The 72,089-nt window shown below is 42.6% G+C and overlaps 2 protein-coding genes and 2 long non-coding RNA genes across 6 annotated transcripts; 2 read left to right on the plus strand and 2 right to left on the minus strand.

The window, feature by feature from the left end:
* Positions 1 to 16,728: 16,728 nt before the first annotated feature.
* On the plus strand, positions 16,729 to 19,678 carry LOC307036483 (uncharacterized protein; the record flags this gene model as incomplete). Of its 2 annotated transcripts, XM_079676839.1 has the most annotated exons (7): positions 16,729 to 16,982; positions 17,899 to 18,010; positions 18,140 to 18,272; positions 18,374 to 18,448; positions 18,617 to 19,012; positions 19,200 to 19,304; positions 19,413 to 19,678. In XM_079676839.1, exons 2-7 carry the CDS (start codon positions 17,942 to 17,944, stop codon positions 19,676 to 19,678), a joined length of 1,044 nt encoding a protein of 347 aa, XP_079532965.1. In that variant the 5' UTR covers positions 16,729 to 16,982; positions 17,899 to 17,941. The 2 variants fall into 2 exon arrangements, with proteins under 2 accessions (XP_079532965.1, XP_079532964.1); XM_079676838.1 differs by having other exon boundaries at positions 19,200 to 19,678.
* Positions 19,679 to 19,771: 93 nt separating this feature from the next.
* On the plus strand, positions 19,772 to 24,241 carry LOC307036482 (uncharacterized protein). 2 transcript variants are annotated; one of them, XM_079676836.1, is made up of 11 exons: positions 19,772 to 19,903; positions 20,493 to 20,586; positions 20,668 to 20,903; positions 21,121 to 21,235; positions 21,637 to 21,754; positions 21,835 to 21,926; positions 22,362 to 22,479; positions 22,577 to 22,678; positions 22,777 to 22,950; positions 23,416 to 23,592; positions 23,818 to 24,241. In XM_079676836.1, exons 1-11 carry the CDS (start codon positions 19,845 to 19,847, stop codon positions 24,138 to 24,140), a joined length of 1,608 nt encoding a protein of 535 aa, XP_079532962.1. In that variant the 5' UTR covers positions 19,772 to 19,844; the 3' UTR covers positions 24,141 to 24,241. The 2 variants fall into 2 exon arrangements, with proteins under 2 accessions (XP_079532962.1, XP_079532963.1); XM_079676837.1 differs by having other exon boundaries at positions 19,885 to 20,033.
* A 4,654-nt stretch (positions 24,242 to 28,895) lies between these two features.
* LOC307038356 lies at positions 28,896 to 31,147 on the minus strand. The gene is made up of 4 exons (XR_013807977.1): positions 31,013 to 31,147; positions 30,684 to 30,751; positions 30,139 to 30,182; positions 28,896 to 29,255 (listed from the first exon to the last, which is right to left on the minus strand). It is a non-coding gene; the product is annotated as an uncharacterized lncRNA (long non-coding RNA).
* A 337-nt stretch (positions 31,148 to 31,484) lies between these two features.
* On the minus strand, positions 31,485 to 36,150 carry LOC307037145. The gene is made up of 4 exons (XR_013807610.1): positions 35,793 to 36,150; positions 34,077 to 34,271; positions 32,552 to 32,712; positions 31,485 to 31,729 (listed from the first exon to the last, which is right to left on the minus strand). It is a non-coding gene; the product is annotated as an uncharacterized lncRNA (long non-coding RNA).
* Between the last annotated feature and the right edge of the window lie 35,939 nt (positions 36,151 to 72,089).

Genomic DNA, 72,089 nt, shown 5'->3' on the forward strand with positions numbered 1-72,089 from the left:
TGATAGGCAAATGGACAAAAGTGTGATTAAAGCATATGCAGGACCCCAGTGAACTCCAGACTATATGTGCATTGTGTCAGGGGGCCTTGTGAATGATAACACGCGTCATTTAAAGGCAAAGACCACGATTAAAAGTCACTTTTAGGGGGAATACGCCGGCTCTGTCCATTTCATTAACAAACTGATAGGCAAATGGACAAAAGTGTGATTAAAGCATATGCAGGACCCCAGTGAGCTCCAGACTATGTGCATTGTGTCAGGGGACCCTGTGAATGATAACACCCATCATTTAAACGCAAAAGCCACCATTAAAAGTCACTTTTAGGGGGGAAACACAGGCTCTGTCCATTTCGTTAACAAACTGATAGGCAAATGGACAAAAGTGTGATTAAAGCATATGCGGGACCCCAGCGAGCTCCAGACTATGTGCATTGTGTCGGGGACCCTTGTGAATGATAACACCCATCATTTAAACGCAAGGGCCACCATTAAAAGTCACTTTTAGGGGGAAAACGCAGGCTCTGTCCATTTCGTTAACAAACTGATAGGCAAATGGACAAAAGTGTGATTAAAGCATATGCGGGACCCCAGCGAGCTCCAGACTATGTGCATTGTGTCGGGGACCCTTGTGAATGATAACACCCATCATTTAAACGCAAAGACCACGATTAAAAGTCACTTTTAGGGGGAAAACGCAGGCTCTGTCCATTTCGTTAACAAACTGATAGGCAAATGGACAAAAGTGTGATTAAAGCATATGCGGGACCCCAGCGAGCTCCAGACTATGTGCATTGTGTCGGGGACCCTTGTGAATGATAACACCCATCATTTAAACGCAAAGACCACGATTAAAAGTCACTTTTAGGGGGAAAACGCAGGCTCTGTCCATTTCGTTAACAGGCAAATGGACAAAAGTGGGAAAACGGCCGAGCCGCTGCTCCACTGCTCCAGGCTGTGTGCATTGTGTCGGGGACCCTTGTGAATGATAACACCCATCATTTAAACGCAAGGGCCACCATTAAAAGTCACTTTTAGGGGGAAAACGCAGCCTCTTTCCATTTCGTTAACAAACTGATAGGCAAATGGACAAAAGTGTGATTAAAGCATATGCAGGACCCCAGTGAGCTCCAGACTATGTGCATTGTGTCAGGGACCCTTTGAATGATAACACCCATCATTTAAACGCAAAAGCCAACATCAAAAGTCACTTTTAGGGGGAAAACGCAGCCTCTGTCCATTTCGTTAACAAACTGATAGGCAAATGTACAAAAGTGGGAAAACGGAGGAGCCGCTGCTCCGATGCTCCAGGCTGTGTGCATTGTGTCGGGGACCCTTGTGAATGATAACACCCATCATTTAAACGCAAGGGCCACCATTAAAAGTCACTTTTAGAGGGAAAACGCAGCCTCTGTCCATTTCGTTAACAAACTGATAGGCAAATGGACAAAAGTGGGAAAACGGCCGAGCCGCTGCTCCACTGCTCCAGGCTGTGTGCATTGTGTTAAGGGACCCTGTGAATGATAACACCCATCATTTAAACGCAAAGACCACGATTAAAAGTCACTTTTAGGGGGAAAACGCAGGCTCTGTCCATTTCGTTAACAAACTGATAGGCAAATGGACAAAAGTGTGATTAAAGCATATGCGGGACCCCAGCGAGCTCCAGACTATGTGCATTGTGTCGGGGACCCTTGTGAATGATAACACCCATCATTTAAACGCAAAGACCACGATTAAAAGTCACTTTTAGGGGGAAAACGCAGGCTCTGTCCATTTCGTTAACAAACTGATAGGCAAATGGACAAAAGTGGGAAAACGGCCGAGCCGCTGCTCCACTGCTCCAGGCTGTGTGTGCATTGTGTTAAGGGACCCTGTGAATGATAACACCCATCGTTTAAACGCAAAAATCACCATCAAAAGTCACTTTTAGGGGGAAATCGCAGGCTCTGTCCATTTCGTTAACAAACTGATAGGCAAATGGACAAAAGTGGGAAAATGGCCGAGCCGCTGCTCCACTGCTCAAGGCTGTGTGCATTGTGTCGGGGACCCTTGTGAATGATAACACCCATCATTTAAACGCAAGGGCCACCATTAAAAGTCACTTTTAGGGGGAAAACGCAGGCTTTGTCCATTTCATTAACAAACTGATAGGCAAATGGACAAAAGTGTGATTAAAGCATATGCAGGACCCCAGTGAGCTCCAGACTATGTGCATTGTGTCAGGGGGCCTTTTGAATGATAACACCCATCATTTAAATGCAAAAACCACGATTAAAAGTCACTTTTAGGGGGAAAACGCAGCCTCTGTCCATTTCGTTAACAAACTGATAGGCAAATGGACAAAAGTGTGATTAAAGCATATGCAGGACCCCAGTGAGCTCCAGACTATGTGCATTGTGTCAGGGGGCCTTGTGAATGATAACACCCGTCATTTAAACGCAAAAGCCACCATTAAAAGTCACTTTTGGGGGGAAACGCAGGCTCTGTCCATTTCGTTAACAAACTGATAGGCAAATGGACAAAAGTGTGATTAAAGCATATGCGGGACCCCAGCGAGCTCCAGACTATGTGCATTGTGTCGGGGACCCTTGTGAATGATAACACCCATCATTTAAACGCAAGGGCCACCATTAAAAGTCACTTTTAGGGGGAAAACGCAGGCTCTGTCCATTTCGTTAACAAACTGATAGGCAAATGGACAAAATTGTGATTAAAGCATATGCGGGACCCCAGCGAGCTCCAGACTATGTGCATTGTGTCGGGGACCCTTGTGAATGATAACACCCATCATTTAAACGCAAAGACCACGATTAAAAGTCACTTTTAGGGGGAAAACGCAGGCTCTGTCCATTTCGTTAACAGGCAAATGTACAAAAGTGGGAAAACGGAGGAGCCGCTGCTCGGATGCTCCAGGCTGTGTGCATTGTGTCGGGGACCCTTGTGAATGATAACACCCATCATTTAAACGCAAAAACCACCATTAAAAGTCACTTTTAGGGGGAAAACGCAGCCTCTGTCCATTTCGTTAACAAACTGATAGGCAATTGGACAAAAGTGGAAAAACGTTCGAGCTGCTGCTCCACTGCTCCAGGCTGTGTGCATTGTGTTAAGGGACCCTGTGAATGATAACACCCATCGTTTAAACGCAAAAATCACCATCAAAAGTCACTTTTAGGGGGGGAACGCAGGCTCTGTCCATTTCGTTAACAAACTGATAGGCAAATGGACAAAAGTGTGATTAAAGCATATGCAGGACCCCAGTGAGCTCCAGACTATGTGCATTGTGTCAGGGGGCCTTGTGAATGATAACACCCATCATTTAAACGCAAAGACCACGATTAAAAGTCACTTTTAGGGGGAATACGCCGGCTCTGTCCATTTCATTAACAAACTGATAGGCAAATGGACAAAAGTGTGATTAAAGCATATGCAGGACCCCAGTGAGCTCCAGACTATGTGCATTGTGTCAGGGGACCCTGTGAATGATAACACCCATCATTTAAACGCAAAAGCCACCATTAAAAGTCACTTTTAGGGGGAAAACGCAGGCTCTGTCCATTTCGTTAACAAACTGATAGGCAAATGGACAAAAGTGTGATTAAAGCATATGCGGGACCCAAGCGAGCTCCAGACTATGTGCATTGTGTCGGGGACCCTTGTGAATGATAACACCCATCATTTAAACGCAAAGACCACGATTAAAAGTCACTTTTAGGGGGAAAACATAGGCTCTGTCCATATCGTTAACAAACTGACAGGCAAATGTACAAAAGTGGGAAAACGGAGGAGCCGCTGCTCGGATGCTCCAGGCTGTGTGCATTGTGTCGGGGACCCTTGTGAATGATAACACCCATCATTTAAACGCAAGGGCCACCATTAAAAGTCACTTTTAGGGGGAAAACGCAGCCTCTGTCCATTTCGTTAACAAACTGATAGGCAAATGGACAAAAGTGGGAAAACGGCCGAGCCGCTGCTCCACTGCTCCAGGCTGTGTGCATTGTGTTAAGGGACCCTGTGAATGATAACACCCATCATTTAAACGCAAGGGCCACCATTAAAAGTCACTTTTAGGGGGAAAACGCAGGCTTTGTCCATTTCATTAACAAACTGATAGGCAAATGGACAAAAGTGTGATTAAAGCATATGCAGGACCCCAGTGAGCTCCAGTCTATGTGCATTGTGTCAGGGGGCCTTGTGAATGATAACACCCATCATTTAAACGCAAAGACCACGATTAAAAGTCACTTTTAGGGGGAATACGCCGGCTCTGTCCATTTCATTAACAAACTGATAGGCAAATGGACAAAAGTGTGATTAAAGCATATGCAGGACCCCAGTGAGCTCCAGACTATGTGCATTGTGTCAGGGGACCCTGTGAATGATAACACCCATCATTTAAACGCAAAAGCCACCATTAAAAGTCACTTTTAGGGGGAAAACGCAGGCTCTGTCCATTTCGTTAACAAACTGATAGGCAAATGGACAAAAGTGTGATTAAAGCATATGCGGGACCCCAGCGAGCTCCAGACTATGTGCATTGTGTCGGGGACCCTTGCGAATGATAACACCCATCATTTAAACGCAAGGGCCACGATTAAAAGTCACTTTTAGGGGGAAAACGCAGCCTCTGTCCATTTCGTTAACAAACTGATAGGCAAATGGACAAAAGTGTGATTAAAGCATATGCAGGACCCCAGTGAGCTCCAGACTATGTGCATTGTGTCAGGGGGCCTTGTGAATGATAACACGCGTCATTTAAAGGCAAAGACCACGATTAAAAGTCACTTTTAGGGGGAATACGCCGGCTCTGTCCATTTCATTAACAAACTGATAGAAAAATGGACAAAAGTGTGATTAAAGCATATGCAGGACCCCAGTGAGCTCCAGACTATGTGCATTGTGTCAGGGGACCCTGTGAATGATAACACCCATCATTTAAACGCAAAAGCCACCATTAAAAGTCACTTTTAGGGGGGAAAAACAGGCTCTGTCCATTTCGTTAACAAACTGATAGGCAAATGGACAAAAGTGTGATTAAAGCATATGCGGGACCCCAGCGAGCTCCAGACTATGTGCATTGTGTCGGGGACCCTTGTGAATGATAACACCCATCATTTAAACGCAAGGGCCACCATTAAAAGTCACTTTTAGGGGGAAAACGCAGGCTCTGTCCATTTCGTTAACAAACTGATAGGCAAATGGACAAAAGTGTGATTAAAGCATATGCGGGACCCCAGCGAGCTCCAGACTATGTGCATTGTGTCGGGGACCCTTGTGAATGATAACACCCATCATTTAAACGCAAAGACCACGATTAAAAGTCACTTTTAGGGGGAAAACGCAGGCTCTGTCCATTTCGTTAACAAACTGATAGGCAAATGGACAAAAGTGTGATTAAAGCATATGCGGGACCCCAGCGAGCTCCAGACTATGTGCATTGTGTCGGGGACCCTTGTGAATGATAACACCCATCATTTAAACGCAAAGACCACGATTAAAAGTCACTTTTAGGGGGAAAACGCAGGCTCTGTCCATTTCGTTAACAGGCAAATGGACAAAAGTGGGAAAACGGCCGAGCCGCTGCTCCACTGCTCCAGGCTGTGTGCATTGTGTCGGGGACCCTTGTGAATGATAACACCCATCATTTAAACGCAAGGGCCACCATTAAAAGTCACTTTTAGGGGGAAAACGCAGCCTCTTTCCATTTCGTTAACAAACTGATAGGCAAATGGACAAAAGTGTGATTAAAGCATATGCAGGACCCCAGTGAGCTCCAGACTATGTGCATTGTGTCAGGGACCCTTTGAATGATAACACCCATCATTTAAACGCAAAAGCCAACATCAAAAGTCACTTTTAGGGGGAAAACGCAGCCTCTGTCCATTTCGTTAACAAACTGATAGGCAAATGTACAAAAGTGGGAAAACGGAGGAGCCGCTGCTCCGATGCTCCAGGCTGTGTGCATTGTGTCGGGGACCCTTGTGAATGATAACACCCATCATTTAAACGCAAGGGCCACCATTAAAAGTCACTTTTAGAGGGAAAACGCAGCCTCTGTCCATTTCGTTAACAAACTGATAGGCAAATGGACAAAAGTGGGAAAACGGCCGAGCCGCTGCTCCACTGCTCCAGGCTGTGTGCATTGTGTTAAGGGACCCTGTGAATGATAACACCCATCATTTAAACGCAAAGACCACGATTAAAAGTCACTTTTAGGGGGAAAACGCAGGCTCTGTCCATTTCGTTAACAAACTGATAGGCAAATGGACAAAAGTGTGATTAAAGCATATGCGGGACCCCAGCGAGCTCCAGACTATGTGCATTGTGTCGGGGACCCTTGTGAATGATAACACCCATCATTTAAACGCAAAGACCACGATTAAAAGTCACTTTTAGGGGGAAAACGCAGGCTCTGTCCATTTCGTTAACAAACTGATAGGCAAATGTACAAAAGTGGGAAAACGGAGGAGCCGCTGCTCGGATGCTCCAGGCTGTGTGCATTGTGTCGGGGACCCTTGTGAATGATAACACCCATCATTTAAACGCAAAAACCACCATTAAAAGTCACTTTTAGGGGGGGAACGCAGCCTCTGTCCATTTCGTTAACAAACTGATAGGCAAATGGACAAAAGTGGGAAAACGGCCGAGCCGCTGCTCCACTGCTCCAGGCTGTGTGTGCATTGTGTTAAGGGACCCTGTGAATGATAACACCCATCGTTTAAACGCAAAAATCACCATCAAAAGTCACTTTTAGGGGGAAATCGCAGGCTCTGTCCATTTCGTTAACAAACTGATAGGCAAATGGACAAAAGTGGGAAAATGGCCGAGCCGCTGCTCCACTGCTCAAGGCTGTGTGCATTGTGTCGGGGACCCTTGTGAATGATAACACCCATCATTTAAACGCAAGGGCCACCATTAAAAGTCACTTTTAGGGGGAAAACGCAGGCTTTGTCCATTTCATTAACAAACTGATAGGCAAATGGACAAAAGTGTGATTAAAGCATATGCAGGACCCCAGTGAGCTCCAGACTATGTGCATTGTGTCAGGGGGCCTTTTGAATGATAACACCCATCATTTAAATGCAAAAACCACGATTAAAAGTCACTTTTAGGGGGAAAACGCAGCCTCTGTCCATTTCGTTAACAAACTGATAGGCAAATGGACAAAAGTGTGATTAAAGCATATGCAGGACCCCAGTGAGCTCCAGACTATGTGCATTGTGTCAGGGGGCCTTGTGAATGATAACACCCGTCATTTAAACGCAAAAGCCACCATTAAAAGTCACTTTTGGGGGGAAACGCAGGCTCTGTCCATTTCGTTAACAAACTGATAGGCAAATGGACAAAAGTGTGATTAAAGCATATGCGGGACCCCAGCGAGCTCCAGACTATGTGCATTGTGTCGGGGACCCTTGTGAATGATAACACCCATCATTTAAACGCAAGGGCCACCATTAAAAGTCACTTTTAGGGGGAAAACGCAGGCTCTGTCCATTTCGTTAACAAACTGATAGGCAAATGGACAAAATTGTGATTAAAGCATATGCGGGACCCCAGCGAGCTCCAGACTATGTGCATTGTGTCGGGGACCCTTGTGAATGATAACACCCATCATTTAAACGCAAAGACCACGATTAAAAGTCACTTTTAGGGGGAAAACGCAGGCTCTGTCCATTTCGTTAACAGGCAAATGTACAAAAGTGGGAAAACGGAGGAGCCGCTGCTCGGATGCTCCAGGCTGTGTGCATTGTGTCGGGGACCCTTGTGAATGATAACACCCATCATTTAAACGCAAAAACCACCATTAAAAGTCACTTTTAGGGGGAAAACGCAGCCTCTGTCCATTTCGTTAACAAACTGATAGGCAATTGGACAAAAGTGGAAATACGTTCGAGCTGCTGCTCCACTGCTCCAGGCTGTGTGCATTGTGTTAAGGGACCCTGTGAATGATAACACCCATCGTTTAAACGCAAAAATCACCATCAAAAGTCACTTTTAGGGGGAAAACGCAGGCTCTGTCCATTTCGTTAACAAACTGATAGGCAAATGGACAAAAGTGTGATTAAAGCATATGCAGGACCCCAGTGAGCTCCAGACTATGTGCATTGTGTCAGGGGGCCTTGTGAATGATAACACCCATCATTTAAACGCAAAGACCACGATTAAAAGTCACTTTTAGGGGGAATACGCCGGCTCTGTCCATTTCATTAACAAACTGATAGGCAAATGGACAAAAGTGTGATTAAAGCATATGCAGGACCCCAGTGAGCTCCAGACTATGTGCATTGTGTCAGGGGACCCTGTGAATGATAACACCCATCATTTAAACGCAAAAGCCACCATTAAAAGTCACTTTTAGGGGGAAAACGCAGGCTCTGTCCATTTCGTTAACAAACTGATAGGCAAATGGACAAAAGTGTGATTAAAGCATATGCGGGACCCAAGCGAGCTCCAGACTATGTGCATTGTGTCGGGGACCCTTGTGAATGATAACACCCATCATTTAAACGCAAGGGCCACCATTAAAAGTCACTTTTAGGGGGAAAACGCAGCCTCTGTCCATTTCGTTAACAAACTGATAGGCAAATGGACAAAAGTGGGAAAACGGCCGAGCCGCTGCTCCACTGCTCCAGGCTGTGTGCATTGTGTTAAGGGACCCTGTGAATGATAACACCCATCATTTAAACGCAAGGGCCACCATTAAAAGTCACTTTTAGGGGGAAAACGCAGGCTTTGTCCATTTCATTAACAAACTGATAGGCAAATGGACAAAAGTGTGATTAAAGCATATGCAGGACCCCAGTGAGCTCCAGTCTATGTGCATTGTGTCAGGGGGCCTTGTGAATGATAACACCCATCATTTAAACGCAAAGACCACGATTAAAAGTCACTTTTAGGGGGAATACGCCGGCTCTGTCCATTTCATTAACAAACTGATAGGCAAATGGACAAAAGTGTGATTAAAGCATATGCAGGACCCCAGTGAGCTCCAGACTATGTGCATTGTGTCAGGGGACCCTGTGAATGATAACACCCATCATTTAAACGCAAAAGCCACCATTAAAAGTCACTTTTAGGGGGAAAACGCAGGCTCTGTCCATTTCGTTAACAAACTGATAGGCAAATGGACAAAAGTGTGATTAAAGCATATGCGGGACCCCAGCGAGCTCCAGACTATGTGCATTGTGTCGGGGACCCTTGCGAATGATAACACCCATCATTTAAACGCAAGGGCCACCATTAAAAGTCACTTTTAGGGGGAAAACGCAGGCTCTGTCCATTTCGTTAACAAACTGATAGGCAAATGGACAAAAGTGTGATTAAAGCATATGCGGGACCCCAGCGAGCTCCAGACTATGTGCATTGTGTCGGGGACCCTTGCGAATGATAACACCCATCATTTAAACGCAAGGGCCACCATTAAAAGTCACTTTTAGGGGGAAAACGCAGGCTCTGTCCATTTCGTTAACAAACTGATAGGCAAATGGACAAAAGTGTGATTAAAGCATATGCGGGACCCCAGCGAGCTCCAGACTATGTGCATTGTGTCGGGGACCCTTGTGAATGATAACACCCATCATTTAAACGCAAAGACCACGATTAAAAGTCACTTTTAGGGGGAAAACGCAGGCTCTGTCCATTTCGTTAACAGGCAAATGTACAAAAGTGGGAAAACGGAGGAGCCGCTGCTCGGATACTCCAGGCTGTGTGCATTGTGTCGGGGACCCTTGTGAATGATAACACCCATTATTTAAACGCAAAAAGCACCATTAAAAGTCACTTTTAGGGGGAAAACGCAGCCTCTGTCCATTTCGTTAACAAACTGATAGGCAAATGGACAAAAGTTGGAAAACGGCCGAGCCGCTGCTCCACTGCTCCAGGCTGTGTGTGCATTGTGTTAAGGGACCCTGTGAATGATAACACCCATCGTTTAAACGCAAAAATCACCATCAAAAGTCACTTTTAGGGGGAAATCGCAGGCTCTGTCCATTTCGTTAACAAACTGATAGGCAAATGGACAAAAGTGGGAAAACGGCCGAGCCGCTGCTCCACTGCTCCAGGCTGTGTGCATTGTGTTAAGGGACCCTGTGAATGATAACACCCATCATTTAAACGCAAGGGCCACCATTAAAAGTCACTTTTAGGGGGAAAACGCAGGCTTTGTCCATTTCATTAACAAACTGATAGGCAAATGGACAAAAGTGTGATTAAAGCATATGCAGGACCTCAGTGAGCTCCAGACTATGTGCATTGTGTCAGGGGGCCTTTTGAATGATAACACCCATCATTTAAATGCAAAGACCACGATTAAAAGTCACTTTTAGGGGGAAAACGCAGCCTCTGTCCATTTCGTTAACAAACTGATAGGCAAATGGACAAAAGTGTGATTAAAGCATATGCAGGACCTCAGTGAGCTCCAGACTATGTGCATTGTGTCAGGGGGCCTTGTGAATGATAACACCCATCATTTAAACGCAAAGACCACGATTAAAAGTCACTTTTAGGGGGAATACGCAGGCTCTGTCCATTTCGTTAACAAACTGATAGGCAAATGGAAAAAAGTGTGATTAAAGCATATGCAGGACCCCAGTGAGCTCCAGACTATGTGCATTGTGTCAGGGGACCCTGTGAATGATAACACCCATCATTTAAACGCAAAAGCCACCATTAAAAGTCACTTTTAGGGGGAAAACGCAGGCTCTGTCCATTTCGTTAACAAACTGATAGGCAAATGGACAAAAGTGTGATTAAAGCATATGCGGGACCCCAGCGAGCTCCAGACTATGTGCATTGTGTCGGGGACCCTTGTGAATGATAACACCCATCATTTAAATGCAAGGGCCACCATTAAAAGTCACTTTTAGGGGGAAAACGCAGGCTCTGTCCATTTCGTTAACAAACTGATAGGCAAATGGACAAAAGTGTGATTAAAGCATATGCGGGACCCCAGCGAGCTCCAGACTATGTGCATTGTGTCGGGGACCCTTGTGAATGATAACACCCATCATTTAAACGCAAAGACCACGATTAAAAGTCACTTTTAGGGGGAAAACGCAGGCTCTGTCCATATCGTTAACAAACTGACAGGCAAATGTACAAAAGTGGGAAAAACGGAGGAGCCGCTGCTCGGATGCTCCAGGCTGTGTGCATTGTGTCGGGGACCCTTGTGAATGATAACACCCATCATTTAAACGCAAGGGCCACCATTAAAAGTCACTTTTAGGGGGAAAACGCAGCCTCTGTCCATTTCGTGAACAAACTGATAGGCAAATGGACAAAAGTGGGAAAACGGCCGAGCCGCTGCTCCACTGCTCCAGGCTGTGTGCATTGTGTTAAGGGACCCTGTGAATGATAACACCCATCATTTAAACGCAAGGGCCACCATTAAAAGTCACTTTTAGGGGGAAAACGCAGGCTTTGTCCATTTCATTAACAAACTGATAGGCAAATGGACAAAAGTGTGATTAAAGCATATGCAGGACCCCAGTGAGCTCCAGACTATGTGCATTGTGTCAGGGGGCCTTTTGAATGATAACACCCATCATTTAAATGCAAAAACCACGATTAAAAGTCACTTTTAGGGGGAAAACGCAGCCTCTGTCCATTTCGTTAACAAACTGATAGGCAAATGGACAAAAGTGTGATTAAAGCATATGCAGGACCCCAGTGAGCTCCAGACTATGTGCATTTTGTCAGGGGGCCTTGTGAATGATAACACCCATCATTTAAACGCAAAGACCACGATTAAAAGTCACTTTTAGGGGGAATACGCCGGCTCTGTCCATTTCATTAACAAACTGATAGGCAAATGGACAAAAGTGTGATTAAAGCATATGCAGCACCCCAGTGAGCTCCAGACTATGTGCATTGTGTCAGGGGACCCTGTGAATGATAACACCCATCATTTAAACGCAAAAGCCACCATTAAAAGTCACTTTTAGGGGGAAAACGCAGGCTCTGTCCATTTCGTTAACAAACTGATAGGCAAATGGACAAAAGTGTGATTAAAGCATATGCGGGACCCCAGCGAGCTCCAGACTATGTGCATTGTGTCGGGGACCCTTGTGAATGATAACACCCATCATTTAAACGCAAAGACCACGATTAAAAGTCACTTTTAGGGGGAAAACGCAGGCTCTGTCCATTTCGTGAACAGGCAAATGTACAAAAGTGGGAAAACGGAGGAGCCGCTGCTCGGATGCTCCAGGCTGTGTGCATTGTGTCGGGGACCCTTGTGAATGATAACACCCATCATTTAAACGCAAAAACCACCATTAAAAGTCACTTTTAGGGGGAAAACGCAGCCTCTGTCCATTTCGTTGACAAACTGATAGGCAATTGGACAAAAGTGGAAAAACGGCCGAGCCGCTGCTCCACTGCTCCAGGCTGTGTGTGCATTGTGTTAAGGGACCCTGTGAATGATAACACCCATCGTTTAAACGCAAAAATCACCATCAAAAGTCACTTTTAGGGGGGAAACGCAGGCTCTGTCCATTTCGTTAACAAACTGATAGGCAAATGGACAAAAGTGTGATTAAAGCATATGCAGGACCCCAGTGAGCTCCAGACTATGTGCATTATGTCAGGGGGCCTTGTGAATGATAACACCCATCATTTAAACGCAAAGACCACGATTAAAAGTCACTTTTAGGGGGAATACGCCGGCTCTGTCCATTTCATCAAACTGATAGGCAAATGGACAAAAGTGTGATTAAAGCATATGCAGGACCCCAGTGAGCTCCAGACTATGTGCATTGTGTCAGGGGACCCTGTGAATGATAACACCCATCATTTAAACGCAAAAGCCACCATTAAAAGTCACTTTTAGGGGGAAAACGCAGGCTCTGTCCATTTCGTTAACAAACTGATAGGCAAATGGACAAAAGTGTGATTAAAGCATATGCGGGACCCCAGCGAGCTCCAGACTATGTGCATTGTGTCGGGGACCCTTGTGAATGATAACACCCATCATTTAAACGCAAAGACCACGATTAAAAGTCACTTTTAGGGGGAAAACGCAGCCTCTATCCATTTCGTTAACAAACTGATAGGCAAATGGACAAAAGTGGGAAAACGGCCGAGCCGCTGCTCCACTGCTCCAGGCTGTGTGCATTGTGTCGGGGACCCTTGTGAATGATAACACCCATCATTTAAACGCAAGGGCCACCATCACAAGTCACTTTTAGGGGGAAAACGCAGCCTCTGTCCATTTCGTTAACAAACTGATAGGCAAATGGACAAAAGTGGGAAAACGGCCGAGCCGCTGCTCCACTGCTCCAGGCTGTGTGTGCATTGTGTTAAGGGACCCTGTGAATGATAACACCCATCGTTTAAACGCAAAAATCACCATCAAAAGTCACTTTTAGGGGGAAATCGCAGGCTCTGTCCATTTCGTTAACAAACTGATAGGCAAATGGACAAAAGTGGGAAAACGGAGGAGCCGCTGCTCGGATGCTCCAGGCTGTGTGCATTGTGTCGGGGACCCTTGTGAATGATAACACCCATCATTTAAACTTAAAAACCACCATTAAAAGTCACTTTTAGGGGGAAAACGCAGCCTCTGTCCATTTCGTTAACAAACTGATAGGCAAATGGACAAAAGTGGGAAAACGGCCGAGCCGCTGCTCCACTGCTCCAGGCTGTGTGTGCATTGTATTAAGGGACCCTGTGAATGATAACACCCATCGTTTAAACGCAAAAATCACCATCAAAAGTCACTTTTAGGGGGAAATCGCAGGCTCTGTCCATTTCGTTAACAAACTGATAGGCAAATGGACAAAAGTGTGATTAAAGCATATGCGGGACCCCAGCGAGCTCCAGACTATGTGCATTGTGTCGGGGACCCTTGTGAATGATAACACCCATCATTTAAACGCAAGGGCCACCATTAAAAGTCACTTTTAGGGGGAAAACGCAGGCTCTGTCCATTTCGTTAACAAACTGATAGGCAAATGGACAAAAGTGTGATTAAAGCATATGCGGGACCCCAGCGAGCTCCAGACTATGTGCATTGTGTCGGGGACCCTTGTGAATGATAACACCCATCATTTAAACGCAAAGACCACGATTAAAAGTCACTTTTAGGGGGAAAACGCAGGCTCTGTCCATTTCGTTAACAAACTGATAGGCAAATGGACAAAAGTGTGATTAAAGCATATGCGGGACCCCAGCGAGCTCCAGACTATGTGCATTGTGTCGGGGACCCTTGTGAATGATAACACCCATCATTTAAACGCAAAGACCACGATTAAAAGTCACTTTTAGGGGGAAAACGCAGGCTCTGTCCATTTCGTTAACAGGCAAATGGACAAAAGTGGGAAAACGGCCGAGCCGCTGCTCCACTGCTCCAGGCTGTGTGCATTGTGTCGGGGACCCTTGTGAATGATAACACCCATCATTTAAACGCAAGGGCCACCATTAAAAGTCACTTTTAGGGGGAAAACGCAGCCTCTTTCCATTTCGTTAACAAACTGATAGGCAAATGGACAAAAGTGTGATTAAAGCATATGCAGGACCCCAGTGAGCTCCAGACTATGTGCATTGTGTCAGGGACCCTTTGAATGATAACACCCATCATTTAAACGCAAAAGCCAACATCAAAAGTCACTTTTAGGGGGAAAACGCAGCCTCTGTCCATTTCGTTAACAAACTGATAGGCAAATGTACAAAAGTGGGAAAACGGAGGAGCCGCTGCTCCGATGCTCCAGGCTGTGTGCATTGTGTCGGGGACCCTTGTGAATGATAACACCCATCATTTAAACGCAAGGGCCACCATTAAAAGTCACTTTTAGAGGGAAAACGCAGCCTCTGTCCATTTCGTTAACAAACTGATAGGCAAATGGACAAAAGTGGGAAAACGGCCGAGCCGCTGCTCCACTGCTCCAGGCTGTGTGCATTGTGTTAAGGGACCCTGTGAATGATAACACCCATCATTTAAACGCAAGGGCCACCATTAAAAGTCACTTTTAGGGGGAATACGCCGGCTCTGTCCATTTCGTTAACAAACTGATAGGCAAATGGACAAAAGTGTGATTAAAGCATATGCGGGACCCCAGCGAGCTCCAGACTATGTGCATTGTGTCGGGGACCCTTGTGAATGATAACACCCATCATTTAAATGCAAGGGCCACCATTAAAAGTCACTTTTAGGGGGAAAACGCAGGCTCTGTCCATTTCGTTAACAAACTGATAGGCAAATGGACAAAAGTGTGATTAAAGCATATGCGGGACCCCAGCGAGCTCCAGACTATGTGCATTGTGTCGGGGACCCTTGTGAATGATAACACCCATCATTTAAACGCAAAGACCACGATTAAAAGTCACTTTTAGGGGGAAAATGCAGGCTCTGTCCATATCGTTAACAAACTGACAGGCAAATGTACAAAAGTGGGAAAACGGAGGAGCCGCTGCTCGGATGCTCCAGGCTGTGTGCATTGTGTCGGGGACCCTTGTGAATGATAACACCCATCATTTAAACGCAAGGGCCACCATTAAAAGTCACTTTTAGGGGGAAAACGCAGCCTCTGTCCATTTCGTTAACAAACTGATAGGCAAATGGACAAAAGTGGGAAAACGGCCGAGCCGCTGCTCCACTGCTCCAGGCTGTGTGCATTGTGTTAAGGGACCCTGTGAATGATAACACCCATCATTTAAACGCAAGGGCCATCATTAAAAGTCACTTTTAGGGGGAAAACGCAGGCTTTGTCCATTTCATTAACAAACTGATAGGCAAATGGACAAAAGTGTGATTAAAGCATTTGCGGGACCCCAGTGAGCTCCAGACTATGTGCATTGTGTCAGGGGGCCTTTTGAATGATAACACCCATCATTTAAATGCAAAAACCACGATTAAAAGTCACTTTTAGGGGGAAAACGCAGCCTCTGTCCATTTCGTTAACAAACTGATAGGCAAATGGACAAAAGTGTGATTAAAGCATAGCCTATGCAGGACCCCAGTGAGCTCCAGACTATGTGCATTGTGTCAGGGGGCCTTGTGAATGATAACACCCATCATTTAAACGCAAAGACCACGATTAAAAGTCACTTTTAGGGGGAATACGCCGGCTCTGTCCATTTCATTAACAAACTGATAGGCAAATGGACAAAAGTGTGATTAAAGCATATGCAGGACCCCAGTGAGCTCCAGACTATGTGCATTGTGTCAGGGGACCCTGTGAATGATAACACCCATCATTTAAATGCAAAAGCCACCATTAAAAGTGACTTTTAGGGGGAAAACGCAGGCTCTGTCCATTTCGTTAACAAACTGATAGGCAAATGGACAAAAGTGTGATTAAAGCATATGCGGGGCCCCAGCGAGCTCCAGACTATGTGCATTGTGTCGGGGACCCTTGTGAATGATAACACCCATCATTTAAACGCAAAGACCACGATTAAAAGTCACTTTTAGGGGGAAAACGCAGGCTCTGTCCATTTCGTTAACAGGCAAATGTACAAAAGTGGGAAAACGGAGGAGCCGCTGCTCGGATGCTCCAGGCTGTGTGCATTGTGTCGGGGACCCTTGTGAATGATAACACCCATCATTTAAACGCAAAAACCACCATTAAAAGTCACTTTTAGGGGGAAAACGCAGCCTCTGTCCATTTCGTTAACAAACTGATAGGCAATTGGACAAAAGTGGAAAAACGGCCGAGCCGCTGCTCCACTGCTCCAGGCTGTGTGTGCATTGTGTTAAGGGACCCTGTGAATGATACAGACTGTCCTCCTACAAAAAACGACCAAATAGGTCGATTGTTTAAGCAGTGTTGATCACGATATTACGACCCATAGCCACGTAGCTTTCCCATTATTCATTTCTAGCAGCAGTTTATTACAACCTTTTGTCACGTTTTGTCACGATCGTAATCCCGTGAACTTTAACCTTGCGCATCAATAAAAGTGCGACGAGCCAAGAAGATGAAGATGAAGAAGAAGATGAAGAAGAAGAAGGATTGTTAAAGAGCGTCAGAGCTTTACAAGTGGTAAATCTGATTTCTGTATTTCATTTGATTTGTTTACGCTTTTAATTAATCCTGTCGTTTTTCTACTAATCATGTTTAACCACGATATTTCAGTTTTACGTTTTAGGGCTGGCCCGTGGCATAGGCAGTATAGGCGAATGCATGTTGTTAGCAATAGCATGGCTGTAAAGGTTAGCGCTTAGCTTATATGCGCTAACGGATATGTATTGCAATATAAGAAGGTTCGTCTACAACAAGTTGTAGGGAGAGTTTTCTCCTTCGCACAAAAGGAGCTAAAATCTTGCCTAAAAACAAAACCCTTGGTAGCACGTGACATAACACATAACAATGGCAAAAGTATGTATATTCAGCTAACCAGACCAGGACATGATATGAACGTAAACAATGCGAAAGGAAATGGCACTTTAATAATAATAATAATAATAGTTGACATTTACATGGCGCTTTTTATAATGCACACACTTTTTCTTTCTTCGAAATGTCACCTAACATGTTGCATTAATGATAGTTAGGGTAAGTTCAACACTTGAATATCATCAGGTCATAGTTGTTTTACTACTTTAAACATTCGCTAATTCAACTTAAGTTTTGTGAAAGCATCACATCTAGTTAAAAAGAGAAATATATTTCCCTGTAATTACTGATTTACCTGGGACTTGATTGATTTTGGTGCCTGTAGTTTTATTTTGGCGAATGCTTATTTATGAAGCAACAATTAAATTACATGGTAGCACAGCTAATCTGAGTTCATCTGTTTGGTTTTTTTCAGGTCATCTATCAATTCAATTATATGAAGTAGCCTATTATCATAAAAAAATCAACGGTTCTTTTCAGAGCCATATTCCTCTTCCTACTCTCTTTCACCCCTCTTGTTTTCTTGTCTTTTGTTTTGTTTTTCTCCCTCCCTGTATGTCAGTTCATCCTTTGTTTGTTGTTGCCCTTTTTATCCTCACTTAAAAATGTCATCCAAGCAACTGAATGAATGGCTAGAGATAGGGAATGCCCTCGCAGATGAGTTGGCAAATAAGGCAAGTACAACATTATCCAAAAATGTATTATAACATTTACTCAAATGATAACAGACACACACATTACAAAGATGTGTGTGCAACAATTAAGGGAAATATATAATCTCTTTTATATATTTATATATTAAGATACCAAAGAAACCAAAGAAACCGAAGATACAGAAGATACCAAAGAAAATAACGCAAGGATCAAATGTTTCCTGGAGGAAGAGGGACCTGGATGGGAACATTATAGCCCAACATTGGAATAAGAATCGATCTGGTCTGTAAAATATAATCTAGTTCTAGTGTTTCATTAAGTTTTAATGTCGTTGGTCGGTCCTCAATAATGTTTCCCATATCATCGTACTTTGTTTTATGCAGTTAAACCTTCCAGCTCTCAGAAGTCCCCAGAGGTCGAGGAGACACATGAGATTCCTCTACAGGTCCCAAGTCTTGGTATGCACAATGAATTCTTAAATTATCCTTCAACTTGAAATGTAGGTAATTGTTTGTAGTATGTAATAGCTTTGTTCATGATACATTGTAAAGTGAAAAGCCATGTATGGAATATCTTTTTTAAATTAAACTAAATTCCATGATTTGTTTTATATTTTGTTATTTTAGATCAACATCTTCAGACACTGAGAAACCTGTTGGGTTCTCTCACTGTCCCTGCATCATCAGAAGAAACACCCACTGCATCAACATGGACCCAAAGACAGTTGAAACGTGAACAAAAATTCAGAGCTGCAATGCCAGAGCTCCTTAATTTGAAATTGGCTGCAGAGATTGTCACTACACGTTCCTGTCTCCAATGCAAAACTGCTGATGCTGTGGTCCGGTGCTTGGACTGTGTTCCACCAGGAACTCCCTTTCTTTGTCCGGCATGTGACCCTATTATCCATGGTAAACATGTCTTCCATGACAGGGAAGCCATGTTTGATGGGTTTTACAGACCTATTCCTCCCACATCCTTAGTGGTTGTGGATGAAAGTGGCCAATATGGACTCTGTGAACAAGGTGGGTTCAAATAAGGTATTACATATTCCCTTACCATGGTTTCCTAATGTGCACTACATATACAGCGGCATCATTTTCACCATGTCGGAAGTTTGCTTTAACAGTTAAAATGTCTCAATTTGTATTGACTACATTTCCTAACATGTCCTAACATGCATATGAATCTCTGAAATTGTCTTTGCTGCAGTGTGTCTGCTTCCAATTCCTCCGCCATCCCAAATCTGCTTCTGTGGTCCAAGCCAAGATTTCACCATCATCCCAGGAAAGCAGACCGTGTTGGTGACTATCAATGGTTTGTTGCCACCAGAAGACGATCAAGCAGAAATACAGGATTACTATTATACTTTTGTCCTACATTGCATAGATAGCTGTCAAATTGCACATTTATATTTTTTCTCAGGTCCATACAACGTTCGTCTGCCTTCTGTGTGCTGCCCAATTTGTTCCGCCAAATGGTCCCCGAGCATAGGTGACTTGCTGGGATACAAATACTGGCCAGCAACCGACAGCTGCAAAACTATTTTTAAGTTTGATGTGTTCACATCATTCGAGCAAATGAAATTGGCCAGCCCAGCATTATCCCAGCAAGTATTTATAAAAATGCTTGAACATCGATCGTTTTCCACAGGAAGGGTAAGAATAAAATGTGGTTTTCAAGATTTTTGAATACCAAACTTTTAATTAACCAAATGAATACCATTCTTTTTTCCAGACAGGCAGAATCTGTAGCGATATCTTCCACAGAGTCTTTCGGGAGTTTGCCTTCTGTAATTACAGACAAGAAGATCTATGCCTGGTGGAGCCCTTTAAATGCCCAGCATGCACACCTGACATGCTGGCTATTGCTGTAGATGGCAATAGAAAGCATTATCGCTTCAAGAAGTCCAGAGGGTCAGTGAAATCATATTCTCATTTTAGTTGTTGTTTTATTGACTAAGCTGAATGTCTTTGCTGAAATGTCTAACTTTCCCCAACTCTGCAATTTCTTTTTCCAAAGTTTGTAGACCATCAGAAAACAATGGTTGGTGTGAAATTACACATAATTATATAAATCCAATTCATAAACATTATTATATATGACGCCTGTAAAGTTAACTCAACTTTAAAATGTTAAATGGTTGACGTTAGTTGGATATGTTGGAGCTAAGAACCAGTTTTGGATATAATCGCTTCATGAAAAATGTATTAAATTGCCCAGGAACCTTTTTCTATGCCTTCCTCTGCCCTATTCCATGCCCATCAATATAAAGGATGTACTTTTATTTTTACCTTTTTACAAGAAGTCAGTAAACTTTTCACTAATGTTAAATAATGGTGGCAAAAGACTTTACACAGAATTACAGATCAAATTCACAAAGACCTTTTCCACATTTATGAAAATGTTATGGCAAAAGCAAATTGGCCACATTAAATAGAGGACACAATCAAACTTATGTATGTATGATAATGTTGCTTACAATGTCTTTCTCGAATTTCGCAGGACAGATGAACCGTCTCTATTTGATGGACTGTTCATTGCCCAGGACAGTAAAGTGTCTGCCTTTGTCGACAAAATCAGGAGCCAGATGACGATTGTAAGAATCTATTCAATCCCCTAACCCTTTATTTATTTATCTTAGCACAGGGTTAAATGTAACAGATTGTGTCTATTTCAGAAAAGTGGTCGTGATGTTTGTGGACCGGCAACATTCACAGCTTGCAGAGAAACCTCACACAAGTCCAGGGCCAAGGTGGATGAGGAAGGACTGCAAATAGCTGTGTGCAGACATGGCATCTTACTACAAGGCCTAAATCACTACCGTGGTGAAATATATGCCTACCCAATGTTCCTGCAGAAGGAGCTGGCTGAAGTTGCGAATGCAACATTCTTTTGTATGGATGTTGCCTGCAGGTAGTTATAACTATTGCAAAATTGGAAGTGTTTGTGGGAAACGTGTTATCTATTTAATTCTTGCACATCCAGTAGATGTAAAGCAAAAAAAACATTCATTTGGATAAATGCTGATGTTGGTTACAAGGATTGTACTGGTAATTTTAAGGACCTGGTTTATCTTTTTACTATTATGCCATCATGCAACTGGAAGAGCTAATTGATTTTGTCATTACAGGTACTGGCCTTATTTGGAGAAGATGGCAGCAAAGTTGCCTGAGCTCCAACCACTTACAGAGATGAAACCTTTTCTCTCTGTAATGCACGCCAAGGCCCACACAGGCAAATGCGAGGTACAGTATGCAAATTAAACATTTGTGTCACTAGATTCAAATGTTTTAGAAATTGTAGTGCACATAAGAATATCATGTAGTATATTCTATTCAAGCCTGTGGAATAATTGTAATAGTTACAAATGTTGACAAAATTGTTACAAAACAGACTGTCACAAGGATAGGCTTCCAAAACCCATTATGTTTATTTTAGTAAATATATCCGCACTGTAGAAATAATGAATGAATAGAGCTTCAAATAACTGCAGTTGTGACATTGTAGTTCAAAGCATAATTCAATATCAGAACATTTTAACTTTCTGAAATTGCTCCTGACACTGATGATAACTAAAGATGTACAGTACAAGAAATTATAATATTGAACTAAATAGCAAGATCTCATTGTTTATGATTCTGAGCAGGTGAAGTGGGGTGGCAGAAGCCAGGAAGGTGCTGGAAATACTGTCGGCGAGGAAGTGGAACAGGTTAACAGCTTCCTCTCAAGGGCAGCTCTGACAACAAAATACATGACCAAATCAGGTTGGTAGAGGAAAACAAATAGTTTTAAGTAGTGCCACATTGTAAAGCTCATATGAATGTTCATGTTTTTGTGTTTACAGCTAGAGCAGATATGATAACCGTGCTGGCTATGCAATGGAACCACAGGAAGGTGGAGAATCTCCACAAGACACTCTCAAAGAGATTTGTCAAAGTAAGACGTCCATGCTGCATTTCAAAATGTATATTAAGACTATCCGAGTTTGTTGTTGTAGTAATTTAACACCATCCTTAGCTACATGTTGTTGAATTGAATGTATTCTGCAATCATTTCATTATGATGGTGCTGCCATGGCACACTGTTCTGCCAAGAGAGTCTCTGTTCTGTTTGTTTTTAATAAAGCACTATAGGTTGATTCATCTGAATTTCTGGATAATAATAATAATAATAATAATAATAATGTTAATCCTGCTTGATCTTGAAAAAAAAGGGACACTAAGGTGATACTTGCCAACCTTGAAGAGAAGGTGTTTAGCATTTCATGTTGTTGTCTGGTCAGTTAATGTGCATAAAGGAATTCAGTAAAAAACAACCTTCTCAACCAACTGGAACGCATATTCACTTTTTCCTTTGAAACATTCTAACCAGACTACACAGAGAGCACAAACTGAAGTGGACAATCTTGAGAGTCTCAAGCAAGAGCTGAACATCTCCCTGGAGGACACGGAGCAGTGGGTGTTGGAGGTCAAGCAATGGGCAGCCACTGGTATGTTATATGATCACTGTGGTATAGATTTGGTTCCATATTTCCAAACATTTGGCTTCATGTTTTATGATTACACCTTGTTGTTTCTGTTTTCAAGGGAAACATGGAGCCCAGAGTAGCCAAGAGGAGCTCCAGAGAGAAATAGATGAAATTATTTATTCCCTCCGAAGAAAGAAACACGACCTCTATCGACAAAATGGTATTTATTATTACGTTATCTAGAAACAATATTTGTTTCTTGTTGTTGTTGTTTGTATTATTAATATTAGTTTATTTGTATTTTGTTTTACTTTACAGACAGCAACCAAACAAGGCAACGCAAACGGAGAAGACTGACAGAGCTCAAGAAGAAACTCAGAGAGAGGATACTGCAGTACAACACCATTGATGCCTGTTCAGAGAAAATTGACACAGAAGCAGCATGCGGTCTGTCTGAGGATGTCATTCTGCCCTGGGAGGCGCAAGGAGATGGTAAGAAACAACTTGTTTTTGTTTGCCCTAGATATTCCATAAATTCAGTTGAAGTACTAGAATACAATCACCAATGTAACACAGAGCTATCAACATAGGTGTCACAAATCATCATGATCACAACAAATCATTTTAAAATAATTATATTGAAAGGTCTGTATGATGTTGCCCTATCAAGTCTTAATAGTCTAGTCTCACTGGGACAGGCATATCTATGGAAACAGTAAAACCCTTCCTGACCACCCTGAACTGCATACTAATGTTGAATCTCAAGACATACTGAATGTAATTCTGCCAACATAGACAGAATTGAAAAAATTCAGCAAGCGGCGAGGTTGAATTTTTTTTTACCAGATTTTAAGGTTTTGGTCAATTTAATTAAAAAAGATTGAATACAAACTGATATTATTTGTTTTATTAGCCTTACCATTGTGGTTGTTATATTTTGTGTTTTTTCCATTATAGTGGTGAACCTGCGCACAAAGAGGCGACTTTTTGACCAGGTTATGCTGGTCAGGCGTATGGAAGAGGAGAAAGTCATCATTGTGAAGGAGATGACCCAGCATTGTCAAAATCTGAGGCAGGCACTGGACAAACTGGACCGCCTCCTTCATCAGACAAAAGACGACATCAGGAACCAAAGTATGTTCCACAAATACCGATTTATAATATTTGCCACTGCCCCCCTCCCAGTGTCAAATGTCTATCACTGAATAGCATCTGTAATGATTGCATTTTTTCTGAATCACAAATCTTTTTAGCTAATATACAGCCTCGGAGTTAAACATTCAAATTGCTTATATGGAACCAACATCAATCAATTAAAAGTTGCCTTACATAGACTGTCATTTTGTCTTTTTATTTTAGTTTCTCCAAGCGATATAACAGAAGAGGGATACAGGGGACTGCACTGCTGTATTTTACACCATCAATATCTTCTGGAGCAGAAACTGAGCAGAGTCACCAGCACCTACAGCTGTATTGGCTCGGACTCGTCTTTTCTCATGATGGAGGAAGACATTGAAGACGGTAATGAGGACGACGAACAGGACGGTGATGAGGACGGTGATGAGGACAACGAACAAGACGGTGATGAGGACGGTGATGAGGACAACGAACAAGACGGTGATGAGGACGGTGATGAGGACAACGAACAAGACGGTGATGAGGACGGTGATGAGGAAAACTAACAGGACGGTGATAAGGACAACAAACAGGACAACGAACAGGACTTAACAAGTCTATTGTGTTGTATGCATGTCAACGTATTAAAACGAGTATTACGATTGAATGGCTTGTTTATTACCTTTTTTTTTATATGATCCTGCTTTGCATTTACTATGTCTGGTATCCAAGTAAATGCCATTAGCAGTTATCAGTCACCTTCAGATCCGAGTTACCTCGAGGGCCAGAGGTTCCCCACCCCTGGTATAAGGTTTTGGTGATCACCCTTATTATCATCATGTCATTTAATCATGATCTGTTTAATTAGCCAATGCTAACATCCAAAGAATGTGTCTAGACTTTACTCCTACAGACACACACTAACAATACAAATTGAGCTAAGTAATACACTCACGAGCCACTTAATTAGGTACACCTTGCTAGGATGGGTTGGACCCCCATCTGCTTTCAGAACTGTGTTAAGTCTTCATGGCATAGATTAAACAAGGTACTGGAAGCATTCCTCAGAGATTTCACTCAATATTGACCTGATCGCATCACAGTTTCTGCAGATTTGTCGGCTGCACATCCATGACGCAAATCTCTCGTTCACCATATCCCAATGGTGCACTGTAGGATTTGGATCTGATGACTGTGGACTGTGACATTTGAGTAAAATTCATTGTCATGTTCAAGAAACCAGTTGGAGAATATTTGAGCTTTGTGACACGGTGAGTTATCCTGCTGGAAGTAGCCATCAGAAGATTGGTACACTGTTGTCATAAAGGCATGGACATGGTCAGCACAACCCGGTATCACGGCAAGACGTGAACATGTGACGATTTACCATGATGGGAGACGTGAAGCTGTCACGATTTCGTCCCTTCAAACGTGACATTTACACAGTATTGTTAACGTGGCCCAACCAGTGGAGATATACCCGGAAATGCCAAGCAAATGCTACCCCGACGGTCGGTTGTTATTATTATCAATATTAATATAATAATGATTTCATTTGTAATAGTCACACTCAATTTCGCTAATTTTCTGTTGCCCCAGCTGGTCGGCACCTCTTTTAGCAGATACAAAGGCTATATTCATTTATTAAATCGATGTGTGTGGATGTGGAATTAACGGACGTGACGTTGCACGATTGCGTTACCAGGCAACAGCTTCGGTTCATGTTAATTTATAAACTCTTCAACTCGAACCGTAGTTATATTTTAAAACATTTTAGAAAGCCTCATGAAATATTTTAATGTACATTTTAAATTAAATGTGAAGGAATGTGTGTATAACAAAATACATCCGTCAAAAACAATACCGGAAACAGACGTAGGCAAGATCCTCGGTTATGGCTAGAAAGGATCCTTCTATTGTAAATATGACGTCACGTTCTCGTTGTAACTCTCGTTGTAATCGGAGCGGCTCGGAAACACATCTACAGCAGTAACATGATGCAACATACACATTAATGCAGCAGCAATATTAATAGAGAAACATCAGACATAATAGTAAAACACTGCAAGGGAACATTTTATTGCACCAGGAGCTATCTTGGGACTTTTACTGCGACAACGTTGACTTGCCTGTGAATAAAAAATAAACCATAGTGTTGGTGATCTACAGTGTTGTCATTCTTCTTTGAACACCAGCAAGACCGCTTTTCAACGATCACACTCCCTGTCATTGACATAATTAATAGATAGTTTAGCTTCTCACCATCATTTGCTGTGGCCAACTGATGTCAGCTCGGTGATTCATGGATTAGCCGCAATGCACGTTGGGAAATGGTGTTTATGCGATGTGAAATCCGAAAACATTTAAAAAAAAAAAAATAATACTTTATTCCGAGTTTGCTTGCTTTTCTCTTTGGAGCTAATCACATAACGGCATTGTAATACATGGTTCGGCTGCATTACATATTACATATCTGCCGTAGTTATCTATCTATAGAGCCCTGATGAGAAGACTTCTATACAAACAGGAAGAACTGCCGCCAAAACTGAAAACGTGACGTGGATCACAAATATATCAGCCATTTAACAACATCTTAGATTTATTTTCACACAATATGTCTCCTTGCAATATCAACAGTAATTCGGCTGACTTTTATATTGGATCCAATTGGTAGATAGGCAGTATTTACACCATAACGGCGCACAGCTGATAAACGGGCACCTAGTGGTTAAAGCATGTTATTGAATTTTATTATTATTATTAACTAACAGAATAAGAGACCTGACAGGTGATGGTCAGACGTTGACCTGGCTGCACAGTCACAGAAGCTGGCTGTGTCAACTGTTCACACTTCACACCTGTACAAATACAAAAAAAAGTTATATGACAGATTATCCTGTTAAACAGCAGTATAATAAGTGTTGACTCACTTCCAGCTGCCAGCAGCAGCAGCAGCAGCAGAGAGAACATGATGATGATGACTCTCATTTCATTTAATTTCAAACCTTTATTTATACAGGTGTATCCCATTGAGATCATTGATTTCTTTTTCAAGGGAGACCTGCTCAAGTAGGTTCCACACGAAACATAAAAACATAAACAGAACAACAAAAGGACATCATACAGCACCATTTACATAACTATCCACATAAACAGGTACCAATAGCTTCCGATTGAGTAGCATCCAACCGAGCTTTAAAAACATTTAGTGGCACCAGATTGCTCAGTTTCCATTTAATTTGCAGACTATTCCAAGACAGAGGAGCTGCGCATCTAAAAGCTGTCTTCCCTAAGACAGTCCTAGCAGTTGGCACATTTAATAAAACCACAGCATTCGATCTCAGGCAGTAGCCACTTACAATTTTCCGTGAGATCAGGGAGCAGATATAAGATGGAAGTTTCCCTAACATGGCTTTGTATATAAAAATGTACCAGTGACTGAGCCTCCGTACAGTTAGTGAAAGCAAACCAGCCCTTGCATACAGGGTACAGTGATGGGTTAATGCTTTACAGTTTGTCACAAATCTCAGTGCACTGTGATACGCAGCATCTAACTTGACCAGGCAATTGGCAGGTGCATTCATATAGATCAAATCACCATAGTCCAGCACAGGTCAAAAGGTCACAGTGACTAGCCTTTTCCTGGCCTCAAGCAGAGAAACAGGACTTGTTCCTGTAGAAGAAACCTAGCCTAACCCTCAGCTTTTTAAGCAGGTTATTGACATGAAGTTTAGAAATGTGAGACAATCATCAAGCCAGATACCAAGGACTCTGAGAAGACGTGAGCTCCTGATCCCCTTTAATCTCCACTGACAGTCTCTTGTGAAGGCCTTATAACTGTATCACAATGGATATTACTGAGTTTGCATAGAACCAAACGTGTTCACGTGTGAATGTGAACATTAATAGAATATCACCTCCCATCTTCAGAGCAATCTGACTATTATAACATTAGCGTTAAGAAAGCTTAATTAAATATCTGCCTCAACATAAGTAACTGGATCAAAGTCACAGTAGCCTACAGTCCGCGGCATCACATCATAATGTATCATATATCTCCTTATCTGAGTCAGCTGAGCCGTATCTGGCCGTGCAACACTTACAGTGTCACATACTGTATGCAGAAGTATTATTTTAAGCAACACATTACGAAACACTCGAGTCAAATGTAATTAAAGTCAGATCGTGTCTTAGACGGGGCATATCATAAACCTGTTAATGTACGCATTCAAACACTTTTTCTTTTACCAGCTGTGTTCACCTTGCAGGTGCAGCTATGTGGCTTTTATCCTGGATAAAGTGTTTGAGTCATGGATGTTTAAAGTCTTCATATTTGTCTAATTATATAGTTGACTTTTCATTCAGGAAGTATACGCGCTGCGCTGTCAGTACGCTTCTCCATGTTTGTGATTGGTCGAATGCTCCAAATACTACCCCTTTTATGTGAACGCGCACCTAACTAGATAGGCACGGCTGGCTTGAGCGATCCACTTGATAACCCGTGTCGTAGTGCCGTTTAGCGAGAGGGCGTATGTTTTGGATTAGGCCAACCGGCTAACTCAAACATATCCAGGTTAGGTTGAACCAGTTTCGTGGTATACCCCCCAGGTCTTGTCCTGACTGAGCACAGGCACCTGTAGCCTTGGCTACTGTGCTCTCAGTGTTTTGTCTCCCTGTTCCTGCCTATTGGCGTCAGCTGATAGAGGTGTTGGTTTTATCTTGTTATGCACAATGTTGATTCTTCTCTCAGAACTAGCTAAATATGGGTCTGGGGTAGAGATCTTCAGAATTGGTTTGGCATCTTTTGTGTCAATTCGTGGCACACAACATGTCTTGTGAATAAACCATCAGTTTGCCATCAAAGTTCCTGCTCTCCTCGTGTCTCTCTGACTCCTGTTTCCATTGCTTCAGAAGTTTCCATCGCATATGAAAGATTTTCACATGTTTGTAAATTATTTTGGTTTCAGTGTGTGTGTTTCACATGGGTGAACAGTATATTTATATGTTATGGAATGAAATACAATGTCAGATTAGGGGAAAGTTAGGGGAGTGCATGTTAATGTGTCTGGAGGTGGCGTGTTCCAAAAGTGTTTGGGTTTGTCTGCCGTGTGTGGGCTGCGTTCCATTTCAAATTGCCGCCTGTACAATGTATGCACCAGTCTGTGATATGCCGATGTGCAGGCCCGCCCCTCCATACACGCCGATCACACAGACTGCGTCTGCCTCTCGCCCTCATCTTGTGGAGGGAGCCTCATCTGATGCGCAAATGCGGCGCAATTGAGCGCGCCACAGTTTCTGCTGCGAGGCTCCACTAGCTGTAATCGGCTTGGTGTGTCCAGGGTTTACACACCACCCCCCCGTCGACGCTCGCGAGGGCCTCATCACATCACAGCCCTGCCGATGTGATATAATGTATAGGACCTTTTTCCTCATGGGTGTCATTCACAACAGACCAATCATGACAGTTTTAGAGAATGAGTTTGTATGGATACACTTAAAACATATTTGTATTTGTCTTGGCTTCAGCTCACTGATAACATAAGAACACAAATAGGCACAACACTTACATAGATGTTTTTTTTATATGTATTTTATTACTCCAAAATAGAAAAAAAAAAGTCAGCCATATTTAACTGGAAAAGTTTTCCTTTGGCTCCCAGGAATTTTTCCACTTCGCCCCACTGTAAAACAGAAACAGTCAATCAATCAATCAATCAATGTTTATTTATATAGCCCAATATCACAAATGTTACATTTGTCTCAATGGACTTCACAGTTTGTACAGAATATCAGTATGACAATACTGACACAGCAAAAAGTATTACTTTTTGGAATATGTAGTTCTACAGTATGTTGACAATGCTATTTCAAATGAGAAGATATACTAAGTCACTCAAAAATATCATGATGAAAGTGCAGTATAATGTATATATTTATATATAACACGTACATCATATATAATACAAGGTACATTTTTTATTTCAAAGTCAATGTTTCATTTGACCAATTCTTTGAATTTGCTGTCTTATCAATGCCCAAACATACAGCACTAAACTTAGACAACTGCGTGCAAGACTGCACACAGAAATAATACTACTTATTACTACTAACTATACTTATAGTATAATTGTTAAGAACAAATGTAACAAGTCAGTAATTACAAAAGAGATCAAATACCATCCAGCCTCACATATCAATCATTTAACCTTTAGTGATATTGATCAATGATAAACTCTATTGTATATTTTAATTTCTATTTCAATGTAGGCTACTTCCCTGCTTATGTGTTACAATCAGACAACGTTTCTAGGGCGCGATGTCTGAATGACGAAGGGCAGAGAACTTGGATGTCTTACTTTATGGCGCAAACGTCTGATAGAGCCATTGATGACATGGCTCCCCACCCCCATGTGATCAACTAAATTCAATTTACTGCTGAGGAACCCAAAATGTTTAAGTTAGTGATCTCAGGGTTGATGAAGTTGGTTGGTAAGACTACTTTGTGGCCCCTGTTCTGCCAGACCCATCAGCTACACTGAAGGAAACTTCAGATTAGATACATACCATCCAGAGCAAGACTGCCACTGCACCAACACCTCGGTATGGCCCTGAGTAAAGAAACACAGATTTTAGGTAAACTTCATTTTTTTCAAATGTCATACATGTAAATACAAAAAGTCCAGTGAAATCAAATGATAATTTGAAATAATAGTAGGTACGATTAACTCAAACATATGAAGGACTGTAACATAGTCAATAGCATTTTCCCCATCAGTTTAATATTTTGGAATACTATTATTATTTAAAAAAATATTTGTACTGCCAAGAATAGGAATTCACCTACAAAGGATTACAAGAAAAAATGTAATATACAAATAAATGGCTGGACATGATGCATTAATGCGACATGAAGCATTACACAAGTACCTCAACCTTAAATTAATAATAAATTATTGTTACTGTAATTTCAATATTTACATTAGCAGTCATGCTTAAGACTGAAACACTCCTTTTAAACAAAGCATACGAAAATCCAATAAGATAAGACTTGGTTCCACGGAAACATTATTGTCATTGTTTATTTATTTAAAAATATTTTCTAAACAAACCTCCCTCATTCGTTCCCTCAGTAGTTTTTTGTAGGGGAAAGTGTCTGACCCTTGATGAATGGGACATTCTGCAAGGAATTAAAAGATGGTAATAAGTTGAAGTTCAGCAATAACCTCCTAAACATTGCCTAACATCACATTGTGCTCAATTAAACTGTTCAAAATGGCACTGAGACTTTTGATACTGCAAAGTCTTAAACAAAACAAAAGGTGGTGTATTCTAATTGTACCGATGATTGTTTTCTCTCTCTTTAACTAATTCAATGTGCAAAATCAAACACAGTTTCAGTCGATGTAAATAAGATAATTACTAATTAACCCGCACATACCATTAATTGCCACTTTATTCCTCGTTGGTCTTCTTTTCTGTGAGGAAGACACTGAGGAGAGAGCAGGAGTCAGGCCGGAGGAGAGAGCAGGAGTCAGCCCGGAGGAGAGAGCAGGAGTCAGCCCGGAGGAGAGAGCAGGAGTCAGCCCGGAGGAGAGAGCAGGAGTCAGGCCGGAGGAGAGAGCAGGAGTCAGGCCGGAGGAGAGAGCAGGAGTCAGCCCGGAGGAGAGAGCAGGAGTCAGGCCGGAGGAGAGAGCAGGAGTCAGCCCGGAGGAGAGAGCAGGAGTCAGGCCGGAGGAGAGAGCAGGAGTCAGCCCGGAGGAGAGAGCAGGAGTCAGCCCGGAGGAGAGAGCAGGAGTCAGGCCGGAGGAGAGAGCAGGAGTCAGCCCGGAGGAGAGAGCAGGAGTCAGGCCGGAGGAGAGAGCAGGAGTCAGGCCGGAGGAGAGAGCAGGAGTCAGGCCGGAGGAGAGAGCAGGAGTCAGCCCGGAGGAGAGAGCAGGAGTCAGCCCGGAGGAGAGAGCAGGAGTCAGCCCGGAGGAGAGAGCAGGAGTCAGCCCGGAGGAGAGAGCAGGAGTCAGGCCGGAGGACACAGGAGTGAGGAAGAGAGTGAACTCAGTGTCAGTCTCGGTGGTAAGAGGTACAGACAAGTCTGATCCTGGGTCTGCGGCCATTTCTGCCTGTGTGGTACAAGGGCCCTCAGGTTCAACTGCCAAAGTCACTATTGAGAAGAAAGAAAAGTAGACGCATGGTGAGTAAATGACCAAGTATAATCCGCCATATACATTTATAATCTGAGTAATTACAGCTAAAAATGAAACAGCGGAACATCAGTGATTCTGTGTTACAATGGCGTTTGTTAGCAACCAGGAAATGACACCACTAAGGACAAACAGATGAGAATGCTGCGTGGGGTCTGGGTGCCGTGTTGGCGGGACGTTGGGGGGCTCGCTGCTCCGCCCTTTGAGGCTCGAGGAGCAGACAGTGTGAGCTGGATTACTGGTGTTGTTTCCTGGTTGCTGTGTGGGGTCTGCGAGACAGCGAGGAACTCAGCCTGAGCGCACACACACACACACACACTCACATCCAGGCTGTGAGTGTGAGTGCGTGTGTGCGTGAGGAGATCCACGGAGCCTCGGCTGAGAAAAGATAAGGCTGAGTGAGTGTGTGTGAGCCGGTACGTCACTATGCCCGTTACGTCACTATACTCAGGAAGATTTTTTTTTGAAAAAGAGCAGCATAGACAGGTATTTTCTGTGTTAGAGTTTTACTCGCTACAGGGTGTACTTTGAGGGTTTGTGACTCTGCAGACCGTTTACATGCAGGAAAAGCTTCATAACACACAAGGGGACGGGTAATAACCAGAAAAGCATGACATGGGCCCTTTAACTGACAAAACAAGACATAACGACATATTTGTACTACTTGGTAAACAGTGATTCACATTTTTTTACATTTAAAACCAGATAACTGGGCAACTAATTTACAAAAAATGTTAACAGATAAATTGCTGAAATATAGCATGCAGATTTGTATACTTTACCATTAATAAGGCTTTCGTAAATCCTCTTTATGGTAACAAGTGCATTGTTACCATCTTCTGTCTCGATTTGCCATGGACAGATGCAATCGGCAAAAACCATTTGTGCCTCTCTTGGCAAGAAGGAGGATGGGACGCCGATCTAACATTTTCCATTTGTGGAGCTGGAACACAATGGACACAAAAAAACAAGAAATATTATGTACACAACAGTTCTAAACATTTTCACACACCTAAAGCCATTATAACTCCATTTATTTTGCCTAAGTGAAAAATGCACTGATGTGATACGTGTGCACATTGAGGAAGGCACCCCACAATTAACCAGGTGTGATTTTAGACCCCTTTTAGGGGAGCCCCTAAAAAAGAACTGTAAAAAAAAAAAGAAGTTTATCGAGCTCGGGTTCACTTTGAGTTTTTTTTACATGGGCATAGTTATTTTTATATGGGTTAGGGATGCCAGCGATTATTCTATTTTTCGAATATTCGTTACAGTCTCCATAATCGAAAATTATTTTTAAAATTCGATTTTATTTATATATATTTTTATTATTATTTATGTATTTCTTTTTTTTCCTGGCTTAGTTTCAATTCGGCGGCGAATAATCAATTAATATTCGCCAGGGCTGTCCGATTTTGATCATGGTCAGTTTCTGGCATGCCTAATATTTGTCCATTTAATTCTCACATTCAGATATCTGAATAAGCTACATTTAGCTTTGAAACATGTCAGCAAGCTATAACCTATATCATTTCAGGTTCAAAGTTCCGCATTAACAGCACTTCAGATGTAAAGCTGGTGTTACAGGGGAATTTTTAAAGGACTGTTCGAACACGGCTCAAAGTCAGAGACTCTGGTAAGCTTAATGAAAGTGCTTTTAAGGGCCTCTTTATTAATACTAACTCTTTCCAGGTCTTGATTGTCTTTCAAGCACTATATTAATATGGGCTGGTTTTGATTCACTGACATTCTTGGTTTTACCATTTATTCAAAAATGTATATGATATTTCATTTATTTTACTTTTGGAAACCATAGTCACATAATTATGTGTTTTCTATACTATGAAGTTCCAAAATAAAATATAAAACACCAAAATGCAGGTTTTTTTGTAAGATATAATTAGAAAAACATGTACATTGAAGCTCTGATTCTAGGAATTACCACTGGCCTGAACTATGTTACTTCTGGTTAAGAAATAATGTTTTACTAAAACTGGGTGCTTGCAAGTACAAACACTATCTAACATCAGTTCGAAAAAATGTGTTATGCCTTTACAGCTTTAAATACAACGGTGACAACAATTTTGCTTAACACATTACATGAAGTGCAGTAATCGTGCACTAGTCTGTACTTCTCACATAAACTTACTTAAGAAATTAGGATTATTTTTAAAAAGTAAATGAGGGCGACTGTTGGAAAGTATAAATCAATTCAGTAATTTAACAATTTGTATAAAAAGATTAAGATCAGGGATTATTTACACACTTTTTTATGATAACTGACATCTGCAAGAGAAAAAAGCTTACCAGTAAATGTGTCGAGTCATACACTTTGTTGACACTGTGGTTTTTCTTTTGCGTGGCCTTCCACTCCTGTGCAACCTTTTCTTTTTGCTTGGAGAGTTTCTCTTTGTAGGGTTGGATGGCACCACATTGTTTGCATTTTTTACTTGCTACTCCTATGCTTTGCCTGCATGTCTGGCACACTTTTTGAGTAGGCGTCTGTAACAGAAACACAGATAATGTCAGGGAATACCAAAAATAAGAATACTATACTACAAATGTTTACAGGATTCATGTATTTTATTATATCGTGAAAAATCTTGTTAAAACAATGAACTCATGTTTTTTTATCTTTTAGATAGGATGAACAAAAATCACAAGAGTAAGGAAAACAATGTTATACAGAGTCAGTCACATGTTTAAAGTGACTGTTATGAACAACCCTAATCTGTCAATATCTGGTTGATCCAAAAGTTGATGCTCCATCATCACAGAAAATAATACTAAAATCATCATTACCAGGGGTGTATTGCTAATTATATAAGTTCTGCACGTGTGCACGCGCAGTTGTGGCTTGTTTTGAAGCTTATGTAACTACTGTCAATTAACACTCCAGCCAGAATCAACAAAGAATGGTCATTTATTAAGTCTGCATTATTGAATAAATGTGTGATTCTTACAGTAAATGCTGCACACAGCTGCGTGATAGTTAAGTGATCAGTGAAGGACCTTTATAAACTAACTCCCTCCTGCTGAGGTACAAAGGTTACTATATAAAAAGTGTGCACATGTATTTAGTATCCTATCCATGTGAATATGTTTTAAGTGGGGGTGGACCTCATGTCCTCTAGGGGGGTCCGGAGGCCCCCGTGAAGTTAAATGCATCAATCTTGTGCACTTGAGGGCAAAATTAACTAAATCTATGAATACATCTGTCAACACCCATATGAAACTTAACTGTATACATTTCAATAATAAAAAAAATGATAAGAATAATACTTTTTTTAAATGTATCTTTGTGCATATTTAACTATTTACTGTTTTGTTTTTTTATGCATTTGTTGTATGTCCAATAGTATGAATTGCAATGATTTCATCGATGTTTTAGATTCATTCGATTTTTTTTAGAGTGCTGTGTGACGTTGAACCTGCGACCTGCAACCTGTGACCTATGAACCTGTATTTGTATACTACCAAAGGAGCTATTGAACCTAAGAACTTGAATTTCCGACTCCTATTGTGGAACATTACAATAATATAAAAGTGTGCCTTGGAAATATGTATTTCCATATATGGTGACCAAACTGTTTCAGACCCACTGAGATAACTTAGACTAAAGTTAACTGTGTAAACATTACATTAGGTACATTAGCCTCTTAGCCTATCCGTTATCATAGCTAGCTAGCACCAGATGCTAACAACCATCCCCGTTTTAGGTGCCGGAGCGGTGTTCCGGCAGTATTACACCCCTGGTCACTCTTCACTTAATAGATAAATAGTATTTAATATAGTTATAAAGAATGTGACGTTTGATAACATTTGGATCAACCGCATGAACCGATGGATCACATAACTTCCATGCTCACGTTAACGTTAGCTGATTCTACTTTTGGCTAATTTAGCTTTGCTATCATTATTCCTAGGTAAACATAGTAATCTTAGTCACTGTACTAGACGACAAAATAAAACAACATAATACATATCCCAAAATGAATATACTTTTGATATCTGACTACTCACGTTTATTAGCTTGTCTGGGAAATAAATGGATGTTGTCTGATGCAGTGACGAGTCCAAAACCCCGGTAAGTTAGCATTTGACCACTTCCGGTTCCCTCGCGTCAGAACCAATGAGATTTCTCCATAGGATTTGGGAAAATAGCTCGAAATAAGGTCTGTGGTCGACACAAATTTAAGAGACGGATCACGTTTTGTTCTACGACAGACAGCCGTGATTTTTGAAGAGTGTACGTGTCTGAAAAACGATGGTTGTTAACTGAAGTTGTCGAGGACGTTGTACGTCATTACGCCGCCTCCCGTTGATTTAAAACGCGCCCGTGGGTCGTAAAGGTATACAGGCTGACGCACCCGTTGATTGAAAACGCTGCTCTGGGTCGTATTAATGGGTCGGAAAACGAGGAAAACAATCGACCTATTTGGTCGTATTAGTTGGAGGACTTGTTGGCAGGACCCCAGTGAGCTCCAGACTATGTGCATTGTGTCAGGGGGCCTTGTGAATGATAACACCCATCATTTAAACGCAAAGACCACGATTAAAAGTCACTTTTAGGGGGAAAACGTCGGCTCTGTCCATTTCGTTAACAAACTGATAGCAAATGGACAAAAGTGTGATTAAAGCATATGCAGGACCCCAGTGAGCTCCAGACTATGTGCATTGTGTCAGGGGGCCTTTTGAATGATAACACCCATCATTTAAATGCAAAAACCACCATCAAAAGTCACTTTTAGGGGGAAAACGCAGCCTCTGTCCATTTCGTTAACAAACTGATAGGCAAATGGACAAAAGTGTGATTAAAGCATATGCAGGACCCCAGCGAGCTCCAGACTATGTGCATTGTGTCGGGGACCCTTGTGAATGATAACACCCATCATTTAAACGCAAGGGCCACCATTAAAAGTCACTTTTAGGGGGAAAACGGCTCTGTCCATTTCGTTAACAAACTGATAGGCAAATGGACAAATGTGTGATTAAAGCATATGCGGGACCCCAGCGAGCTCCAGACTATGTGCATTGTGTCGGGGACCCTTGTGAATGATAACACCTATCATTTAAACGCAAAGACCACGATTAAAAGTCACTTTTAGGGGGAAAACGCAGGCTCTGTCCATATCGTTAACAAACTGATAGGCAAATGTACAAAAGTGAGAAAACGGAGGAGCCGCTGCTCCGATGCTCCAGGCTGTGTGCATTGTGTCGGGGACCCTTGTGAATGATAACACCCATCATTTAAACGCAAAAACCACCATTAAAAGTCACTTTTAGGGGGAAAACGCAGCCTCTGTCCATTTCGTTAACAAACTGATAGGCACATGGACAAAAGTGGGAAAACGGCCGAGCCGCTGCTCCACTGCTCCAGGCTGTGTGTGCATTGTGTTAAGGGACCCTGTGAATGATAACACCCATCGTTTAAACGCAAAAACCACCATCAAAAGTCACTTTTAGGGGGAAAACGTAGGCTCTGTCCATTTCGTTAACAAACTGATAGGCAAATGGACAAAAGTGGGAAAACGGCCGAGCCGCTGCTCCACTACTCAAGGCTGTGTGCATTGTGTCGGGGACCCTTGTGAATGATAACACCCATCGTTTAAACGCAAAAACCACCATCAAAAGTCACTTTTAGGGGGAAAACGCAGGCTCTGTCCATTTCGTTAACAAACTGATAGGCAAATGGACAAAAGTGGGAAAACGGCCGAGCCGCTGCTCCACTACTCAAGGCTGTGTGCATTGTGTCGGGGACCCTTGTGAATGATAACACCCATCATTTAAACGCAAGGGCCACCATTAAAAGTCACTTTTAGGGGGAAAACGCAGGCTCTGTCCATTTCATTAAAAAACTGATAGGCAAATGGACAAAAGTGTGATTAAGGCATATGCAGGACCCCAGTGAGCTCCAGACTATGTGCATTGTGTCAGGGGTCCTTTTGAAAGATAACACCCATCATTTAAACGCAAAAACCACGATTAAAAGTCACTTTTAGGGGGAAAACGCAGCCTCTGTCCATTTTGTTAACAAACTGATAGGCAAATGGACAAAAGTGTGATTAAAGCATATGCAGGACCCCAGTGAGCTCCAGACTATGTGCATTGTGTCAGGGGGCCTTGTGAATGATAACACCCATCATTTAAACGCAAAAACCACCATTAAAAGTCACTTTTAGGGGGAAAACGCAGCCTCTGTCCATTTCGTTAACAAACTGATAGGCAAATGGACAAAAGTGTGATTAAAGCATATGCAGGACCCCAGTGAGCTCCAGACTATGTGCATTGTGTCAGGGACCCTGTGAATGATAACACCCATCATTTAAACGCAAAAGCCACCATCAAAAGTCACTTTTAGGGGGAAAACGCAGGCTCTGTCCATTTCGTTAACAAACTGATAGGCAAATGGACAAAAGTGGGAAAACGGCCGAGCCGCTGCTACACTGCTCCAGGCTGTGTGCATTGTGTCGGGGACCCTTGTGAATGATAACACCCATCATTTAAACGCAAGGGTCACCATTAAAAGTCACTTTTAGGGGGAAAACGCAGCCTCTGTCCATTTCGTTAACAAACTGATAGGCAAATGGACAAAAGTGGGAAAACGGCCGAGCCGCTGCTCCACTGCTCCAGGCTGTGTGTGCATTGTGTTAGGGACCCTGTGAATGATAACACCCATCATTTAAACGCAAAAACCACCATTAAAAGTCACTTTTAGGGGGAAAACGCAGGCTCTGTCCATTTCATTAAAAAACTGATAGGCAAATGGACAAAAGTGTGATTAAGGCATATGCAGGACCCCAGTGAGCTCCAGACTATGTGCATTGTGTCAGGGGTCCTTTTGAAAGATAACACCCATCATTTAAACGCAAAAACCACGATTAAAAGTCACTTTTAGGGGGAAAACGCAGCCTCTGTCCATTTCGTTAACAAACTGATAGGCAAATGGACAAAAGTGTGATTAAAGCATATGCAGGACCCCAGTGAGCTCCAGACTATGTGCATTGTGTCAGGGGGCCTTGTGAATGATAACACCCATCATTTAAACGCAAAAACCACCATTAAAAGTCACTTTTAGGGGGAAAACGCAGCCTCTGTCCATTTCGTTAACAAACTGATAGGCAAATGGACAAAAGTGTGATTAAAGCATATGCAGGACCCCAGTGAGCTCCAGACTATGTGCATTGTGTCAGGGACCCTGTGAATGATAACACCCATCATTTAAACGCAAGGGTCACCATTAAAAGTCACTTTTAGGGGGAAAACGCAGCCTCTGTCCATTTCGTTAACAAACTGATAGGCAAATGGACAAAAGTGGGAAAACGGCCGAGCCGCTGCTCCACTGCTCCAGGCTGTGTGTGCATTGTGTTAGGGACCCTGTGAATGATAACACCCATCATTTAAACGCAAAAACCACCATTAAAAGTCACTTTTAGGGGGAAAACGCAGCCTCTGTCCATTTCGTTAACAAACTGATAGGCAAATGGACAAAAGTGGGAAAAAGGCCGAGCCGCTGCTCCACTGCTCCAGGCTGTGTGTGCATTGTGTTAAGGGACCCTGTGAATGATAACACCCATCATTTAAACGCAAAAACCACCATTAAAAGTCACTTTTAGGGGGAAAACGCAGGCTCTGTCCATTTCGTTAACAAACTGATAGGCAAATGGACAAAAGTGGGAAAACGGCCGAGCCGCTGCTCCACTGCTCCAGGCTGTGTGTGCATTGTGTTAAGGGACCCTGTGAATGATAACACCCATCGTTTAAACGCAAAAACCACCATTAAAAGTCACTTTTAGGGGGAAAACGCAGGCTCTGTCCATTTCGTTAACAAACTGATAGGCAAATGGACAAACGGGGGAAAACGGCCGAGTCGCTGCTCCAGGCTGTGTGCATTGTGTTAGGGAACCCTATGAAGGGTGTACATGAGTGTATACATGTTTTAAATAGTAGGATACCTCCAGGGCACATCACCACATTTTACAAGCCAGGGAAGGTGCATGGATCCTGGGTAAACATTGATTAAGTGTTTTTAAATGTGTGGAACAGTGTTTTGTCACTTTCAAAACTCTCCTGTCATTGACCGGAGAAATTGGGTCGATGTTGTATTCAATCTGGCCATTAATATTCCAGTGAGACGAAGTACGTACATTGACCGGAGTGATCCCATGTTCATTTTGTCCAAAAACCGTAACATTCCCTAGCCCTATTTAGGGGCAATGGATGTCCACTCTCGGGAGACGACAGACAGTGGTGCGGTTAGCCAAAGTGACAGACCTAATGTTAGCCCTATTTACAGGCAATGGACGTCCACTCTCGGGAGACGACCGACAGTGGTGCGGTTAGCCAAAGTGACAGACGTAATGTTAGCCCTATTTACAGGCAATGGACGTCCACTCTCGGGAGACGACCGACAGTGGTGCGGTTAGCCAAAGTGACAGACCTAATTTTACCCAGGGAAAAGTGGTGAAAATGAGAAAATGTATCCGAAAATAGTGCCTCATAATGTGGGCATGTGGACAGTAGCCAGAGACTGCAGGCACACACACATGCAGATATCCAGGGGGCGGAGCACATGGCTTTTTTTACCCAGAAATAAGTCTCTGAGAGGCGGGGAGACTCAGAGGACAGGCTGCGTCACCTCACTTTGTAACCCAGGAAAGGAGCAGGAATCCTGGCTGCGTGAGTGGTAAAAGCGCATTAAGCTGTTTTAATCCGACAGCCGCTGATGCGCACGGAAGTCTGGCCGTTTCGTTAAGATTTGAATGGCCAAATTGGCGGAAATCTGTCCGTTTCGTTAAAACGCCGGACTGGAGCCTGTGCAGGACCCCAGTGAGAGCTCCAGATTGTGTGCACTATGTGAGGGAACCATATGAACGGTGTACATGAGTGTTAAAAGTGCATTAAACGGTTTTAATTCAACAGCAGCCGCTGACAATCACACTGAGCCGGATTTGTGGGTAGGCTGAGTGTTAAAGGTGCATTAAACTGGTTTTAATTCAACAGAGGACAGGCTGCTTCATATCACACTTTTACCCAGGCAATGAGCCGGATTTGTGGGTAGGCTGAGGCATTAAACTGTTTTAATCCGACAGGCGCTGATGCGCACGGACGTCTGGCCGTTTCGTTAACATTTGAATGCGCGGAAATCCGTCCGTTTCGTTAAAACGCCAGCCTGGAGCCTGTGCAGGACCCCAGTGAGAGCTCCAGACTGTGTGCACTGTGTTAGGGAACCATATGAACGGTGTACATGAGTGTTAAAAGTGCATTAAACTGTTTTAATCCGACAGCCGCAGGTGCTGACGGAAAGCAGGCTGAACAAATGGATTATTTTACCCAGGAATAAATGTTTGCAAGGCGGGGAAAGTGTTCCTGCAGCCCCTCCATAACGGTAATAATGATTAGAAATGATTTCCAGGACAGAAAGCCGTTTTTAAATGTGGAAAAAAACATTTTAAACTGTTTAAAAAGCACAAAGTGATTTGAGTGCAGTTCTCATGTGTCCCCACAGGAGGGCGCATCATCCCAGGGAGCACAGTGCATTAACAGTAAAAAGTACAACAAAAACAGGGCAAATCAATGGATTTAAAGTGCAGGGAAGCTCTGAACCACACACAGGTACATTCCTAAATCCCCACCATGGTGACCACGGTGATTTAAACTAGTTTCTGCGGGGAAAAGAGTGCTAAAAATCTGATTAAAGCCTGCTAACAGTGTGGTAAAAGTCTGATTGTGTCAGAGACCCATAGTAATGCAGGGTCGGGCCGGGTCAGTACTTGGATGGGCCAGCCTGGGAATACCCGGTGCTGTAAGCTTTATTTAAATACAGGTACATCCATGGTGATAAGATAAGATTTATACCCTAAAATAGCATGCTAAGCGTGGGTGTATTAGTTTCAAAGCATGCACACTCTGCTCATGTCAGACTTCCATGAAATAGACCGGGAAAAGCACCTCTCTGTGGCTGCTCACAGACCCCCGAAGTAGCTCCAGCTCTGCTTCCTAATATGGGCAAACAGGTTTTTTCACACCTCCAGGAGATGGACCAGGAAAAGCACCTCTCTTTGGCACCTCACAGAGCCCCAAAGGACGGCCTAATGACCTCCAGCCTCTCTCCCTCACATGGAGCTCAGGTTATTTCATACCTCCAGGAGAAGGACCGGGAAAACCACCTCTCTGTAGACCCTGACAGAGCCCCAAAGGACGGACTAAGGACCTCCGGCAACAGTGGCACTTCCATAACCTCGTGCACGGTGAGTCCCCGGGCCCCCGGACTTAAGCACTCCCCCACGGACTAAACCCAGATGATCACACCCTACAGAACCTCATGCCCCTGGTAACCCTAAAGGGGGTGGATTTTGCGGTGCTTTACCGTCCGCACATCGGCATCCATATTCGGCCTTCTTCACGACACCACCACCCCTTCTTTGGAGGATATTCTCATGCTCCTGGTAACCCTTTAAATAGTCTGATACTACCAGGGCTCATCACCACACTTTACAAGCCAGAAATAATGTTTAAATGGTCGGGGAAAGTGTTTTTAAACGTCTGGAAGAGAGTTGTAGCTTGTCATTTTGCACGATATCATTTAACATTGAACATCTCCTGGAAATGCACAGAATATGTCCATTTCCAGGAGAGATTCCATGTTAAATGATATCGTGCAAAATGACAGGCTATAACCCAGGAACAAGTGTTTGAAAGGCGGGGAAAAGTTGTTTAAAATAGTCGGAAAAGTGTTTTTAAACGTATGGAAGAGCGTTTTAGCCTGTCATTTTGCAGGATATAATTTAACATGTAACCTCTCCCGGAAATGCAAAGAATATGTTCATTTTCAGGAGAGGGTCAATGTTAAATGATATCCTGCAAAATGACAGGCTAAAACACCCAGGGATACATGTTTGAAAGGCGGGGAAAAGTTGTTTAAAATAGTCTGATACGTCCAAGGCGCATCACCGCATTTTACAAGCCAGGGAAGGTGTCTTAATCATGGGTAAACATTGTTTAAATAGTCTGATACCTGGCACTGTATTTGCCCCTGGGAATCTTCAAGGTTATACTAATGTTTTATTATTTATTTAATTATCAAACAATTTTTACAAAAACAGTATACAAAATATACATAATAAACATCATAACAACATGATTAGCAGGGGCCTGGGGGCCATATTAGCCGTCTAACTTGTACGGTGCACCGGGGAAAAAAGGTTGAGTCCACGGCCCCTGTCCCCTCATCAGGAGTATCAACCGGCCCTGAAGAAGAGGTATCGCTGCTCTCCGCCCCTGAGTCCTCTTCGGAGGTAGCTGACGGTGGTAGACCTCCTTCTGATGATGCTGCTGCAGCTGCTGCCGCCCTGAACATGGAGCGGATCTTCAATCCCTCCTTTATTCCAGGCGTATTCGCGTAGAACCGGTCTGCAGTGCTTACGTCGTGACACATAAACCTAGCGAGAATCGACCTGCTTTCTGGATCTTGGTGATGCTTGATATTGTCAGCCAGGGCAGTGCGCAAGATGGTGAAGGTGACGGCTGTTTCTAGCCCAGCATCAGCCCAAGCCCTCTTCAAGTGAGCGTTCAGGTTCTTGGAAGCGTGCTTCCCCGTTGTGAAAAGGAAGAATTCACTCTGAGGACCGGACAAGCCCTCTTTTATCCCCATCCACCGCATGACCCAGCTAAACTCCTTTATTGTAAGCACCAGCTGTGCTTCGCCAAATGTCTTGGCAGTCTTGTGATCCTTCACGTGGATGATGTAGCCCTCAACAGTGCCCCTTCTGTCCGCCTCAAAAACCTCCGTGTTGGTCGTGTTTGCGTACACACCCGGACGGTGGCCATACAGGAGGCTCCAATGGAGGGTTAGATAGCCATATAGCAGGTACTGGGTGATTGAGGTCGGATTGCTAGCCATCAGGTCAAGGAGATCAGGGATGCGCTTCTCAGCGGCCGCCATGGCGGCGAGAAGCTCCGCCTGGCTCGGCAGACGATCCAGCTTGTTCCTCTTCACCTTAAACTGGTGGACAGTGACAGACTTTTTCAAATCGTTCATGTTGGCTTTCACCTCTCTGATGATGTGGGTCATATCAGACTGGGTGAGCCTGCACCCCTGGAGCTTTGACGCAGACAAGTACCTCAGGAAATGGTTCACAGTCTTCAGGAACAACAGCGATGTTGTGACTGCCCGGCCCGACTTTGAAATATACTCGCTCCAACCACGGGCACTCTTTGTGTCTTTTAGAAACAACCAGTCTGACAGCCGGTCAACACCATGGGCCATGAATACTAGGAAGTTCTTTATCCGGCTGACATTGGACATACAATTCTCTTTCCGTTTTACTGTCGGTGCGACACCCTCACAATGACCTCTGTATGTCTGAATGTACGTCTCCATGCTTTTAGGCAACGTGATTTCACGCATGGTATTCCCCCGTCCCTTCCCAGTGGACCAGTGATTTCGGGGAGAGGGCCAGTCCTTAGCCAGATTAGCTTTCAGCTTATTGAAGACAGACGCACGGGTCTTCTGGCACACAGGGGTCTCACTACCGGAGGCTTCTGTGGACCGCATGACAGTCTTCACCGGGGTCTCACTACCGGAGGCTTCTGGGGACCGCATCACAGACTTGAGAGGGGTCTCACTACCGGAGGCTTCTACGGACTGCATGACAGTCTTCACTGGGGTCTTGCTTCCGGAGGCTTCTGGGGACCGCATCACAGACTTGAGAGGGGTCTCACTCGCAGAGGCTTCTATGGACCGCATGACAGTCTTCACCTGGGTCTCAGTACCGGAGGCTTCTGGGGACCGCATCACAGACTTGAGAGGGGTCTCACTACTGGAGGCTTCTACGGATCACATGACAGTCTTCACCGGGGTCTTGCTTCCGGAGGCTTCTGGGGACCGCATCACAGACTTGAGAGGGGTCTCACTACCGGAGGCTTCTACGGACCGCATGACAGTCTTCACCGGGGTCTTGCTTCCGGAGGCTTCTGGGGACCGCATCACAGACTTGAGAGGGGTCTCACTACCGGAGGCTTCTACGGACCGCATGACAGTTTTCACCGGGGTCTCACTACCGGAGGCTTCTGGGGACCGCATCACAGACTTGAGAGTGCTTCCTGGGTTTTAGACCCTGTTTTAGCCTGGAGCGCAGGGTCTTCACCTCATCAATGAGGGCATCCTTCTGAGCCCTCAATGCCACATTTTCCAGCCCCACCTGCCTGCAGTCCTCTTCGTCACACTCGGTATGTGGGGAGAAGGGTGGAGGGTGCACCGGGTATTCCTCCTCATTGTCTATATCCAATGATGTAGCCATTCCAATGATGGGATTAGTCTCTCGGAGGTCATGGAGCAACTGCATGGCCACACTATGCTTCAGCCTTGCCATGACCTGATGTGCCTCATCTCGGGAGAACTCAGGGTGGTCACAAGTTACATGACGGTGTAGTCTCTTCCCAGCATACGAACACCCTGTGATGGGACAGGGTTTGGTCCGAACATTTATTCTGCCACTGGCCATTTTAAGAATGATGCCTCTTTCCTCCAGGTTCCGCACTGCATGTTTGTGCTTAAGGGGCTTATTCAAAGTCAGATAGCAGAGTCTGCACACCGGGCATTCGGACAACATCCTTCCTAAAACACACACAATGAATTGTATTTAACTGGTTTTCTGTTTCTCCGTTTATATGCGTTAGCTAACCGGTGATTGCAACCATGGGTCCGATGCTTCAATGCAGGGAACACGGACCAAGGGGAGGACTTGGGTTACCACCTGGTTAAAATGGTCCCACCTCCGCACCAACGCGGGGCTGGTGATGGGTCTGATACATTGATTGTTTTTTGTTTCATGGTTCTGCCACGAGCTCACAAGACAGTTTTGGGTACGAAAACGTGGGGATAACAGTACCTCCGGGCGCTCCATCCGGCTCCGGCCTTCGCCGCAGCGGGGGGAAGAGGCATTGAACCCCTCGCACCTGCCCCCGGAGGAGGCAGGGGAGTCAGGTACCCGGAGGCGCACGGTGGACGGCCAGTTCGAGGCCGCCACACCGCACTGGAGTCAGGGTTCCGAGTTTTTCGAGCCAGGTCCCGGTGAAACGCAGTACGGAGCACCCGGCAGGAGCCTCCAGCAGACCCCCCCGCGCGGTTCCCTCGTCCCTCGGAAGAGGCGGAGAGGTGGGTGTTTTTCATCTGCTGGCGGACTGCCCGGGAGAACGTGCTGCTCGGGAGCCAGGCTCAGAGTTAGTGGCAGTGAGAGCCTGTGCACCTGCCTTTTACAGCAGGCACGCGCTGGTATCGGGGTGGGGAGAGAAGGTAGAAGCAGAGGCTGCAGAAACAGCCAGAGCCTTCCCCTCTAACACACCCCTCATTCGGTCCATAAGCACTGGGCAGAGTCCCCTATCAACTCTCCTTATATTCCTCCGGAGACCAGTTGGGACATGGCAGCATCCCACTTCTCCTGGTAAGCACACCTTCATCTAGGCTGCACTGTTACGTGTCCTGACTTGTAGGGGTTCTCTCCTCTATCTACACTCTTCTTGTCATCTTTGTAAAACGATATCAGACTGGTAATTGACACAGCCATTACTTCTAGTTAAATTCAGTGTGGCTAAAATGAAAAGCTTTGTTAAAATATGCAAGCACGCAAAAGTCAAATTCAGTTTTATTGTCAAAAATTCTACATCCAGAAATATCGAAATATCGTTTCCCACAGTGTGACATGTATCCATAAAACAAAACAAAAAGGGCCTAGATAAACGTGGTATACATTAAACAAAACAAAAAGGGCCTAGATAACCGGGGTATACAGTTTAAAATGTTAATATATTTAAAGTGTTCAAAGTGCAGTTTCAGTGCAAGTCAGTTGAAACGATTAAGTTGGCGTGACGTTGAAGTCGTGCGACCCTGCTGCTGTACTGGCTTGTAGTTCGTTTATAGCATAATGTTAGCATTTCGCTTTTGGCAGCTAGATTTATGATTAAAAAATTATAAAAGTAGGGTTGATATGTGGAGATTATCCGGCTGAACAAAACGTGATCCCTCTCTTAAATGTGTGTCAACCACAGACCTTATTTCGAGCTATTTTCCAAAATCCTATGGAGAATTTGCATTGGTTTTTCACGAAGGAACCGGAAGAAGTTTACTTCCGGGTTTTACGACGCGTCACTGCGGTTCTCTATAGACTGTATATATAAATGGACGTAGGGTCCGTGACGTCACCCATAGGATTCTGCAGAGTTGCCGAGAAGCCCTTAGTAGGCGGAGTCGGCCACTAACGGCTCGACAGTGACGTCAGAGTTCAACTCCCACCAGCATGCTCCAAATAAGGGCAAAGAGGCGGAGCCGAGGCGGGACCTGCTGCCACCGAGCTGAAAGTTCCAGAGCTAGTCGAAGCTACCAAGCTAAGCTAACATGCTCACCATCTGCACACTGCCGTGGCATTTTACTGTTCTAAGGTAAGCGGACATGAAACTACTCAGCAAAACTATAAATAATAATCTAAGTTATTGAGGTTTTAGCATAATAATTCGGAATCTTAAAATCCCTTAACGTTTGTATGCAATTGTGCTAGATTCAACACTGGAATCAAGCAAATATTAATATGTTTGCATGACATTAGTTATTTATATTTTGATATCACTTAATTATACGTTTAATACATTTAAGTCAAGCTAAGGTACATGTGATGGTAGCTAGTTAGTGCTCTTACCTGCTTACCAAACAGCATAATAACCAGACTGTATCATTAAAACTAAGTACCAGTTATAGATCCTTGACTTTAGACAAACAATTCAAAAGACAACATGTATTTAAAGACCAATCTTTATTTGAATGTGCCTCTTAACCTGATATATTAGTTATACAGTAATAGTATTGACAATCTAAAAAAATGTAGCAACTCAACAGTCAACTTTATGTTTCTTATTGTCTAAAGCATTTGTTATTTTCATTTTCCCCCTCTCATAATCAGTGTGGACGGATTGAGACAGCGTGGTGTCCAGAAAACTGCAGAGACTTCAGGGAGAAACCTCCGTGTGATGGACGTCCTGTCTGTTTGTTTGGCCCGGAGAGGACTGAGGGTCTTTCCTCAGCGAGGGGGACCAGGCCTGATGGAGGAGCCCATGCTGGGCAAAGCTGATACCAACTGCACAGGCCTAGTCTGTCACTCTATTTGACTAAATGTGTTTACTTGTACATTTAATAGTTTTACACCTTCTGTCCATATGTGCTTTTTATTTAAAACATGTTTGATTAAGCTTTGGTTGACATTTCAATAAATTGTATTTGTTTTTGCACTCCTTTTGTCCATTATTCTTACTGAAAATGTTAGATTACACATTCACATCTGACTGAAGATTGGCCCCATTTATTTGTGACGTTGCAACTCTGCGGTACAAGGCACAAGTGGTGTGAAGCTCATAAAGCGAGGCAAATAGAAATAATTAGCTGATGGAGTGTAGATGTGGAAATAGGTGCATTCGATCAGCTGACTGTTTATACAATAAAAGTAGTTTCTTACTGTGCTGGTCTTAAAATCTCATAGCATCAGCTTTTAATTTTCCTCTTGGATGTTCTTGACCCTCAGAGAAGGAGAAAATGTAGTGTCTTTTGTTGGAGATTTGGAGGATGTTGAAAACCAACCTCGTCTCCGCGTGTCGTTTTATAAGCTGGGTGAATTCGGGAAAATAAAGGGATTAAGAAACACCAGAATACAAGTTAAACAATAATCCTGCTTTTAATGATATACAGTAACGATACAAAATACAAATACAAAGAAATCACGAAGCACTCTGCAGAGTACTCCGGGCTCAGGTTCTACCCCCCGTGTGAGACAGGTCTCAGGAACGGCCGGTGAAAAACAAGAGCGCGAACCAAAGGAAAACACAGTCTTTCATACTAAAACACAGGAGGAGGTGTGTGCCTGCTTTCCCCCAGAGGTCATCTTATTGGCAGAGACCAACACATGGCCTGTCGCACCCAATCAGTGCGACACAGCAGCTTGTAGCCAGCACACACACATCTCCTTTATGGCCCTTTGTCCCTGAGTCCATCTTCCCGCCTCCTGACTGCCACACACAAGTTAAAAGTATGTTTTAAGATATAGTTGTTATAGTTGGCTAAATATACGTAATACATGTTAATTACTTTCATATCAATAACAACGAGGAACACATTACCTATGCTCTTAAGCAGTATTAGAGATGCTTTTCAAATAGTCAAACTTCACACAGGCCTAATACAGAGAACACCCTCATTAGTCCTATAGCCCTTCCATTTGTTTGAGCTATTGTTCACATCTTTACTTCAAATAAAAGGTTTCACATTGTATATTTCCAGCTTCCTTTACACATACTGCTATTATTAACACAAAGTAACCAACCACACACCTCTATTGAAAACAAGTCGATTCCCCTGACAATTGACATGCTGAAACTCCTCGGAATGCGCTACCTCCCCCAACTCTCTCATCCCTGTCATAAAAAACTGCTTCCATTTCATATAGAGTAATGAAAGATGTTTAAGCTAATTTCTCCACAATGTTTGTAGCCATTTAGTACCCACACATGAAAGAATAAGAACAGAGGTATAGTTGACCAGTAATCATGTAGCAGATCTATTTACTGCAATGAAAACACACACACATCTGCTTCAAGCCTGTGTAAGCACACCCTTCTTTTACGAGGGAAACATTCCAGCGTCTGGCCCTATTCCCAAATAAGGGTGTCCCCTTCTCACCTCTCTCTCTATACACAAGGACTTCACCTCAATATATTGGGGAGGGAAAAGATACTTTGTCCTTTCTAATTTAACACACATGAATATATATAAGGTGGCATTAAAAGGAATATACCAGATTGAACTTTCCGGCCATACCACGTTACTTTAATCCTTCAAATAATTCAAATAATCCTTCACTTTTAGGCATGTCCTTTCCTAACAAAAATTACAGGAAACATAAAACATATTATTGCAGAACAAGTGTGTTATTTATGAAAGTGGTGTGTTTGTGTGTTTAGGGGCTGTAGATATAATTATTTTGTAATTGTAATGTTTTTTTTTTTATTTCAACAGTGAGCTACAAAGATAATCAGATTATGAATGAACAATATGAAGTTCATCAACATTGAAATATGTTATTATCAAAATAATATTTAACTGTTATCAAAACGTAGTACAACTGTAGAAGCTTGCTCTGTTGTCTCGCTGAAAGAATAACTTTTACCACGTTTTTTGAACAATATTCAGAGATAAATAGTAACAGTTCTCACTATGTGTTAAATATCTTTGCCTTTAATACATTAAATTAGAAAGCTGACAAAATCATATTGCTTGTTAACATTTAAATGTAACTTTTTGCACAGAAAAAACCCTCAACTTCACTGGTGTGTAGGTGATCTAGTATTGTTTAATGGAATGTATATCAGTGTATTAAAGTCAATACTTCATTCATTTAAACCAATATCTTTCTTGATTCTTTGTACAGTATGAAAAAAAGAGTCTTTGTACCTGAGCTGAAGTTCACTGCTGTGAGGAATCCAGTTCTGTCTCTCACTCTCTGGTCCAGCCTGTCTGCATCACCTGGACACCTTAAACAAACATATATATATGTAAAGTACCATGTGTAAAAACAATATAACTGATTCTCTTCTGTTGAACTTGTTGGATTGTGTATTGTCCGAGTCAGGGTCCTTTTTATTTAACTGTAACTTTGGAAGTTGTGTTACCAATGCTTACTGTTTATTTGATACCCATTTGGTAATCCAATTAATAAAAACAACAAGGTTTGGGTTCGTTCTTCAGATGACTGTGACGTTAACGTGTAAGCTCAATAATGAACTCCAGCTCAACCAACCATATTGTAATATCTAAGTAATCATCTTGAAATATGACATTAATAATTGTAATATATACACACATCTTATTGTGAGGTTGATTTCACATACACTACTACTTCGACATTAGCTTGTCTACATACTTGAGCATAGCCAATTTAAATTAACCTTAGTGATGCATACAGTTCCTACCTACATAATAAAATATCTCTCTAAGTTACAAGGATGACCTTATTTTATCAACCTCAAACAGAAGCTGTTTGTTCAACAGTATTATCCCACTTTACACTTAACACTTCTCTATTTCGTTTTAACCTTTATATATACAGTCTATGATTTTAACTTGGAGGGTACGATTAGCATCGTTAGCACCGATGTAGCTATCACTCGCTTACACGCTAACCCAAGCCTTAACATTCATTACGTCGATTAAAATCATTAACACATAAATAAAGCACTCGAATTTCACTTACCGCAAAACCGCATTCATGCCCGTCTGTTTTAACCGCAGAGCGAGTCACAATAGCCCAATATATAAGCATGAAGAACAAACGACCATGGCCGGCTTCAAGTTGTGTTTCCTGGATGAACTGACCAGGCAGAGTCCCTGTAGCTAGCTTCACGGAGCAGCTAGCAGAGAGACAAGAAGCTAGCAGTAGCAGTCACTTGACAGAGCGGTCACTCAATGTGACCACGCCCTAATTTATGCAAAAACTTTAAGACCTAATATAAATAAAAGGGTCGTGTTAGAAAACAATTCACTCACAGATCCATAATCATGAAGGTGGAATCTAACTATATCGATAATAAAATGTATGGAGCCAGGGGTAGAAACATGTTTTTTTCTGCTGTAAAATTGGGCATTTTAACATGGGGGTCTATGGAAATTGCTCCTTTCTGCAGTCATCGCCTATCGGCCAATATATGAACTGCAGTATGTAGCACTTCCGTATTGGCGTCCCGGCTCTTCCCCAGAGTTTGCCGCTTGGTATTCACTCTCTGTCCCAAACGGCTTGTTGGAGCTCCTGTCCCCCCTCCCTGTGAGCCCAGTGTGCTCTGATTGGTCGGGACGTTGCGAGGCTCGTCGCTGCGAGGAGCGGACAGGTTTCCAGGATCGGCGATACAACGAGAACAAGCGAAACTCATCCTGAGCAGTGAGCACACAGAAACACTCAAAGCCGAAGTAAAAACAATAAGTGTGGCTTGATATTGAGTAAGAAAAAGGTTTAGAACGCTGTGAGAATGGGTCTGCGGAGAGCATTTCTCCGCCATCCCAACTCGTCTATTACCAGCGTTCAGGGAGCTCTATGCAAGTCAATGGGACTCCCTGTTAGTTAGCCAAGGGATCCTGGTGTGTGAGGTGCTCCGCGGATTGGTCCATTTGGGCCAATCCGGTCATTTGTTGTTGATTTGGGTGTTCACACGTCACAGAACCCAGGGAGCAGAAAATGAGAAATGTCCAACGAGGCGTTCTGTGGCAGCATAGACATGTCTTTTCTGTGTTAGAGTTTTACTCGCTCTAGGGTGTACTTTGAGGGTTTTTTACTCTGCCGACCGTTTACATGCAGAAAAACCTTCATAACACACAAGGGGACGGGTAATAACCGGAAAAGCATGACATGGGCCCTTTAATAAACTAATATATATATGTTTCTTGTAAAGTGTTAAAGTTTGAAGGTGAGGGTTTGATCTAAGAACACTCAGGTAAAAGAGGTGTGGAGCCCTCACTGCAGAGTGAGAAATCGAGGAAGGACTTGTGGAGTGATTTGGGGAGTATTTCTGACTTGTAGCGGTTGAGTTTGAAGAACCTACATCCAGTGTGAGGGGTATGTGGGGGAAACTTCTAAAGCAATTGGAGTCAGGACTCAGAGAGACACGAGGAGAGCTGAACATTTGATGGCAAACACTGATGGTTTATTTGGAGCTTCGGCCGAAGAATTCACAAGACATGTCACGGGCCACGGTTTGACCACACGGTTGAGATGCCACAATCAATTCTGAAGATCTCCACCCCAGACCCATGTATCTAGCTAGTTCTGAGAGAATAATCAACATTGTGCATAACAAGATAGAAGCATAACAACTCTATCAGCTGACGCCAACAGGCAGGAACAGGGACACAGAACACTGAGAGCACAGCAGCCAAGGTTACAGGTGCGTGTGCTCAGTCAGGACAGTATGAACTGATACACTGGGTCAAAGTTATGGGCCTTGGGAAATATTTCCCCAACAGGTAGCACTGATGGATTTGGGGTAGACGTAGAGCTTGGTGTCTTTGATGTTACAGTGGAAATGTGTGTCTGCGTAGTTAAAAAACAATTAGGAGAATGTTTATGGAGATCTTTGTGTACAGTCATGGAATGAACTCTGGGTGTACGGGTCTGTGAATGTTTTAGTGTGTGTTGATTGATATATTCGCTGTTTTGCAGAGGAGCCCCCCCCCCCCCCTTTTTTTTCAGTGTCTGCTATTATAAAACAGATTCCACTGCAGAGGAAGAATACTGCAGAGGACTCCTGAACCACACACACACACACACACACACACACACACACACACACACACACACACACACACACACACACACACACACACACACACACACACACACACACACACACACACACACACACACACACACACACACACACACACACACACACACACACACACACACACACACACACACACACACACACACACACACACACACACACACACACCAGAACAGAGGATGCAGTAACTTTAGTTACTTTTAGTATCCTTCTATTGGTCAATTACCTGTATGGTTCTGGTGACATTGAACTGACCAGTTACAACCTTCCCAGGCCAACAATCTTAAAAAACTAATTTGCATTGTGGAAAGCATCCGTCATAAGAAGTCATTTACCACAGGGGGACAAACATTGATCCTAAATATCCCCTTCAGGTTACACTTCTCTGCTTTAAATAATAATGGGTAGTTTTTTTCACAAAAAAGTTCAGTAAACCAGTTAGATTCTTTTGAATGATGTCTACTCTTTTCTCCCCAATTAAACAATTAAACATTCACTATAAATATGCAACTTTTGTCTATTTGCAAAAGTTTAACTGCTGGAAAAAAAAAATGTTCTACTTATCTTTAAAGTCATTTTCTTTTTGTGTTTTTTATTGGCCTGAAATTAAAATGACCAGCACATAATAATAATAATACATTACATTTATAAAGCGCTTTTCCTGGTGCTCAAAGCGCTTACAAGCAAGTAAAACAAAAATAACAACAAAAGTAGAAAGTGCTAAGCTAGGAGGAATAAGGGCAAGGGGTTAGTTGATTAGGAGTTGAAGGCAAGAGTGAAAAGGTGAGTTTTGAGGGATTATTTGAATGATGTGAGAGTGTTGGCGGATCTGACGTGGCTGGGGAGGGAGTTCCAGAGTGAGGGGGAGGCTGCTGCGAAGGCCCTGTCACCCCAGGTCCGGAGCTTTGTCCTGACGGGCTGCAGTAGGTTAGCTTCAGCAGACCTGAGGTCACGGGTGGGGGTGTGTCGTTCGATGAGGTCACAGAGGTAGGGGGGGGCAAGGTTGTTGAGGGCTTTGAGTTGAGGACAACTCACATGCATTTAGTTTGCTGTGTAATGCCTCCTAGCCATCCTGTTCTTTTTCGATATCTTATGTTTATGCGACAATAAACATTTTCATGAGAGAACCTGGAAGGTTTAATTATTATTAATTCTTTCATTCGGCTCAAGGCAAGATCATAAAAACTGAGGCGGAGGACATTATACAAATAACATTTGAGTCTGAATTAATTGAGCCATTTGTGAGGAAATGTGGTGATTACTGCTGGGCTTACTCTCTGTTTCAATGCTAAACATGCTGCCAGCAGGGATCCTATTGGTCAGCTCCATCACTCTGAGAGACAGAGGTGAAGCAGCTGGGCAGCTGTAGCATGTGTATTGCAGGACATGTGTTGGACACAGACTGTATGGATGGACTCTGTGTCCAACAGGCAGGCTGCAGTGTAACATCAGAGGAGACTGGGGAATTGTACATTCTCAAATTACATCACCTAGAACTAACTTGTGAATGCAAAACCAATGCAGAGCTGCCAATCACAGAAACCAAATGAAGCAATATGAAGTGATTTGTAAATATGAATACAGATTTGACTAAATGTTTTCATAAATATATTTTTCTCCAAGTGAAATTGGCATGGGACTTATGTTTACCCTCTCAAAGAACCAAAATTAAGAACCAAAAAGAACCGGAATCCAAAGAAGAACTGGAACCAGAACCGGAGCCGTTAAAATCCAAAAGATACCCAACCCTAGGTGTGATTGGATGTAAAACGCTTTGTTTCAAATGCAACCAATCACATGACTTCACTGATTTACTGTTGGATTCACAGTAGACTGGTTCCGGTCTTGATTCGGTCTCGCCCTCTTGAGTCGTGGTCTTGACTTGGTCTCGACCTCTTAAGTCTTGGTCTTGGTACACTCTGGTCTTGGTCTTGTATTGGTCTCGGTTTAGGTGATCTCGACTACAACACTAATTTGTGCACAGAAAGAAACCCACTGCATGTGTAGACTTATAAACAGACTTATGGACATATTCAAAAGAAGCTGAAACTATGTCTCTTTCAACAAGGTTCTTCTTGGACAGCCCTGTGTCAGGATGAGACCAGCGTCGTAGCACTCGAAACCAAAATAATTTCTACCAAATCTGATTAAAATTAAAGTGACAAGATTGATGCAGTAGATATTAAATACTTTTGTACTTTACTTGAATATGTTCTTTTCATGTAATACTTTATTATATCATGCTGTGTGTCCATCATCTCCCATTGATGTCTCAGTGCCCAACAGATGTCTGACTGACCATTATCCCTCACGCTGTACTAAAACTGTTTCCTGTGTGTGTGTGTGTGTGTGTGTGTGTGTGTGTGTGTGTGTGTGTGTGTGTGTGTGTGTGTGTGTGTGTATGTGCGAGGCATCTCCTTGGTAAAGGAAGCAATTGTAATGTTTCAGTTACCAAGGTGACCCATGTGCCTTATTGACCACATTCAATGCAGTATAATTAAGGGGCACTAAGTCGCTATGGCAACAGTGTGCGTAGGACGAGTTGCATAAGAGAGAGAGGAGACCCAAGTGACTCCTCTATAGTGTGTGTGTGTGTGTGTGTGTGTGTGTGTGTGTGTGTGTGTGTGTGTTTTGTTTTGTGCATGAACATGTGTGACCAATAAAGAAGGTTTCACCGTCCAATTCTAAATCTACTCTAACTCACCACAGGACCAATTCATAATGTGTGTTTATTCACCAGGCCTTACTTTGCATGTTTTTTAAAACTTTTCTTTTGGGTACAATTTTGTTATGTAATATTATTTTGGCTACAATATTGGTTTGCCAGACTTTTCTATGGAAACAATAAACGTCTTAACAGTTTACTCCCTACTGTACATTTAAAAAATGGCATGAAGTTATTGTGAACCAGGAGCGAAGTAATCTGAAATACAAACACCAAAATACGACAAATATAAATATATGTATATGGTAGCAAATCAGTCCAATCAAGGTTCGAGTTTTAATCTGAGCTTTATGGGGGTCTTTCAAACTAACTAAGCACACACACACACACACACACACACACACACACACACACACACACACACACACACACACACACACACACACACACACACACACACACACACACACACACACACACACACACACACACACACACACACACACACACACACACACACACACACACACACACACAGCAGCCGTATACTTGCTACAAACTTAAATATGAAAAGGTTCAACTACGCACCTCGCGCAGCACGCAGGAATAGATTGCGCAATAATTTATTGCGCACCTTGGAGGTGAAGTGCAGGCATATTGTCATCAAGAGATGCGTAGTTATTTTACAAAACATGTTTTTCTTTTAGCCTATTTACCTCGTTAACGTAAATAATACTCATTACATTGACACATGCATTATTTGTGATTAAAATAATGGTTGTTCGTAATGCGACCCCCACAGATGTATGATTTCACTGCTTCATCAGACCCCTCCTTATGGGAGCTCAGCTCCTATTGGCTCCCACATAACTCGAACCCTGATTCCTACTCCGATCTATTAACATGTCCCAAACGTGTTTCCTGAATAAATGATCTTCCTTAGGGATCCATCCTCGGTGTTTTTGGAGTTGCCGATTATTTCGTTGATGATGATGAGACCACTTTCACAGAGAGGGTAACGTAAGCAACAGGTGAAGTAGAGCCCGTCGCAGACGGCTCGTGCCCGCAGCCCCCGTCTTCGTCGTCGTCGTCCCGCGTGCTGCTGTACCTCCCCGTGTCCTCGCGGTCCTATCACACTGAGCTCGAGAGGCTGTACAGTGCACTTACTGCTACTAGCGACTCTACTGCAGTACAGACTGCTCGTGCCTGAACACGGAGCGGTGAACTGAGCTCAGAAGAGACGGAGCAGAGACAGCCTGCAGGTGAGAAACTGTTCATTTCTCATGATTCTCCTTTGTATATTTGAACAACGTTTACGTGGCGTAGCCTACTGTAAATATCCCTTCGGGTTGTACGGACTGAATAAAATAATATGGGTCTCATTTCAAAGTCACTCATGTCTCAGTAGCCTGTCATGTAGCCTAGCTGCTCGTTAAAGACCTGTGAGCGAGATTGGGCTGATAAGGATAACACAGAGTGTTTACTCCCTCCCTGTGGAAGGCTACATTTCCTTTACGTTATTATTATTTGTTCACTTTTATCCATTGGCCGTTTTATATTGACAACAGCAGGGGTTTTAAATATCTATTTAGAGACCCAACTTTTGTTGTTGATATTCAGGTGATTGTGTGGCAGCTAAAGTGTTTTGTTTTTTAAATCTCAAAAAACTGGGAAGTTTGATATCAGAAATTCGTGAAACAAAAACAAATCTTTGACCATAAGTTATAGAATGTGATTATTGTCAATATTACCAAGCTTGCCATTCTAATTCAAGAGTACTACAGCCGCAACATATGCATTTATTTGTATTTTGTTATGAATTATATCCATACAGATAAATACATGACTCCACAGAATATTGTTTATTCAACAAGGATCAAGTCTCGTGGCAGAACGTTGAGTTAGATTTATGCATTTATCAGCCAGCCAAGTTCAGTTCATATTCCTACAGCTGTGTGAGGAATAATGCATGTGAATGACAAGATACGTATGTTCTTGTTTTTATCATTCATCACCATCGGACAGCAGAGACCAATTGACACATCTTCAGAAATGTCTGAGAGTCCCAGTCCCAGACATCAGGACAAATACTTAGTAATACTGCAGGTCTATGCAGGTACTGTTAGTCCAAGAGGATTGTGATTTGTACCATAAAAAACCAGGAGGCAAATAAGATATTTCTGGCGTCTGAATTCCCTCAAAAAGTTGACGAATGGAAATTGATATTACATAAGTAATAGCTGATCAGAACATATTGGATCTGCGTGGACCTCTCAGTGGCTGATGGTATGGCTCTCCTTTGTTACTGTCATATGCTGCCTCCCAGGGAAATTTGACTGTTGGCTATTTGTGTTCCGCTGCCACATTAAGGTTGTGGTTCTGGTTTCCAAGGCATCGCTTTCTACCAGAAAAATAAGTGCCTTAGCATGCCAGGAATAATACAATTGAACAAAATATACAATAAAACAGCAGCAGTTTTCAGTTTTTCTACTTGTTAATGGCAACCACATAATACCTTTTTATGTTATCAGATGTATACCAAAATCAGTAGTATGTTTAAAAGGATCTTTACAATTGTGTTGGCATTTCTGTCACTGTTTTTAATTTGCTTGAATCGTTACCTTACATATAGACAGATTTTTGTATACATGATAATCAGAGCTATAACATTAACTGGGGTGTTCCCCAAGGCTCAATTTTAGGCCCTACACTTGAACTTGAAAAAGTCACCAATGACATACAGTCAGCTCTACATTGGGGTGTTTCCTTATGACCCTATTTTGGATACTGAGCATTGGATGGCTGAGAATGTTCTTCAGCTCATCAGGACCAAACTAAACTCTTGAGTATTGGTTCTGGAGCTCAGAGAGAGAGAGAGACAGGGTTTTAAACTACAACAACTTAATTTAAAGCAATGTCGACAAGTTAAAAACCGAGGGGTTGTATTTGATCCAGAACTTTGAGCCACACACTTGGTAACATAACATATTTTTCATCTTAAGAATGCTAGAGTCAAGCTATTTCTCTTCCAAGCCAGTACAGAGTCATTAATACATGCTGTTTTTAAATATATAATTATAGTATATATTTGTATTTGTTTTTTAAAGCTCTGGTCTTGGTCCTAGCTATTTATCACAATAGATTTAACACACTGTATGAACCCTCTATAAACCTCAGGCTTTCTGGTACTGACCTTTGAATCATACCTATGGTGAGGCATTTTTTCATTTGTATGGCCCACTATGGTGGAACAGCCTTCCAGAAGATCTGAGGGCGGTCCAACATTTTTATACTTTTAAGAGCCAACTCAATAACTGCCTTTTTAATTTGACTTTTATTTAATTGTATATTTTCCCTTTTTATCGACTTTATGTATGTTGTTGCTCATGCTTTTGTATTCACTTAAAGGTCACCTATTCTGCAAAATGCACTTGTTCATGTCTCTTCTACATCAACATGTGTCCCCTCTGTGGAAAGAGACTCTGAAAGTTTCAGGGAAAAAGATTCTCTCCCTTTTTGTCCTGATCCATTTATATAAAAACCTGTCTGAAAATGAGCTGATCAGATTTTGGCCACTTTATGATGTCATAAGCAGGGGTGCACATAACTTTCTCATTGAGGTACTCAGATGAGTACCTGGAGTCAGTGTTTGGTACTCCAACTTCTGGCTCCACTCAAAGTTATTTGATGAAGCCCTCTGTATCGCGAACGTCAACGTGGGGGGGGGGGTTGCTAGTGGAGTACTTCATCAAAGTCGACGGAGGGGGGGGGCTAGTGGAGTACTTTGTGAAAGTCGACGGGGGGGGGGGGGGGCTAGTGGAGTACTTCGTGACCACAGAGTGTGAACGTTGTGATCAGCTGTTTTAGCGCAGTTCTCCAGTGAAGGGGGGGAGTCTCCCTCCGCAGCCGGTTGGCGTAGTTTTGGCACAATTCCATTGTACAGACCAACATTAACAGCAGCCCTGTCTGTGCACACAGAGACCGACTCTGTCGTCCGGTGATCTAACCACCTTCTGGAAAAGCTTCACAAGTACGTCGGTACGCAAATGCGCTTTGTGACACAAGTGACGGTACGCATTTCAGATTGTTGCCGCGCATGCGTACCTGCGTAACAGTTATGTGCACCCCTGGTCCTAACGTTTTTTTGGCTTGTGTAGCCATTACCTAATCACCAACCAAGATAACCCCCCCCCACCTTATCACCTAAATCTCCTCCTGAGCACCATTGTGTTCTTTTTAACCAAAAATAGCTGTTTGGAGCCAAATACTTCAGAGACATGTTCTGTATCTGAGACCTATTATATATTGATGAACATTTTTATAATAGGGGACCTTTAAGTAAAGTTTTCAATGCAGGACATATAACCAAGTATTTCTATACTTTAGTATTTCCACTTTTATATTTATAATAAGATAGTACTTCTTCCACCAGCTGTCTGAAATATCTTTATAATGATAAGGGTTGGATTTAAAAAAAAAAAGATTCTGCTTGGGATCCTTTCAGAGGTTTTGAATGATCCGTTGTGTTTATTTCCTGGCCTTTTGATACCATTCATATTTATATTCAAAGCTACATATTTGGCATTTCACTTTAAAAGCAAGATGATGGTCTGCAATTAGATTACAGCAGAAACAGCTACAGGCACACACACACACACACACACACACACACACACACACACACACACACACACACACACACACACACACACACACACACACACACACACACACACACACACACACACACACACACACACACACACACACACACACACACACACACACACACACACACACACACACACACACACACACACACACACACACACACACACACACACACACACACACACACACACACACACAGGGCAGACGCTGTATAGAGCCGTGGCGAGGCCCCCCCCCCCCCTTCCTTTGAAAAAAGAAGAGTTATTACGTCACAGCGTATACTTCAGCGGAATATCAAAACAACGGCCCGGGGTGCCAAACGCATCAATGACAGCGACCCTCTACCACACAGAACAACACCATTTATCTAAATACCTATGACAGGGCACCCACAGCCAAGTAACAATTACAAATGAATGAAGTCGGCACGGCGGACCACATTGAAAATGACTTAGGCCTACCTTTGATGATCAAATCACTTAAACAGATCCTCACAGTCCATCCTCCTGTCCTTTGGGATGAAGCACTTGATGGCGGGTCATACAGCTGATCCTTTGCCACTCCAGTTTATCATTGTATCTCAATCTTGAAAATGACTTGGTTAATAATTTCGCACTATCACTGACATGAGCCATCATGAACGAACTTATGCTAATCATAAATCTATCGATCATAAATCTATCAATTAGATTTATGATTAGAAAATTATAAAAGTAGGGTAGACATGTGGATATTATCCGGCTGAACAAAACGTGCATTTATCTAACAGGTTCGTTTTCCACTGACCTTATTTCCAGCTATTTTCCAAAATGTCCAGCTATTTTCCAAAATCCACACACACACATATTTATATAAATATATACAATTTCAGAATCAAACAAGTATGAGAGCACTCTCATAATAACGTAACACAATCAGAGACTGGATATATCGCCCCCTCTCTCTCTGGTCGCTGAAATGGGGAATTGAAATTACGGGCCAAAAGTTGTATTCACAAGTATTAAAAGTAAGCAGAGGACACCAAACCAACTGAGACCTGTCTGTCCGCCGCTTCTACGCACTGTACAACACACACACCTACACACTGTACCACACACACACCTACACACTGTACCACACGCACCTACACACTGTACCACACACTCACCTCTACACACTGTACAACACGCACCTACACACTGTACCACACGCACCTACACACTGTACCACACACACACCTCTACACACTGTACAACACGCACCTACAAACTGTACCACACGCACCTACACACTGTACCACACATTCACCTACACACTGTACAACACGCACCTACACACTGTACCACACACACACCTACACACTGTACCACACATTATGTGAAGCACTAAATGGTCTTAGAAAAATATCAACTCTTTTTTTGTAGATATCTACTAAACTAAAGCAAATAAAGAGAGTACGCCAGTTATACTGAGTGATATATATGTTATACACACCGCTCTGCTTTCTGCAGGGACCTCACAGCTGTTCTCTCTGGAAACATCGCAACGGATGAAAGCAGTTTCTAAAATAATATCCAGGGGATGCATGCAGAACTGTCATTGGCTGAGATACTGTAAGTCCGGCCCGTCACGCCTCCACCGTTCCCGGAAATGCATCCGCGGAGGAGCCGTGGAGGAACCATCAGTGTATCCTCGGTTAGAGCTTCTCCAGAGAGCCTCCTCGACGCTCGGTCCTCGATGTGCATTTAGAGAAATTAGATGTCCTTCAAAATGGCGCGCTGAAATTCATTTCCGGGTCACTACCGGAGGACCGAGGAGTCGAGGAGTCGAGGAGGGGAAATTTGAGAATTGAGAAATGTCTTCAGAGTCCTTTATCTCACTGAGCTGTAGTTATCAGCCTCAATCCAACAACAATCCGTGGTACCGATGCGGGCCCTCTCTCTCTCTCTTGCTCACTCGGAGGCTCGCTCGCACTTTGGCTGTGAGCTGCGGGCGCCTGATAAGTCAACATCCCCCACTTTCACCACTTACAGCGCCCATCGTACAGGGCAAATGCAAAATGTTGCCGGCCTGGGGTGCAAAGGGTGTTAACTTTATCCAATTATTACTGTAATTGCATCAAGGGCAGAAATTAATTAATTTTAATATTTTCTTTTTTTTTATTCTTTTTTTTATTTCTCCCAGCGCAGCGCCCCTCCAGATCTGGCGCCCTAGGTGACTGCCTAGTTCGCCAGTGCCAAGGGCCGGCCCTGGTACTGTCACCTGACATTACTCTCTCGTGGAGTTACTATAGCCGGCCCTCTGTGAATTTACAGCAGGACCACCAATCAGCTCCTGTCTTCACATAACTCGCAGAGACAAGCTTCTTTAATTTAACCCTTCACATTCAAACAGAAACTGAACAGGCAGATTCAAAGGATTTATTTATTTGGAAATGTTATTTTGAATACAATTAAATCAAGTTATATTGCTAAAACTAATTTTGTTTTGTTTTTAATGTTTTCAAATATTAGTTTTTAGAATATCTTAGGCCCTCAAAGAGGGCCTAGAGCAGGGGTTCCCAAACTTCTCAGCCCGCAACCCCAAAAATAACAGTGCCAGAGACTTGCGACCCCTTTCAAAATTAATTAATTAAAGTTTTCCGCACTCTCACGGGAATATCTCTGCAATGGAGCGAGAAAGTTTTAACTTTCGATTGCATGATATAGCCCAGCGCAACACCTTCGTCACACATGTTGCCACTGTTTGTACCATTTTCTGGCGATTTTAATTTGCTCTAGAAAAACGAGGTTTTTTTTAGGATTTCAAGAAGCATATAGAACAAACAATGGATGCATTTTATGAACATTTATCCATGCTGAAAGTAGATTTAGATGTTTTAGGAGTGAGATAGAGATTATTATCTAATATATGCATCCAATGAAGCATTGCATGAAGTCTGTTGATGATCAGAAGCTGTTGTTGGGGCTGCATAAACGTTTTTTTATTTTTGTTTTGTAGGCTGACAATGCAGGTCAGCCCGATGGCCACCAAGGTTCATGTTTTAATTGCATTTTTACAAAAAAAGCCCAGACGAGCCTAACATGGCTTTGACCTCAGAGAGTTAAACTTGGGCCTGCGACCATAATTTTACTGTATTTCGTTTAGAAAATCCACAGCGGGCGCACCGTGCGCTCGGCCCCAAACTTCCGGCCGAGGCCTCACCGAGATCTCTGGTGGTGAAATGTTCAAGTTTTAAAATGAAAGAAGACGTAATCAAAAAAGCCTGGCAGAAAAAGGGTTTTTATTTCAAAGAAAAAAAGGTCAACGTGGACCATGATTACGCACCTGAATTGCAGAGAAGGAGGAGGCAGTATGCGGAAGCCAAAGCGGCACTTAAGGAAAGAAACATAAAATTCCAGAGCCCATTCCCGGCCAGATTAAAAGTATTTTATGATGATAATCCAGTGGTCTACAACTCGGCTGAGGAGGCAACAGCAGACATGGTGAAGAGAGGGATAACAGTGACTGTCCTAAAAAATCCGAGCTCGCTACTGGACCAGATTAACCGTCTGACCTGGGAACCCAGCAGAAAGCGAGGAGGTCAACTGCACCCGAGCTCCAAGCAACTTTACAAGGAACGGCTCCAAAGCTTCGACATCGGGATATCTGATAAGTAGTATGTTTCATAAACGCCCTCTTTAATGGATACTCCTTTCTGAAAATCTTGGTTAAAAAGAAACAAGAACAATACGGCTATTTTGAGGCAAATGAGACTATTATTTGTTCTCTTTTTTCCTTGCCTTTACTACTATTATTTTTCTCCCTACCCAAAGGTTGAGATCAAATTGAATAGAAGGCTTATATCACGGGCACATGTGAGCCACATTTTGGGTCGGATTGCTACTCTCTGTATTCTATGGACCATAGTATCAGCCTAAGGGCTGAAGAGGGCCCCCTTCCATCACTAAGAGGAAGAGACTTTCCCTCCACACTACAACACTCCAAGGCCCAATATGTGGCCTTAAACCTGGAAGTCAATGTCACTTATGTTTGTGGATATTACTTTGTTATACTTTTTTTGGTTATAGTTTGGGATTTTATTAAAGTTATATATACAACAGGGGATGCGAGAAATGATTTAAATGTAGGAACTCATGGATTTAAAATAAAGGCAAATAATCATCATGCAAAGTAAAGGGTCAATTAAAGTAATTACATACAATGTGAACGGTCTGGGAAATCCAATTAAAAGGAATAAAGTAATGTCAAAATTAAAAAGAGTTGGAGCAGAAATAGCCCTCCTGCAGGAGACTCATCTAACAGAACAGGAACACCAAAAACTTAAAAAGTGGAACTTCAGTCCATATTCATCCTCTTACAGAAAGGGATACAGGAGGGGAGGGACGTAACAATCTTAATCTCCAGTAAATTAAATTTCGAATGCACATATGAAAAAAAGGACCAAGATGGGAGATATGTACTTATTCGGGGAAATTTGGAGGGTACTTTAGTTACCCTCCTGAATGTATATGCCCCCCCGGGATCTGAATGGTCATTTTACAAACACATTTTTGAAATAATAACATTGGAGGCCCAAGGAATTCTAATTTGTGGGGGAGATTTCAATGTTAGACTTAACCCAACTTTAGATACATCAAAACCCCTTTCCTCAGGAGGAAAAAAAATCAGCATGAACATTAAATTGATCTTGGGAGACCTAGGACTCTCGGATGTATGGCGAGACCTAAATCCGTCTACGAAAGATTTTACCTTTTACTCACACCCACACTCAGTATATTCAAGGCTTGATTATCTGTTTATATATCAGAAAGATTTTTATAGGGTTCAAAATTGCAATATAGGGACCATGGACTTATCGGACCATGCTCCGGTCTCTATGGCATTAAATCTAGGACTAGAAAGGAAAAGCACAATCTGGAGACTGAACACAGGAATTCTTAACCAAATTAGGCCTCAAATCAGGACCGATATAAAAGATTATCTGAACGACAATGATAATGGAGAAGTGTCCCCAATAATCCTGTGGGATGCATACAAAGCTGTCCTAAGAGGAAAAATAATTGGATATTCCTCAAACATAAATAAGCAAAGAAAAGAGAAAACAAATCAGCTTCAAACAGAACTAAAACATCTAGAAAATATACATCAGAAAACTTTAAATACAAAAACTAAAAGGGAAATAGATAAAAAAAAGAATGAACTCCATGAAATCCTCTCAAACAACATAAAAAAAAAAAGATCTTTCTAAAACAAAGTTATTATGAGGTAGGAGTTAAATCAGCAAAACTATTGGCTTATAAACTAAAAAAACAACAGGTAGAAAACACAATTTATAAAATAAAAGACCCTGAAACAAGTATTATACATAGCAATTTAGAAGACATACATCAAACTTTGTTCTGTTTCTATAAAAACCTATACTCACAGTCTAAAATAGATAAAACCAACATCAGGAGTTTCCTTGATTTGATAACTTTTCGTAAAGTGAGGGATGAGCCAAATCATAAATTAATTATAGAAATTACGGGAAAAGAAGTAGAAAAGGCAATCTCTGACTTAAAACCCAATAAAGCCGCAGGCCCAGATGGTTTCCCTTCTGAATGGTACAGGGAAATGAAGGATCTACTGATCCCAACAATGAAGGATGCTTTTAACCACGTGCTTCAGACAGGCATAGCCCCCCCCCTCATGGGGGGAAGCAGTAATTTCCCTGATACCGAAGGAAGGGAAAGACAAATGTCACTGTGGAAGCTATCGTCCAATAAGTGTGCTAAACCAGGACTATAAGATCTTTACCCACATTTTGGCCAAAAGACTCGAAGAAATCCTCCCTCAGATAATAAATCTAGATCAGACAGGATTTATCAAACAACGGCAAACTCAAGATAATATCCGCAGAACTCTACATATAGTTGAACATATATCCAAAAACAAACTCCAGGCAGTACTTTTGAGCCTCGATGCAGAAAAAGCCTTCGATCGAGTTAATTGGAAATTCCTATACCAAGTTCTTGAAAAGTTTGGCTTTCACAAGACCTTTATTAATACTGTTCAAGCACTGTACGACAACCCTTATGCAAGAATAAAAATAAACGGAGCCATATCAAATTCTTTCTACCTTGAGAGAGGGACACGACAGGGAATTCCAATTAGCCCTCTGCTATTCACAATTTATATCGAAGCTCTGAGTTTGGGGGTTACTCAAAATAACAATATTACCGGTGTAGAAGTATATGGTCAGGAACATCAATTATCATTATTTGCTGATGATATATTAATATACCTGTCAAACCCAGATGAATCATTCTTGAGTTTACTGACTTTTTTGGATACTTATAGTTCTGTCTCAGGGTACAAACTCAATATAACAAAAACCCAAATACTGAGCTTTAATTACAAGCCAAGCCAACATATAAACTCACTCATTGATCTTAATTGGGATCTGAACCACTTAAAATATCTGGGAGTAAGCATCTCTAAAGATTCAGAGGAATTGTATACACTACATTTCAACCCTCTAAGTCAGAAAATAAAAGAAGACATAAATAGATGGAACTTAATCCCAGTGCTGAGCTTTGAATCTCGAATAGAATCAGTGAAAATGAACATCCTACCTAGACTCTTATACCTTTTCCAGAATCTACCAATTGAAATCCCAGACAAGCAGTTTAACGAATGGGATAAAACCATATCAAGCTACATTTGGCAAGGGAAGAAACCAAGGATTAGATTCTCTACTCTTCAACTAGCAAAAAACAAGGGAGGAGTAGCGCTCCCCTGCTTGAAGGACTACTATATATCAGCCCAATTAAGAAGCTTGTTCTGCTGGTGCAAGCCAGACTACAGAGCTAGATGGAAAGAAATTGAGAATAATGTATCAGGAGGAGTACCCATCGAGGCAAGGTTAGGGGATAAAAGACATGTTAAAAACTTACTGGAAAAAGATAACCGCTGGATAAACCTCTCTTTAAAATTATGGTTGAGTGTCCTTACCAGGAGTGACTTGCTGGAGGAAATGAAGATATTAAGATGGTGCTCACATTATCTTGATTTCACCCCGAGCAAGCTGGATAAAACATTTAAAGATTGGGCCAAACATGGCCTTACTTCATATTGCACATTTTTCAGCAAAGGAACCATGTTTGATTTTCAAACACTAAAAAAACGATATGGATTGAATAACAGTGATTTTTTTAGATTTCTACAGGTACGCCATTACTTAAATAGTTCCCTATCAGACAGCCAGAAGGCCCTTGAAAACCCTTTATTAATAGTTTTCACCAGTGCATACATATTAGATACAGGGATGAAAGTAATCTCAAAACTTTACCAAGCTCTTCAAGATATTAAAAAGGAAAATACTTTCTATATAAAACACAAATGGGAAAACGAAACCAAAAAAACCATCCCTGACGAAGTCTGGACAAATTACTGTACTTTTCAATGGAAGATCTCGAGCTCAGGCACCTACAGGATGTTCAGTTGGAAGATGCTGAGCAGGTACTTTTTCAGCCCTGCTCAGTAATCACATCATCTAGGGCCCCCCAGCTGCTGGAGGAAATGTGGTTCTCAGCTAGCACATCACTACCATTTGTTTTGGGCTTGTCCTTTAATAGTAACTTTTTGGGAAAAGATTCATATCGAAATTGAAATAATACTACAGGAAAAAATCCCTTTAAACTGGGACGAATTTCTATTTGGGCTCGTACATTCAATCCCCACAAACTCCAAAACAAAACAATTATTTGGAATTCTTACTGTTGCAGCAAAAAAAGCAATAACTAGAAAATGGCTCAAAGCGGATATCCCTTCTCTTGACAACTGGTACGACAAAATCCATGAAATCTATGTTATGGAAAGAATCACCTTCTCAATGAGGCTTCAGGAAAACACATTTGAAGAAATATGGAAAAAGTGGAGAATTTACATATCCCAAAGATGACCATCCCTTGTTTGACTGTTTCTATACACCGATTGAATGTATATGTATAGATATGTATGTATGGTCACATGTATGTGTATTGAATGTGTATATGTATGTTGATATGTATGCATGTACATGTGTAGACATTTGCTATTTCAAACAACCCCTGTGTACTTTTTCGTTTTTATTTTACTTTGATTAATTTTGTTTGCTATTTCATTTGTCACTTTCGGGTCTCTAAAAATATATGATTTGAAAAACTGTACTTGTACTATAATGTGACCCCAAATAAATAAAGAATTTAAAAAAAAAGAAAATCCACAGCGGAGGTTTGTGTCGTACTACATGCGGTGTATTTTGCATATCTCTCAGTAGCTAACGATCTGTGAGTCTGTTGGCTCGGACATAAACTCCGTAATAAATGTAGTATACATTTCATAAGAGGTGTAAAACCTGTGAGCATTTGAACTAAATGCTTATATAATCTGTAGTTTTATTTGTATTGTTGATTTATTGCGTGAACGAGGCGATATAGAGAAGGTTAAGCTGTCATTATTAGGCTGTTATGTACTGTTGGAGTGGTGAGCAGGCCTATTGTTTTTTGATATTTGTGGAGTCAGGTGGTCCGTGAGTGTTTTTTATTGGTTAAGTGTCCTTGGTATGAAAATGTTTGAGAAACACTGCGCTAGTGGATTATCAACGGGGGGAGCCTCGCTGCGTTGAAATTATACAGATGGCCAGTCCGCCCCTGAAAAATGTCTATGCACACGTTATTATTTATGATAATAAAAAATGTTTTTGATTTAATTTAGAATTTTTATTTTGTAATCTTCTCGCGACCCCCACTCGGGGTCTCGTGACCCCCACTTTGGGAACCCCTGGCCTAGAGGGCCTTGACGGCTCGCCACTGGTATAGAGTCAGAGAGATCATGATGTCATGTTCCTCTGCACCACGGCCCCCTATCTGACAATGAAGCTGCTCACAACTCGTCAGAGAAACTTGTGTTCCCTCTCTGCTGAACCCCCCCCCCCTGCGCTCCTGTATGACGTCACTGTTGCTACATCCTTAAGGGGAACAGCACAGCAGACAGGGAGCAGTGATGCTGAAGTTATAACATCAGTAATCAAAATGTATATACCCTCACATCCAAAATAGAATATTTGTAATAATGTAACGATAAATCATACTTTTGAATGTACAGTTTCTCATTTGTTTGCACAAAAACTATTGATTTAGCCTTTAACATGAGTCATCTAAACTTATTCCAAAAGTCTGTCTCACCTTTCTGGTAACTCCTGAGATTATTATTATATAGATATGCACCACAATGGAAATTGTGTGGACAATGACGCAGTGATAAAAGGAGGCAGATGATTGGACAGACACAGCATTTGATTCGGCTGATGATTGAAATCATCAATGTCGAGCTATATGTTTGTTATTGACAGAATTATTCACTTTTAACTTTGAATCAAATAGCTTTGATTTTGTGTTGTGTGATCAGGTAAAAAAAAACGTTTCTGAATCTCAGTTGCAGCCTGGTTGCTTAAGAAACAAAAGTAGACACATGTAAATAATAAAGGGCAGATTTTAAGCAATACATTTGGGATTTAAAGAACAGAATTCCCATGTTCATTGTTTTTAGTTGAATTCATTATCTTTGTTTTACTGTCATTTTCTGTAAAGAAAGTTAATTAAATTGACTTGACTGTGATATAGGTTATTGCCTCTCACTGAGGCTGTTCAGTGGCTGTGTGATGACAACATGAAACGGGTTCTTTAATGAAGATGTTGGCGGATTTATCATTAATCTGCCATGACTCATTAGCATAATTACTAGGGATGCTCTGATCGATCGGCCGGCGATCGATATCGGCCGATACTCACTCTCTACCGATCGATCGGTGCGCTCTAAAAATGCAGATCGCGAGAGCCGATCGCATGACGTAAAATGATGACGTAAAATGCATGACGCTTTTCTCTGTGCGCGGCAAAACAAGCTCGCCAAAATGACTTCACCAGTCTGGCACTATTTTAAGGTGTCCGAAAATGTTAAACACCCCGAACTGGCACTTTGCAGGATTGATTATCAACCCGTGTTGGCTGAGCCTCGTGAAAAGGGCTCGGAGGTGTGACAGATGCTCTTCCGTCGAAGTGCTTGCGATGAGTATGTCGTCCGGGTAGACGAACACAAACGGCAGGTCCCGCAGCACCAGATGTGCTGAAAAGTCCTGAATGTGCGGCACCGGGTAGCGGTCAGGTGTCGTGGCGTCGTTAAGGCGGCAGTAATCCCCACACGGGTGCCAACCGCCTTTCGGCTTGGGAACGACGTGTAGAGGAGAGGCCCAAGGACTGTCAGAACGGTGGACGATACCCAGGCGTTCCATGGTTGCAAACTCCGCCCTCGCTACTGCATGCTTAGACGGGTTCAACCGCCGGGCCCTGGCGTAGACTGGGGGACCATCGGTGTTGACGTGGTGCTCCACCCCATGCTTGGTGGTGAGCGCGGAGAAGGTGGGTAGCGTCAGGTCTGGAAATCCAGCCAACAACCTGCGAAAAATGTCCGCTCCCGACATAGAGCCTGACAGTCCGTCGTACGCTACCTTGCCAAGTGTACACACGAGGGAGGAAAACGTCAAGGAATCAACCAAGCGTTTATTTTTAACGTCCACCAGGAGTCCGTGAGCACATAAAAAGTCTGCCCCGAGGAGGGGAAAAGAAATGCCTGTGTCACAAAATTCCAGTTGAATCGCTGTCCTCCAATACACAAACACATAGGCCTCACGCCGTACGTGCAAATGGGGCCGCCATTAGCCGTTGTCAACCGCGGTCCATGTCTCCCACGAGCGACGTCTTCCCTCGATGCAGGAACTACACTCCGTTGAGCTCCCATGTCACACAGAAACAAGCTTCCTGAGACTCTGTCGCTGACGAAGAGAAGCCTGCTCGTGCCCAACACTCAGGACCACTACTGAGCGCCGGTTCCTCCGTTTCCCGGAGGCTTGTAACTGCAGGGAGCGACACACTTCTTCGCCCCCGAACCGCGCGTGGTAAAGACACTCTCCTGTGTCCCCACGCCGGCTTGGTACAGTCACATCCAGCCTCCCCCAAGCCTTCTTAACTGTAGAGGCTGGGCCGAGCGTCACAGCTAGCGCCTCTGCACCGGACAGCTGGGTAGCCAGGAAAAAACGGTCGGCCTCTTCAGCCAAGGCACGGGGCTCCGTAATGGGTGTTAGCATGAATGACAACAAACCCCGGTACCCTCACTAACGGGTCCGGGTTGCAACACACACCAATCACACGGTGAATTATGTATCATAATGTGTCACCACAACACATATGAAAATGTTGTTAGTAAACCCGTGCCTCTAAAATAACTTCTGTTTCTTTCTCTCTTCCTTTGTCATCCTCCCCTAACTCCTCACACATAGTGTTACTAATTTGCCAAAAAAGAGACAAAACACACAATAAAGAGACCAAACACATTTGAATTATATCATTACCTATCTATTATGTTTTTTATTTCTACATATTGCAATAATATAATATAAGGGAATTTTTTTGCCACATGTAGTTAGGTCTGATAATGGGAATACTCTATTTTGTGCAGGGAAGGAGGATTCTATGAAAGTTTCACATGAGCACATGCCTGGTGATGGTGTTGTTAGCCGTGGTGTGGTGTGTTGGACAGTGAGTTTATTGCAGAGA

This window comes from Notothenia rossii, assembly GCF_949606895.1.
Source record: "Notothenia rossii genome assembly, chromosome: 4".
Classification (NCBI taxonomy): Eukaryota; Metazoa; Chordata; class Actinopteri; order Perciformes; family Nototheniidae; genus Notothenia; species Notothenia rossii.

What these genes read in the sequence shown, in the direction of transcription:
- LOC307036482 (XM_079676836.1), top strand. Translation starts at nt 19,845, where the DNA reads ATGCTGGCTATTGCTGTAGATGGCAATAGAAAGCATTATCGCTTCAAG. An exon ending in TGTATGGATGTTGCCTGCAG is followed by an intron (nt 20,904 to 21,120) that starts GTAGTTATAACT and finishes TTGTCATTACAG; the next exon opens with GTACTGGCCTTATTTGGAGA. An exon ending in CCCACACAGGCAAATGCGAG is followed by an intron (nt 21,236 to 21,636) that starts GTACAGTATGCA and finishes GATTCTGAGCAG; the next exon opens with GTGAAGTGGGGTGGCAGAAG.